Consider the following 72,089-nt stretch of genomic DNA (forward strand, 5'->3'; position numbering starts at 1 on the left):
ACCACAGTGCCCTGCTACAAGAGTGAGAATGTATAAAGTGTAGAGAAAAGAAGATAGCAAAGATGAAGGCAGGAACAATGGCAGAGACAGCAGAGACAGTGGCAGTTAAGGTGGTGGTGAGAGACACAAGGTCCAAGGGACAACAGGAGCAGAGGAGAATGGGAGTAGCTGGAGAAGGATTGCCAGAAGCATGATGAAAGTTCAGCCCACCAGGAGTGGCATGTCAGGAAGATATAGAAGAAAGATGGCAGGATGAGCAGAGACTATGGATAAGGGCAACATTAACCATCAATGGGGTGCAGAAGGTTTTGACAATGAACAGATTCTATGAAAAAGGTACCATTCAAGACTGTCCTTTCTGCAGAAAAGGACCTGGGGATGACAGTGGACAGTAAGCTGAATATAAGCCCACAGTGCGCCCTTGTTGCCAAGAAGGCTAACAGCATTCTGGGTTGCATTAGTAGGAGTGTTGCCAGCAGATCAAGGGAAGTGATTATTTTCCTGTTTGGCACTGTTGAGGCCACATCTGGAGTACTGTGTCCAGTTTTGGAGCACCCACTACAGAAAGGATGTAAACAAATTGGGGGGAGTTCAAAAGAGAGTAATACAAACAGTTAGGGGGCTGGGGCACATGACTTGTCAGGAAGGGCTGAGGGAACTTTGCTTATTTAGTGTGCAGAAGAGAAGACTGAGAGGGGATTTAACAGCAGCCTTCAACTACCTGAAGAGTAGCTGTAACAGGGTAACTAGCAGGGCCGGTCAACATGCCAGCCCACCGCCCCGTCTGGGCAGTATTCCCATCTACACTTGTCTGCCATGCCTTGATGTAAACAATAAGTTGTTTAATTTTAAGCAGGAGGCTACCCATTTTAAAGCCCGATGCCTAGGGTGTTACACATAGCTCTGTGCCACCCCTATATGATGTCCCATGTCTTGCATACTGTACCCATAATTTCCACTACTCTCCTGGCCCCTTCCTGGGCCACTGTAGTCTTTGGCCTAACTAGGCCTCAAGCATCCTTGGATATGCTTGGGCCTTTAATTCATGCCTGTGCCTTTAACTCATGCCCCTCACTGGGGCCCCCTACTCTAAGTATCAGCTTCTGTGGAGCCCTTCAGATCATCTTCAGGCCCTACTCTACACCGCTGCTAGGTGTGGCTAGTCGAGTCAGCATTTTGTGCAGCTCTTCAGACCATCTTAGGCCCTACCCTACACGACTACTGGGTCCCTATAACTCTACTTTCACTGGGACCTCGCTGAGGCCTCGCTGGGGCTTCTGGGCCTCAGGTTTCTGGCGACTTACCTGGGCACCCTAACTCAGCCTACGGCTGTGTGGCCTCAGGCATCTGTTGACATACCTGGACCCTTTGGGGCATTATGCCCCCTTGGGCCTCAGGTGCCTGTCAACTTACCTGGACCCTGGCGTAGGCCCCACTCAGTGGGCCTAGGCCTGTGTGCTTTTCTGTCGGGTGTGCTCCCTTAGCCTTCCCCCTCATGGGGTAACCCACAAGCCAGTGGGGGCTGAGGTTTTCTGGCACCCCATACCTGACCCTCACTGAGGAGGCACAGGTGTGGCATTTTATGGAAGCTGCCCTGCCAGAAGCAGCCCTACCACATCATCCAGCCCCAGCAGGCTGTAATTTTAGGTCATGCCCCAGGACCAGGAAGCTCCTGCCATCCCCATAGTTCCTACCCTGTCCTCCAGGTGTTCCTGAGCAGCAACTCCAACCAGGCAATGTTCTGCCTCCAGTGGTTTGTAGCAACTACTGCCACCTTTCCTGCTCAAGCCTAATCTCCTGGTTGGCAGCTGTGCTCTCTTCCCCAATCAGGCAGACCCCTGATGCCCATGTGACTCCTGATTGGGGAGTGCCGCCACCTTCAGACTGCTTCTGCTGCCCACTCAGGCTCTTTGAGTGGCAGGCACCACAGGGCCTGCTACAAGCAGGCATCCAAAGGTGCCCTGCCACAGTAGTTCCAAAGAAGATGGATCAAGACTGTTCTCAGTGGTGGCAGATGACAGAACAAGAAGCAATGGTCTCAAGTTTCAGCAAAGAAAGTTCAAAGAGTTCTATGGACAGAGAAATTGAGGGAAAAATATGGTATTTGGATGGGCTTTTGGAGGGCTCAAGCAGTGTTAAAACCAAATGAGTGGAGCCCAGATGGGGTGTACCTCCCATCAGTGGTCCAGACAGGGCCAGACTGGGGTATTGTAATATATCACAGGCACCCAAGGCAATGTAGCGGATGTGGAAAGGAAGGGCACCTGGCTGTACACTTCATTGATAGTGTGTGATAGGTGTGAAGGGATAGGGCACAGAGCAGCAGAGTGCCAGGATTTAATAAAGTGTACTGTTTGTGTGGGGGAGGGATACTTGTACCATGGGTACCCAACAGCTTTTGTAACAAAGGTTACACAAGAACCAGAGGAACCACAAGAATCAGAAAGCGACAGTGAGGGAGTGGAGGGAAGACTGATATAGAAAAAATGGCAGAGGAGACTTTGCAAGGAGACGGAAGGAAGTGGAATCTCTGTAATAGAGACTGCACAAGAGAGAACTGGAGATGAAATGGAAGAGGAGGAGGGAATAGCAAATAAAGGATCAAAAGACACGGGGGTGGGGGAGGGGAAGAAGGAATAAACCTGGCAGACAACAAAAATGGAGATGGAGGAAGGAAAAAGAGCCAGAAAGACAGGCATGGGTAAAAAAGAAAGTTCAGGGACAGAACATTAGGGAAAAGAAACCTAATAAAGGAGGAAGTGAGTAAGAGTCAAAGCCAGAGAGCAGCTTCCTGCCATTAACTCCCCTAGTCTCCAGCCCCAAGTGAAGTATAGAGGGCAGGAAGTGGTGTGGAGGCAGGAAAACTGAAGCCTTCCTGAATGCAAAAGCAATCACACAGCTTGCAACAAGCATACAAAGGGGAGTTGATCCCAAGGAGCAGCAGGACAGAAGGGACAGGCACACTCAGTTTAACATAAACACAATTGCACTGATTATAGCTTCAATTAATGTCAAGAGTATCTTAACAAGGAAAAGATGGAAACAGGTCAAACCAATGTTAAATCAAGTACAGGCAGACATAATCTGCCTACAACAATGTGTTATACCGGGGGAGAAGTATTATAAATGACTTGAGAAGAGGTGGAGATGGGAACCATCTTAGTGGTCAGGGACAAATGAGAACAAAGTAGCTAGGGTAGCAATACTGTTCAAGGATCCAGAGATGAAAGTACAACAGGTTGAAGACATCATCAGTGGCAGGCTGAAGCAAATGATAATAGCAGTCAGGGAGAGCAGAATTAGAAGTTTTCAACATCTGCACCACCAGTGCACAAGGGGAGAAAGGTTCTGCTTAGAAAGCCAGCAGGTTATATGGTTGGAGGGAGACTGTGGATTATAATGGGAGACTTCAATTATATAATAGGTGACAGAACAGGGGAAGGGGGAGACAGAACTTTAAACTGTTCATCCAGATTGTTAACAAATATAATTAAGAGTCAGTAAGAGATGTGGGGGCAGCAGAGAAAGTTGCCACTAGAACTGACACCAGTGGAAAAAAAACAATCAAGAATTGCCTGTGTATTTGTATCCAAAGAAATAGAAGTAAGGAAGAAAGAAACCATATGTGTAGCATTTAGTGATCACCAGATGCTGAAGAAGGAACTGAGTCTTGGTAAAAGCCCAGTCAGGGGAAGCAAAGTTTGGAAAATAAACGTGCGACTGTTACAAGATGAGGAGGGAGGTCGAGCATACAGGAGAGTAAAGGGGGTAGAGAACAGTGAAGAAATATTTTAAGAATACCAAAGAATGGTGGATCATGGTTGTCCCAGCCTCCTGTGGAGGGTTCGGGACTGAGAGCATGGTCGGGGGTAGAAAGGCAAGAAAGGTTTATTGACTTAACAAAAACACAACTACACATAGTAACAAGACAAACAATGACAGACAAAAACAATTCACGTTGGCAACTTATCGGCAGTCCCCTCTGATGGCTTTTTGTGGGGGAACATCCAAAGACAATAGTGAACACCCTGTTCTTTTACAGATTACATTTATTCTTCCTTTTTTGGGAGCTTGTAACCATGCTTTACATCCCAGAGAGCAAAAGAGTTCTCACTGTCGCTCCTGGGGACGATGCTGTATCCCGTGAATGAAATGGCACTGCTCTGGCAGAATTATAGCACTAATTTGCTTTAGGAACTCTACAGGTATAAAAAGATAGGGATAAGTGGTAGAGACTTGTGGATACAACCTCCTTCTAGTTGTATTAAAGTGGGTACTATTCCACTATGCCTCTGTATAGGTAAGATTCACAAACTATGTAATAACTTTGTTCCAACTCCCACCCGGTGGGCTTCACACCATTTCTGGCGAGTGTTGTCAGCCATAGGAATGGGAGGGGGCAGATTCTCCCATAAACACAGTGGCTCGAGAGGCTGAACAGATGCAGAATGCACAATTGGGGACACAAACTCAGGGGCGTTGAGCTTAAAGGGGTTTCCTTCAGGAAGTATGTAACAACAAACTCCCAAGAGAACAGAACTACAACAATTACCTCTCCTCCCACAGTCAGCCATTCCAGCCTTCAGGTAGGGAATGTACTCAAGATAATAACTGGTGCCACAGGTGCACTGACAGTTACCACCTTGCCAGTCAACTATCCTGTTTCTTCTACTCAGAGACCAGGACTTCATTTGCTCTGGGGTGGCGGGTTTCTTCCAGTATGGATACTGCAGCTGGGCCACATGAAGGTCATTTGAACACATTTCGAGGGGATGCTTTTCAGGGTCAGGCCGCCCCTTGAGGTCTTCAGGAGCAAGTTTATTAATATCTTGGTAATAAGAAGGATAGTAGACACACCCTACCCAGGAAACACAATAAGGCATTAATAAAAAGAGCACAGTTATAACAGTCTACCACTAGATGGTGCCAGTCAATTTAGACTGGTAACAGAGCAGGACTTGTCTTCAGTGGCAGGCTCAATTGCGAATGGTTATGGCTGCACTTGTGGACAGACCCAATCTGTAGGAACAAGACAACAAGGAGCTTGGGTCCCGTTAGATGAATTTGACTTAAATACCCACCTTTTGCTAATAGTGTCCCCTCCCATTTATCTCCTTGAGGATGTTTCACTACCATCTGATCTCCTGCCTGGAGCTTTCCCAAGTCACCACCCCTAGGTCACTCTACTTCTGGCTCGTGGGAACCACCCAATCCAAAGGCCTGTTGCATAGGGCTACTTCCCAGACAGCGTCGATTATTGGCCCAATTGATAGCTTGATTCAGGTGCAAGTCCCAGTCTTCAAGAGCGGGGCCAGCGGCCAGCCGCAAATTGCATTTGAGGATGCCATTGGCTCGCTCTACCAATCCATTAGACTGCGGACAGTATGGGATGTGAAATGTCCATAACATGCTATGTTTCGTGGTCCAGTCATACACAAGATGATTGCAGAAGTGAGGGCCATTATCTCTCTGTAGTTCTATAGGTGGTGGATACACAGCTAGCAAAGTTTCCAGTGCTGCACAAGTGTCCTGGGCTATAGCTTTCACCAAAGTGCAGGCAAACGTTATTCTTGTGATAGCATTTTAGATTCCACAGATTGGAAGGGGGAGAAAGGAACCCTTTATCAAGTAATTGGTGTCAGAAGCACCAGACGACCAGGACATCTGGTCCGAGCAACCTTCGCGTTACCTAATGGCTCTAAGGTGACAGTGGCCGCAGTAACACTTAAAGAGAGAACAAACTTACTGGGACTTAATGTACTAAAAAACCAGCAGTTTGCCCTTGAACAAGAAAACTGGCAGTTTGGGTGTGCAGTGCCTCACTGAGAAACAGAAGAAACAGCTATAACAACTGTAACTCGATGTAGCATGATCCCACTAACCCTGCCTCCCATGAAAGGAGTACACAGACCCCAGTATTTAACTCCCCCCGAGGCCACACAACCTATCCAGTGTATTATAAGCCAGCAGTTAAAAGATGAGACTATTATCTGAACCAACTCTCCATATAACCAGAGCGCCCCAAGGGATGACGAGGTCGAACGGTCACAAACTCCTGCAAGACCGTTTCAGACTGGACATAAGGAAGAATTTCTTTACTGTCCGAGCCCCCAAGGTCTGGAACAGTCTGCCAGAGGAGGTGGTTCAAGCACCTACATTGAACACCTTCAAGAGTAAATTGGATGCTTATCTTGCTGGGATCTTATGACCCCAGCTGACTTCCTGCCCTTTGGGCAGGGGGCTGGACTCGATGATCTCCTGAGGTCCCTTCCAGCCCTGGTATCTATGAAATCTATGGAACACGACTTTGTACTCAAGTACATACAGGTCAGACTTTGATCTCAATTCCATACATTCTTGCAAGGTACTGTAGTGCTGCATACTAGCAAACCATTTGTAGTGAATAATTTACTCAATAATCCCTTTTTCTATTTGCAAATGATTGATGAGCAGGACTTATTTGTACCAATTTATTCATTATGCATAAATGAACAGGCAATATTTGTGAGCATATTTCAACTATGCTTTTTGCAAACTATTAGCTTCCACTCTCTTCCTCTATTTACTATTCTTTATCTGTAGTATGTGATTGTCTAAATTGCATGGTTTAATACATGTTTCATGATTGCATGACTGAAGTCTCATAAACAGGCTGGGAGGTGCAAATGCCACCAAGAAAAGCAGGTTTCTAAACAATTGCATGAGTCTTTTTGAATTAATATTTTTGAAAAGTAAATAAGCACACAAGCATGTACATGTCAAATGGTTGTTCAGGGTCCTCACAAAAGTTTGTGAATATTATTTGTGTGGAAGTATTGCCTAGAACCCCTAAACCCACTAGGACCCCATTGTTTTTTATGCAAGCACAGAATAGAATGTCTGTGTCTCAAAGAGCATAACATCTAAGTAATACTATGCGTTTTTCTGTAATTTTATGGTAATGTTCCTGCATTTCATACCTCCAGAGTATAGTCTTTTCCTGGCTCTGTATATATTTATCCAAACTACTGTCATAGGGTGCAGTCTTCAGTGTTCAAATGTACCCCATGTCACTTTGTAGTTGGTGACTTCTTCAGTAGGACATTTTCCTTAAATTTTATCATGACACAACCTGGAACATCAAGCATCTGCCATTATTTCTGAACTTTACATCCATCCAAAAAGGCTCTCACCCCACAAATAAAGGTCTGGACCAAGGTACAATGAGTAACAAGCATCATTAGTTGAAATTAGATGGTTCATCAGTATTTTCCAAACTGGATCTACACAGTACCTGGCTCTTCTGAAAAAGGGGAATATTATCATAGTGAAATTATGTATGTGTTACTATAACTGGCTGTGCATTACTGTAAACAGAATTGAAACAGGGATGATTTTTGCTCATTTTCTTAAACATTTTTCAATACCTTCCTATTCTTCTCAAATTTAGATGGTACATATTTTCAGTAAAATCTGAAATATTGAACCTAACAGTTTTTGTGGTTTGTTTTATTTTGTAAAGTATTCATTGATTTATTAACAAATGTAGGAGACAGTATTTGTCAATTTTACAGAACAGCTGTTCAAGGAAACAACAAATTTATGTTATCGGGGTGATGAATAGCAGTGACAGATCTAGTAGAAATGTATTATTAGTGCATTCATTATCCATTTAATGATGGTGAAAAAATGGAAACACAGAAGTGGACAGATGGAATAAGGTATACCACTGTGTTCTTCTTCCCTGCAGTTGCAAGAAACTGATGTTACCTATGTGACCTTAGAAAACTGTCTCTCTGCTGTGATATACATTGAATGAAAAGTTTTTAAGGTCCTTTTCAGTACCCAAGTTTCTAATGAGGAAGTAGAGCTTAATTCTGGGACCTGATTCTGCAGCTTCTAATTATTCATAGATTCATAGATGTTAGGGTTGGAAGGGACCTCAGTAGGTCATTGAGCCCGACCCCCTGTCCTGGGCCGGAAAGAGCGCTAGGGTCAGACAACACCAGTTAGTAGGGCTGTGCGAGGCTTTGGACCGTGCTTCGGATCCAGAGAAGCTTTGGCATCCGAAGCAGCATGTCTGGATTGAAACACTGGCTTCGTTAGGCTTTCCAAAGCAGTTCGGAGCTTCCGAAGCACCCTTGGATGAAGTTCATCCGGCCCTGCTGACTTGAACACATCCAGCCCCTCCAAGTACCCCTTCACTAGGTCTGTGCTAACAGTTTCATAGATTTCATAGACATTAGGGCTGGAAGGGACCTCAGAAGACCATCAAGTCCAGCCCCCTGCCCCAGGGGCAGGAAGTCAGTAGGGATCATAGGATCCCAGCAAGATAAACATCCAGATGTCTTTTGAAGGCATTCAGAGTGGGTGCTTGAACCACCTCCAGCAGCAGCCTATTCCAAACCTTGGGGGCTCAGACAGTAAAGAAGTTCTTCCTTATGTCCAGCCTGAAACAATCATGGAGGAGTTTGTGACCGTTCAAACTTGTCAACCCTTGGGGCACTCTGGTGCACAGAAGTTCCTCCAGATCCTGATGAGCACCCCTTATAATCTTATAGGTGGTCACCAGATCACCCCTGAGCCTGCGCTTTTCCAGGCTGAAGAGTCCCATGGCTCTCAGCCTCTCTTCATAAGGTCTGCTTTCCTGACCTGATCATGAGCGTGGCTCTCCTCTGCACCCTCTCAAGCTTCTCCACATCCTTTTTGAATTGTGGAGCCCAAAACTGGATGCAGTACTCCAGCTGCAGCCTCACCAAGGTGGAGTACAATGGGAGGATGACATCCTGAGATTTACTTGAGAAGCATCTATGGATTCAAGCAAGCCTTTTGCTTGCTTTACTAGCAGCAGCATCACATTGCAGGCTCATGTTCACTTGTGGTCCGTCATGACCTCCAAGTCCCCTCATGTCTATCTGTGATCAGACTGGGAGATTTGTCTTGCTCTGTGTCTAGGAATATAGATGCAAACAACTCATTGAAGAGATCAGCTTTGTGTCCCCTCTCTGTCACCAGTTGCCCTAGTTTGTCCCCTAGGGGTCCTATACGACCTTGCACCTTCCTTTTGCTCCCTATATCCTGAAGAACTTCTTGTTGTCCTTAATTTTTGTCTCCAGCCTAAGTTCTAATCCTGCTTTGGCCTTCCTAACTGATTCCCTGTAAGTGTGAGCCAGGGAGGTTTACTCCTCCTTCGTGGCTATTCTCTGTTTCCACAGCCTGTATACCTCTTTCTTTGCCCTTAGCCTTTACTGGACTTCCCTGTTCAGCCAAGAGAACTTCTTGGCCCATTTGCCCCTTTTATGCACAATGGGATTGTCTCCTTCTGTGCCTGTAAGATCACTCCCTTGAGGAACAACCACCCTTCCCAGACCCCCATTTCACCAATCTTCTTGAGCTTTAAATAACTAACTAATCTCCTGAGCACACTGAAGTTAGCCTTTCTGAAGTCTAGCACTTCAGCCCTGGTGGTTAGTTTACCCACCCTTCGCTGGATAGTGAATTCAATCCATCGATGGTCACTATCCCCCAGGTTACCTTGTACCTGAGATTCCCCACCAGGTCATCCCCTGTAGCTAACACTAAGTCCAGCAAGGCGTTTACCCTAGTGGGATTGTATACCTCCTGCATTAAGTGGAGGTCCTGTATGGAGGTTAAGAACCTATGTGAGCGGTTAGATTCGGCTGGCTACTGCTCCCAGCAGATGTCAGGATAGTTCAAGTCACCCATGACAACCATATATATCTCTTGACTGTACCGCCTCCGAGAGCTGTCTGGAGAATTCCAGGTCTAGCTCATCCTCCTGGTGTGGTAGTCTGTAGTAGACCCCCACTACCAAGTCCTTTCCCCTTGACCCCCTTGTATCCTGACCCACAGTACCTTGGTTTGGTCATCTTCCAATCCCATCTTGATTATAGAGGATGTATATTTTTTCTTAACATAGAGAACAGTACCCCAACCCCTTTTTTCCCCTACACTATCCTGTCAGTGGGGATTAGGCACATAATTTTTTAAGTCAGTAGGTAAATTGTCGGGAATTAATAACTAATTGCAATTTGGGAAAGATCCTACAATAAATACAGATCTCTTGAACACATAGAATTGGAATAAAAAATCCTTTGGAAGAGATTATTCTGGTATGACTTCTAGCATTTCTGTTTCTGTTTGCAGAATGCCTTCTGGAAGCATTTTGGTACATCCAGATTTAGTTCCTGGCCCACATATAAATTCTTGGGTCCAATTCTGTCCTCAGATCATCGAGAGGTAGGCTTAGTTCTGATAAACTCAGTGTATTTATGAGTAAAGCTGGCTTAAGATATTAATTAGGTTTTGAAAGCAAAACAGAAAGAATGATGATTATTGAATATTTGTATTATAGTACAGCAAAAAAGGCCAGCAGGATGGATATTTCAGATACTCAGTGCTGTACAAGTGTACAAAAACCCATGTTTTGAAAAAATGGTTGTGAATTTAAGAAAATGTTTAGTTCAAATCCAATTCAAAATGTGAACAAAAAATTAAGGATTGCATATGGGGTCCCCCCCACTCCTCTTTCATATGGAGGGGGAGAAATCTCTCAAATTTGTGGGCTTTGTTCTGCACCCCATAGTCATTGCTGAGTAACGCTTACTCACATGTGTAGTTTCATTGCTATCAATAGGAGTACTTGCTGGAGAAAGTGCTATTTAATGGGACTAAAGAGTGGAGAATTCTGTGTGGACTATGTATTACAATTTGAAACAGGAGCCCTGATTTTCAGTCTTTACTCAAGTGGATAGTCCTGTGTTTGATGATTAATGAAACAGTCACATAAGGGTTGCAAGTACAGGTATTTTATTGGTGTAATGAGGTTTACAAGTCTTGCCAAGGTCAATGAAATCTCAAATATAAGTGTCTAGCACAAGTTTTACAGTGCAGAGGAGATTTTATAAAATGTGCCCATTGCTGATCTGCCACATTGTGAGACTGCTTACGAAATCCTTCTTTTTTACCCAACGCCTATTTCTCTTTGTTTTTCTATTTCTGATAGTTTTGTAGGATTTGTTCATTATGACTTAGTTAGTTTGAAGACTTTGCCACAAAGATAAGAATGGTACAGTCACAGGATCATTGACATTTACTTGAGGGAGAAACCAAGTCTAATTCTGGGACCTGATTCTGCAGATTGGGAGATAAAAGAAAAACCTATGGCATGTATTGGAATTGCTCTTAATTCTGTTATCGTGTACCGTTCAGGTTTTCAAATCTATACCAGCTTGTTTTGTAATGAAGATTTTTGGTACTTGATGATTTTTTTCAAAAGGGCTTAAATCACTTTGGAGCCAAAGTTAAGTGCTTAAACCATTTTTGAAAATGGGAATTCAGCTCCCTGATCACATTGGATCCCATGTAAGCATAAGATCCCACATGCCCACGCTGTAAGATTTGCAGAGGTGTAGCATGGCAGCTGTCTCTCACCCATCCCCACTCCTCTCCTTCAGCTTTTTCCAGGACAGGCGCAGGCACAGGCACAAGCACAGAGCAGAAAGCTGGGCAGTTTCATGCAGTGCAAGGTATTCTGGAAATCATAGATCTCTAGACTGACAGTGAAGATTCCTGCTCCCAGAGGAAAACTTTCATCACATTTTCTTTTGCTGCTGAAGCCTATGTTCAGAAGGGGAGGAAATGTTGAATTTGGTGGCAAAAATGTGGGTCAGTTCTCCCCTCAGCAGCAACAAACTTCCTGTGGCTCTACAAAACCATGATTCCCACAACGCTTTGTGCTCTAGGACGGACACTGCCTACACCAACACCAACAGCAAGCGGTGATCCTGCACCAGCAATGTCTGCCAAAGTGTGGCCCAGCCAGCAGGCAGCAGAGGCCTGGAGCATGTTCCCCGGTTGCCCGCTCCATGTCACACTATTGAACATTCATGTTTTAAGACTCTCCAAAGACCAGGGTGCTCAGACTGGAGTTTTAATGCATGCCTCTTTCTAATGCATTGTGTCAGGTGTCCAGGTTGTAGCCATATCGGTCTAGAGACAAAAGGAATCAAAACTTGTGGCAGAGGTGCTATCTTTTATTAGACCAACTAGATATTTGAAAAAAAAAAATCTTTATTTGCAAGCTTTCAGGCACAGGCACCCTCCATCAGGCATAAGAGATTGTAAAGTTCGTAAAAGTTGTCCTAGGTAGTAATAAAAGATACCACCTCTGCCACGAGTTTTGATTCTTTTTCTAATACATTGGATTATGAATCCTTAAGCCTCTTATGCACAGATACTCACCCCACTGCCCCCATTGGAGTGAAGGGGAGTAAACTGCAGTGTGGCCAACTCTCATGATTTTTGGTGTTGTTCTTGAAGTCCATGCTTTGGGAATGTGAAAAACTTAGCTCTTATATGTGTGTATATATATATACACACGCACATACATACATACATACATACATACATACACGGAGAGAGAGAGATCTCTGTCTATCTATCTATCTCTGTGTGAAAGAGATAACTTATATATCTTTCATATATAATATATTTCATACATATATATGTAATATATATGAAACCGACAGATTGATAAATAAATCGATCTAGATCTCTCTCTGCAGGAGAGAGGTGTGTGTAGCTTTCTATCTATATACATATGAAAGACCTAAGTTTTTCACATTCCCGAAGCGTGGACTTCAACAACGCCAAAAATCATGAGAGTTGGCAAAACGGAAACTTCTATAATAGGCCCCTAACTTGTATTTCAAGCTGTCCCAAAGTCTGCCAAGATAAGCAACAGCTACAACAACACAGCTGAAAACAAGCTTTGTATGTAAGGGACAAAAAACAAACCCAGCAGGGCTGCAGGCTGAATGGGGCCCCCTTGGCCCAGTGGCATCGACTTCCCTCCTTCCTCTGGACGCGGTGGCGCGGGGAGGGAGCTAGGGAAGTCTAAAGCGAAAGCTGGAGCGAGGTCGCCGGAGAAGCCGGGCTGGAGGGGCAGGTCAAACCGGAGGGCGGGCGCGGAGGGGCGGCCCCGCGGGGAGGCGCTGCAGCCGGGCGGCGGAGCCGGAGCCGGAGCCGGAGCCGGAGCCGAGCGGCGCGGGACGCAGCCTGCAGCCCCAGCCGATAGGTGCGTGAGGGAGGGGGCGCGCTGACCTCTGCTCCGGGGGAGGAAGGGGCCGCGCGCATGCGGGCCCGGGTCGGGGGCTGGGAGCGCGCCCGAGGGCTCAGCTGCGGAGCCGCGCGGGAGTTCCCGTGGGGTCCTGGCAAGGAGGAGGTCTAGTCCCAGCAGCTGCTCACGGCAGGGCCGTCCCCGGCTAGATCATGCCAGCCCAGGCTTTGCCTCGCCAAGGACCCTCCTGTGCTTGCCACTGGGCCCTGCAGAACCGCCCTGTCCCCCATGACCCCCGCCCGGAGAGACCCCGCGCAGGAGCAGAGCCGGCCGCCAGGTGCCAAAGGCGGCCTGCTGCCCTCTGTGCGGGCTGGCGGGACCAGGCCTCCCGCCGGTGCCGATTTGGAAACGGGTTTCCTGGGTGTGCTGTCTGAACTTGAAGCAGCAGGAGGAGCCGCGGGCGCCTGAACCTGGCCTGTCCGGGAGCGGCTCGCAGCAAGCGACCCACTGGCATAGACTTTGCCCGAAAGATAAGAAAGGCCGAGTCACGGGATCAGTGACATGGATGCGGTCTCGCCAGGGCACCATACAGGCAGAAAGCCACAGTAAATAAGAGTGGTGTCCCCTTGCGCAGTACCTCCAACCCCTTCTGGGGACTTGGGACAAGCTGGCTTGGCAATACAGCTTTCTGGTACTCTTCAGTAAATGTATGAGGCAAGCTGCATGTTGAAAAAGTGCAAACATTTAATCAGCCACTCTGCACGGAAGCCAGGATGAGTTCTGGCCTTCTGTCTCCAGGGATGGTACCCTGTGATATTTGTATGAGGCAATAGCTCATAAAAAGTTTTGCAGAGTCCTTGCCCTGAGCAAATGGATTGCAACAGTTGGAGACAAGAGGAACATGTCCATGCAGGAGTGCTGTAGATACTTCAGACGGACAGTCCCAGTAGCAAACCCTTTTTGAGGGTTCATTGCATGCACAGAACCAAGATGGGTACAAAGCTGCATTTTTAAGAGGGAAGCATGACATTGTTTCCAAGTGGTCTGTAGTTAAATCACTGCTCTATGTTTTGGGACACGGAGGCTATGTTTATACTATATCACTAAGTATAATAGTATATACATAATATTATATTCTTTTACATTTTTAGTTAAGCCTGGCCCAGATTCCAGTGTGGATGCTCTTAAAGCAACCAAGATTTGCTTAAATCTGATCCCTTGCTAAATCAAACCATTCATATATCAGGATTTGGTGTAAAAACTGGTTGAAATATTGATAGAAAGGTTTTTCTCTTTAAATAAAGAAGGTTTAAAAGCACACCCATAGTAATTAAACCAGTTCAGCTTACAGGCAAGGGCATTGCACAAAGCTCTTAAAACCCTTTTTCCTTTGAGAGGGACTGTTAGGCTTCCACAGGAGTGCAGGTCTGTTCATCTCCCTTTCAGCATTCACTCCCTGCCATTGCATGACACAAGATACTGGGCAGGCAAGATGGGTTTATTTATAGGTCTGACCCTGTAAATGACAATTCTTATGTTCTTATGCAAGATTTACACTTTGCAATGTCAGAACCTCAGTGTGCACCTAAGCTGAACCAGACTTGTACTCCTAAGAAGATAGACTTCCCAGGGAGTTGTGTAAAGCAGAATTTCAGAGAGCAAGATTATTTTAAATAAATAAATAAATAAAGGCAATAGCTGCAACAACATGGAGAAATGGGTTGTCAAATACAGTTCTCCCAGATATGGGATAGAGTTCGATAATAATGAGTGTCGGCATTGCTGTGCTCACAGAATGGGCAGGACCTCAGAGATCTTTTCTCTCACCTTCTCTTACTAACCTGGGCATGGGGTCGAAGAGTTTTGTGGTATCCAGCAGTCTCAAGGGATGTTTTCACCCAAGGGAAAAATACTACGTTTGTAGCAGATCATAATAAATCCCGCTTTTCCTTTGACAGGCCAAAATAAAGATTATGAGGAAGTCTGGAATTACCTGCTGAGTCATTTCATAGCTGTAAACTTGCCTTGTCTTTGTTTTTAAACTAGTTATGTGTTGGCAAAAGCTGAATAGAATTTCTTTGAACAAAGAAAAGGCACTTCTGGACCATCTCTACCGTGTAGTAAAAATATACCTTTTCTCATAAAAACAAGGCATAAACTTAACAGACGTTTGAAGCTTCTGAGGTTAGCTGCTTTTACAAATAAAAAAACCAGGTGAACCGAGGGGGTTGTAGTAGGTACTAGTATTTTAAGTGCGACTCATATTTGAAGTTGCTAAACACTTTCCACAAGAAAGGCCTCTTCTGGCCTATCCCTCAAGAAGCTCTAACTTACCTGTTTGCAGCATGATTTACAGTCAGCAATATTCATCTCACTGCAGAAGTGCCTTTTCTCTGCCCTGTATAACTTTATTCCGCGTTTGCTGATCTTTGGTGATTTGTGCCATTCAAATTTCCATTGCCCCACCTTAAAAAGTTTTGCCCGCAACCATGTTATACTAAGGGCTGCTTCAGTGGGACATAGTAAATGTACCATGGTTGTAGCAAGAGGAACAGAGACAAATTTGGGGGTTTTTTGTTTTTTATTTTTAGTTTAATCTTGCCTTGTAGATGGTGGTCAAACCTGTTCCTAAGCGATTTAGTCTCAGAGGAAGAATACTTACGCAAGGCTGATTTCGATTATAAAGCTGGTTCAGCTTCTCTGAGCTCGAAGATTCTGGTTGGCTTGGAAGTTGAAGTGAAGTTACCTTCAAGTACTAAGAGTGCCCTAGCATATGTGAATAGCTGCATTTTAACAAAGAGATGCATTTGGGTATTATATAAATACCATAGTGGTACATATTTGGTGTATGGTTATGCTTTTAAGTGAAAATAAGGACACTTCAACCCAGGAGAGTCCTCCTCCACCCTTCTCTGATTTGCATTTGAGTGCTCTTTTATTTTCCTTTAGGTAGGATACTGAGAACTGAGAGAAAGAGACAAGGTAATAAATTAATCCAACTGATAATCTTTTGCTTGTGATGTAAATGTTAGTTTTGAGTGTTTTATGAACATAGGGACAGGCACTCTGTTTTCCTGCAAAAACAGAAAGGAGGGACATGGATTTGAACTTTCTTCTGCTTCTTTGCAGTATATGAAGTTTTCTTGTGTAATTTTTTTTAATTGTCATGGTTTTGTATTTTTATGGCTCGATAAATAATTACTTAGTAGGAACTGAAGTCATGATATAACTTTTCTCTTAAGAGAAAGTGAGTTAAATCTTAATAAAAATGAACAGAGGCATTAAGGAATAGCTTTAATTACAGCATCACTGCAGTGACTCTAAGGAAACCTATTCTGGCAAATGTATTTTCACACTTTTATTTGTTGCAGTCTTGAATATTTTTTTTTAGGTCTTTGTTGGAAAAAACACAGAAATGTCTAAAATTACTCAACTAATGAAAAATGAGGCCTTCCTGGCTTATTCCACCTATACAGCCATTGTCCTTTTAAAAATGATGCTAATGAGTCTTATAACGATTTACTTCAGAATGACGAGAAAGGTAAGAAGCCATGAATATAATGTGGTAGAATCCATTGAGTTTCACATTAAAATACAATGTTATTAAAAGCATTTCTTCCCCTTTCAGCTTTCAAATACTGTTTTTTCCCCCCTAATAATAATATTCAGTTATTTACTTTCCCCTGGTGGAGCTTCATTTATTGTCACAAATGGACTAGGTCTCCCATCCCAACTAAAAGACAGTGTCTTTTAAGCTTCAGTTGAGTTACCTTACCTCCCTGAAACTATTCCATTATTTTGTATAGAAATGCTTTCTCAACAGGGCTTTTAACTTGCTGCCCAGAACACACTAGAGTCAAGATAAACAATAACAAGGGGATAAATGTATCATAGGCTGCAGACAGAGGTACCTTCCAACTTTACCTTTAAAAAGAGAGGGTGCTGCTTCTCTGGAGTATGTCAGCTGCTTTCTGCTATATGTGCTTGCTCCTATGGTTGTATGGCCTCCAGAAATTTACTGAGTTCTCATCATTCCCTTTGAAGTCTGAGGGAGTTATATTGAGTGCTTTAGTAGAACACAAATGTTCAGCATTTCTCAGTATCCTTATTTCCAAGAGTGCTGAGCACCAACAGCTGCTATTCATTTCCAGTGATTTCATTAAGAACTTGGCACCTTTGAAATTCAGGCCAAAATAATTTGTCCAAATTGGACTGTGTTATTTTAAAACCCAGATTTCTGGGATCCCACCTCTATGCCCTAACTTTTGTAGAGCCAAGCTTCCCATGTAATCCTGGATGCAATCCAGGGAGTAGTTTAAAGTCTTTTAGTACTGTTGTGTTGCATAGCCACATTTGTTAAGAAACAACGTTAATTTGGTTGTATTTAGTTTTGAAAAAGTGGATGATTTGTCCATTCATATCACTGCTGGTAAAAATCATTTTTATTTATCATTTAGTATGAACATTTCTAAGCTTTCTCTTAAAAAGCAGTAAGGTACTGCAGAAATAAGAGGCATCTGGTAGAGAGAGGAGGACCCAACATTTCAGTTTAGTTTTTCATTTATTTTTCCAGGGCTACTGATACTGTTAGCATATCTCCAGCATTCAGATATGGTAGTGCCTCCCAACCAGGGTACCTCAAGACCCTTTCAGGGGTGATGCAGCATAGGTGCTACCACTGCCACAGCCAGGTAAACTTCCCTATCCATGTTGTGTGCAGCCAGATCAGGAAGGGCTGCAGCATGAGCATGTGCACTCCTATCTGCATTAGGGTTATCTGATAAATCTAAAGCAGTCAGGAGTGCTTGGCCCTACAATAGCCCTTCCTGGTCTGATACTGCACACTGTCTCATGGAAACAGGCAAGCACGGCATGTGGAACTATCCTGTGACCCACCGTTTGCAGAAGCATGGTGGGGTTGGACCAGGAAGGGCAGTGGCAAGAGCAGTGTTCCTGCATGCTTTAGGCTAGTAGTTCCCAAACTATGGGTCGTGGCCCACATGGGGTCACAACATTAGGAGCTGGGGTCATGGTATGGCACTCCCTGGGACACCTGCAGAAAACGGGGAGCTGCAAATTGGGAGTGAGGGCCACCAGCAGGGCCAGGGGGCTGTGGGTCAGGAGTGAGGGACACTTGGGTAGGGGGGGAGGGTTGCAATTGGGGAGTGAGGGGCCAAGCTGAGGAAATAGGGCCATGACTGGGGTCATGCTGAGGAAGTTTGGGAAGTACTGGTTTAGGCTTATCAACCAACCTTAATACAGGCTGGAGCATGCACCTGTGCTGCAGCCCAGTTGTACATGAGGTACATGAGGTAGTTCCACCTGGCTGTGTGGGTGGCACTAGTGGCCTGGGTGAGAACCACTGAGATAAGCTGAGGCAGCACAACTGGAGCTCTTAACCAGGGTGCTATCAAGTTAAAAAAGTTACTGAGGGTTGCCTTGAATCTAAAAAGTTGGAAAGCCACTGAGATACGTGACTTGCTGGAGTGCCGTCTTGGATATGCTTACCCAAAGTATAATGAATATAAAGAATACCTGGAATTATACCTCGAAACAAACTGGCAAGCCATCAGGTTTGTGGCATGCAATTGTTGCTGTATATGGAACTCCACATGAAATCTACACTAGCTAAAATAAACATGTTCTGGGACATACTGCTTCCAAGCAGAAAGTATTGTAGTATCCAATCTGGAGGTACCAGAGATTAATATAATTGGCAAGGTCCATACCTCAGAGGAAAGGAAATCTCCCAATTTATCAGCAGACGAAAGGAAGAACCTTTCCAGGCTACTACTGCCAGCTGCAAATCTATGGAAAGCAAGTGACCCAAAAGGATTTCCAAGGCTGCAAACATTAGTAATAGCAGGTAGATGTATCTGGTCAATGTATGCAGCAACTTTCTCATCTTCTATCTCTCCTAGAATGTTTTTTTCAAGTACAAGTGTGAGTTAATGAGACTACTAGGAACTGAAGGCATTCACTAAGAAAGATTTATGCTGTTGCAGAAATGTTTTGGGTCCTAGCTAGACCAGCTGCATTTCTTCTGAAGTATCTGATTGGTGTTTCTTTGAATAGGCATTTTCTAATCCAGAGGATATAACTGAACTTGGCAATTCTGAGGCTTCTAAAAAGTACCTGCGGACTGACCCAGATGTTGAACGTGTGCGCAGGTAACAATAGTGCAAGTACACTGGATGGTTTAATGGGGAACAGAGTAAGACTGTTTTTGAGCAGCAGCCCCCTTATTTTGTTGCCTTAGATGGTAATCTGATACTTTAATGGAGGAAATGTCTAAATGAACTAAATCCTACTAGCATGTGTACCAAAAATAAATAATTAAGCAGTGAGGTGGCTATGGGCCTAATTTAAGGTAGTACCTGCATGTACATTAATGCAGTTTTCCTAATATGCATTAAATTTAGTACCTCCAGTGTGAGGTGCTAAATTAATGTGCATTAGGCTGCCCTAATGTGCATTAGTGCAGGCATCCAGCTGCTTGGGGTACCCTCCGGTTGTGCCCTGCTGGTGCCCTCCCAGACTCAGGAGGCACCAGTTGCCCATGCTGAAAGGTAAGAATCCCCACCCCTATTCTGGGCTTCCCCAAACTCCTTATCCCCAGAGACTCCCCCAGCTCCCCCTTGCCTCTCCCCTGCACTTATTTGTGGCTGCCTGCACTGAGAAGGGTTAACCTGCCAATTCAGCTCCTGCTGCTGCTGCTCTTCATACCAGGAAAAAGAAGATCCTAGCAGGCCCATTAGGGTGTTTACACTAGTGTAACAGGAGCTGGGTAACAGATCAGAGATGTCTCTTGACATAATGCAAAGAAAACTGTGAGGAAGATGAGTAGGGCTTATCTGTTAAAGCTGCAGTTCAGAATAATAAGGGGTCCATTCTAGTAGGATGTTACACTGAATAGGAGTTGACACAATTCTGTTTGCAGAAAACTTTACTAACAATGTACTAGCCTTACAAGTTATGGCTGAACCAAGAGTATGGTGTACTGGTAGCAATATAGTAGTGTGTCACTTAACAATATGTGTATTAGACTTTGGGAGCATTTCCAGTCTATCATGGATCTTTCTCTTTGGGCTGAATATTCCTTTGCAGTTTTTCAATCCTTTATATAGCTTGTGGGTTCATTTCTGATCCCATTGCCAAAAACAGTGTATACAGATACTTTTTGACAAATTAGTGCTTCTGATATTTAAATATTAAATATTTCTCCTGTTTGGTGTCCTGTGTGGCCACACAGGAGACCCAGGTTCAGTTCCTGGTTGTTTATACAGGTACAGCCAGAGAGGCACCAAATGTCTGGATCCAGTCTGGCCTTTGGATTCTCTCAGTAGCCTAAAGGGGGATGGAAGATCTGGGCAGCCTCCACTCCTCCAAAAAACTCCTGCCTAGCCATGTGCATCAGAAGTCTGGGTGACTTCTCATGCATACACTGTGATGGGGAAGGATCAGAGATTGCCAAACAAAACATTTCTCATTTTCTTAGTCTTTAATGAAGGTTAATACCTTATTTGACAATATCATCTTTTAAATAATAGGTTTTTAAGAATTAAAAAGGCTAATAAACATGCATCATGACTATTTCCTTTAAGGGCCTTTAATATACAGTTCTACTTTTATATCAACTACTGCGGTGAGAGTCAACAAATATAAATCAAGGCAAAGATTTTGAACATAAGTATCAAGACTCTTGAACATGTAGCTTGGGAACATGTAGCTTGCCAGCTCCCGCAGGCAACCCAGGCTCGACCGCAGCTACTGGCCCCGCTCTCCCCAAGACAAAGCATAAGGTGTTTGATGTGGGAGACTCCATCCTGCAGGACACTGAGGGGGCAATCTGCCACCCCGACCCCTTAGCCCGGGAAGTCTGCTGCTTCCCGGGGGCCCGCATCCGAGACATTGCGGAGAGAATCCCGCAGCTCCTCCGGCCCACAGACCACTACCCCATGCTCCTTATTCATGTGGGCACCAATGACGCGGCTCGGAGCACCCCCAGCCAGGTCATGAGGCGCTACAGGGAGTTGGGAGCGGGGCTTAGAGGTCTGGGAGCTCAGGTGGTGTTTTCGTCGATCCTCTCAGTCTCGGGCTATGGGCTGAGGAGGGAGAGGAGGATCCACGCGGTGAACCAAAGACTGCGGCGCTGGTGTTATCGGGAAGGCTTTGGCTTCCATGACCACAGCCCGCTCTTTGGAGAGAGAGGCAGCGAGCTGCTGGGAAGAGATGGCCTCCACCTCTCTCCCCTGGGGAGGAGGCTCTTCTCAGCCAGGCTGGCTGACCTGCTCCACCAGGCTTTAAACTAAGCCCGCTGGAGGATGGGGGGACTACTGCCCCTGCTGGCCCGCTGAACAGCCCTTGCAAAGCCAGCGGACCAAGGCAGTTAAGGGGGCACATAAGGGAGCCCACCCCTGCTCCAGCCCTGGCACAATCTGTGGGCAAGGCAAGAGCCCCCAAGGGCACACTTGCCTGCCTGTACACTAATGCCAGGAGCCTGGGCAACAAGCAGGACGAGCTCGTCCTCCTGCTCAGTGCAAAGAAATATGATGTCACTGGGATAACGGAGACCTGGTGGGACTCCACCCATGACTGGACCACGGGTATAGAGGGCTATACCCTATACAGGAGGGATCTTGTTGAGAAAAGGGGCGAGGGTGTAGCTCTCTATGTGAAGGAAAGCTACATGTCCCTGCAAGCTGATGTTGGCGACCAGCATGGACAGCTAGAGACCCTCTGGGTAAAAATTCGTGGGGAATTCGGCACAGGGGACACAACGGTGGGAGTCTACTACAGACCTCCCACTCAAAGTCCTGAGCTTGACCAGGAGTTCGCCCGGGAACTGACTGAGGCCGCTTGCTCCAGGACCTTGGTTGTCATGGGTGACTTCAATTACCCAGACATCTCGTGGGAAGATCACTCAGCTAAATCTGAGCGGGCGCAAAGCTTTCTCTCGTGTGTGGATGACCTCTACCTGACTCAAGAAGTCTATGGGCCAATGAGAGGCAAAGCGCTGCTTGACCTGGTACTGGCTACGGGGGACGACCTAATCGGCGACCTAGTGATTGATGGCAAATTGGGTGACAGCGACCACGAGCTGATCGCCTTCACCATCCGCCGTAAAGCTGGCAAGTCAGTCAGCAACACAGAAGTCCTTGACTTCAGAAAAGCCGACTTTGACAAGCTCAAGAGGCTAGTCGGTCAGGCCCTCAGGGACCATGACCCCAGGGAGATGGGAGTTCAAGAAGAGTGGTTGCTTCTCAAGGAAGCGATCCTCAGTGCACAAGCTAAATCTATTCCAACACGGAGGAAAGGCAGCAAGAAGGCACAGCAGCCCTCCTGGCTCTCCAGAGACCTAGCGGACCTACTGTGGCTAAAAAGGAAAGCCTACAAAGGATGGAGGACGGGATTCACCTCCAAGGAGGATTACTCCGCGCTGGTCCGGTCCTGCAGGGACCAAACCAGGAAAGCCAAGGCTGCAACTGAACTCCAACTAGCTTCAAGTATCAAGGACAACAAAAAGTCCGTTTTCAGATATGTGGGGAGCCGGAGGAAAAGCAAGGGCAATGTTGGACCCCTGCTAAACCAGATGGGGCAACTGACAACTGACGCCCAGGAAAAAGCCAACCTATTAAATAGGTACTTTGCGTCAGTCTTTCATCAGTCACACGGGATGCCCATGCCTGCTATGGGACAGGGAAATCTGGGTGAGGGGGATCCCCTACCCTCCATCAATGCTGACCTCGTGAAGGAACACCTTGAGAAGCTGGATACCTTCAAGTCAGCTGGCCCTGACAATCTGCACCCCAGGGTACTCAAGGAGCTGGCGAGCATCATAGCCCAGCCCCTGGCACGGATCTTTGAAAACTCCTGGTGCTCTGGTGTAGTACCCGAAGACTGGAAGAAGGCCAATGTGGTGCCGATCTTCAAGAAAGGGAGGAGAGTGGATCCGGCTAACTACAGGCCCATTAGCCTGACTTCTATCCTGGGGAAGATCTTAGAAAAGTTTATTAAGGAGGCCGTCCTTGAGGGACTGGCCCAGGCTAACATTCTAAGGGACAGCCAGCACGGGTTTGTTGCGGGTAGGTCTTGTTTGACCGATCTCATTTCCTTCTATGACCAGGTGACCTATCACCTGGACAAGGGAGAAGAGATTGATGTCATATATCTTGACTTCAAAAAAGCCTTTGATCTGGTATCCCATGATCACCTCTTGGCCAAACTGGCTCCACCACGATCCGCTGGCTGGGAAATTGGCTTCGTGGTCGGACCCAGAGGGTTGTGATTGATGGCAGTCACTCATCATGGTGCCCTGTGACCAGTGGGGTCCCTCAAGGCTCTGTCCTGGGACCCATACTGTTCAACATCTTCATTAACGATGTGGACATTGGAGTCAGGAGTGGACTGGCCAAGTTCGCTGATGACACCAAACTTTGGGGAAAAGCATCCACGCCAGAAGATAGGCGGGTGATCCAGGCTGACCTGGACAAGCTCAGCAAATGGGCAGATGAGAACCTCATGGTGTTTAACACTGAAAAATGCAAGGTTCTCCACCATGGGAGGAAAAACCTGCAGCACCCTTATAGGCTTGGCAGTGCTATGTTGGTTAACACTACAGAAGAAAAAGACTTGGGGGTCATCATTGACCACAAGATGAACATGAGCCTGCAATGCGATGCTGCGGCTAGTAAAGCGACCAAAATGCTGGCGTGCATCCATAGATGCTTCTCGAGCAAATCCCGGGACGTCATTCTCCCCTTGTACTCGGCCTTGGTGAGGCCGCAGCTGGAATACTGCGTCCAGTTTTGGGCTCCACAATTCAAAAAGGATGTGGAGAAGCTTGAGAGAGTCCAGAGGAGAGCCACGCGCATGATCAGAGGTCAGGAAAACAGATCTTACGATGACAGGCTGAGAGCCATGGGACTCTTTAGCCTGGAAAAGCGCAGGCTCAGGGGTGATCTGATGGCCACCTATAAGTTTATCAGGGGTGACCACCAGGATCTGGGGGAACGCCTGTTCACCAGAGCGCCCCAAGGGATGACGAGGTCGAACGGTCACAAACTCCTGCAAGACCGTTTCAGGCTGGACATAAGGAAGAATTTCTTTACTGTCCGCGCCCCCAAGGTCTGGAACAGTCTGCCAGCGGAGGTGGTTCAAGCACCTACATTGAACACCTTCAAGAGTAAATTGGATGCTTATCTTGCTGGGATCCTATGACCCCAGCTGACTTCCTGCCCTTTGGGCAGGGGGCTGGACTCGATCTCCCGAGGTCCCTTCCAGCCCTAATGTCTATGAATCTATGAATCTTAGGCTTTGTCACTTTGCAACGATAGATGCATGTAGTTCTAGAAAGTCTGTTACTGAATCATTCATATGTGGCTTCCCAACCTATAGGCTTTGCAGTGGTTGCCGAATTAAGGACAAGTCACTCAGCTGTTTCCTGTGGTTTTTACTTCTAAGGGCACTGCTTCTGCACCCTAAGCTCAACAGCCATCCTGTGTAACTGGTTAGAGAAGTGATACTTTGAAATTAATGTGACAGCAAATGGCTGGAGCATCTTGGTGGGCCTCTGCACAAGTTTGCTTCAACTTTTTATAACCCTGTATACTTCTCAGACCCTCGTCTTCTCAGAGGACCTGACTGTGTGGGAAATTCCAGTTCTAGCATATTCACGTGCATCTTCTGGATAAAATTTTCAAAAAAAGAGATTTTGCTCTGAGTGAAAATTAGAGTCTGGCAACTTTTCCGTGAGAGCACTGACCCAAAGTTCCCCTTTGCCCCTTTGTTGTGCAACAAGTAGCTTGGCAGGTGTCCATTTGACTGATAAAAGCAGCTGCATTTTAGTGACAAGTTCTTTCTGTATGTTTGTAGTTGCTGAAAGGATGATAAGGGCTATGTAAACCCTGAGTATTAATGTTGCTGTCATGTTAAATTTTCCATGAAAATTAAGCCATTACTTCAATAAAAATTACCCTAGTAGAATTGCACATGGAGGTTATTTAAGATTCAGTTCTAAAACCTGCGCCAGCAAGCCACAGATCTCAATGGTGAGACTTCTACCTAGCCGTTAATAGCCATATATTTGATATTTGTAGCACAAGTTGGTTTTTTTGTTGTTGCCATGTGTTTGGGGATTTTTGTTGTTTGCTTGTTTGTTTAGTTTGGGGGAATTTTTGATACGCATGTATTTTTTAATTTTTTTTTTTGCTGCAGTGGTTGAATACAACTTAGGTATGCAAGCTAAAACTAGTTTTAATATTATGTGTGTCATTTTTCTTCTGTAAGCCTCATGACAACTGCACAGAATTAAACATAATTATATGGGTGATACGTGTGTTTGGATTTGTGGCTGTAAGAAGTCTAACAGCATGTATGTGTTTTGTGACTGTTTTGGAGGTCCAAGAGGCCTAACAGGATATGTGTTTTATGTGTTTAGTTGCTATTTTGGAAAACTTTAACAGAAAGATGGTGTGTCTGCTTTTAATGGGTGTGAGTTCAAAAGGCAGACGTAAAATCACATCTAATCTCTTTCTGGCTTGGGTGAAACCTAACATAATCAGAAACCGTTATACATTGTGCCAGTAAGCAAAGATCTAGTCTGAATTAAAACTTCCCAAAGGGTCTGGAGAGAGAGGGGGAGTACTGGAAGAAAGTACCATTTCAGAACTGGGCTATTGATTTTTGGCCAGTTTCTAATAAATTACATTATGGTATCAGTATGCAATTACACTATGAATTACAAAACATAATAAAATGAGTATGGCAGCTGAAAGTTATGTTGCTTGGCAAAAATCAACAAGAAGAACAAATATGGCCTTCAATAAATCAAAGTGCTCAAGAATAACATTCTCCAAGGTGACTGGACTTCAGGCAATTTGACTAAAAGCATAAAAGTATTTGTACATTTAAGTTTATCATGAAAATGGAATTGTAAAAGCAGTGCGATCAAGTATGGGAACAATAATATACAATATTAAAAATAATCAGATTTTACATACAGCATACTTTAACTTTAGGGGAGTGCCTTTCAGACAAACTGTGTACCCAACACAGTACAGGAGTTAAATTATAACATTAAAAGAAAAAATAAAAGACTAAAAGGAGGAGAAAGTGAAAACATTACTCGTAAGCAGAGCCAAGTGAGGGGGAAGAAGTTAAACATGTGCATTGCGACTTTAATGAGTGGTACTACTTGGAAAATGCAATAACATTTTCAGACTTATTCTGCAAAATATAACATTGCAAAACAACTTTGCTTCTTTCCCCAGATGCCACTTGAATGATATTGAGAATATTGTTCCGTTTATTGGCATTGGTCTGCTGTATGCCCTGAGTGGTCCTGATCTGTCCACAGCCTTGCTGCACTTCAGGATCTTCGCCGTGGCAAGAATTTTTCATACAATTGCATACTTGACACCACTCCCCCAGCCCAGCAGAGGTTTGTCTTGGCTTGTTGGATTTGTGGTCACCATTTCCATGGCATGCAGGGTACTGACAACTGGGTTGTACCTGTAATGAAAACACTCAGTCTCTTTGTACTGTTCAGCATTCCACATGACATTTCCAGCATTATGCTAGATTTAACAGCACCCTTCTTGCATGGAGATATCTCATTTTTGCTACAGTTTTTACATGGTGACCAAAACTGCATTTTTTTTAAACAAAGGGGTTCTTTATTCCTGTTGAAAAAATTTTTAAGCAAAATTTCCCTTCTGCTGTCCTCCCTGTTCACAGGCTGCTTTGCCAGCATGTTAGGTTGAATGGTCTCTCTATGATTTGTTGAAGACTTATGATTCTAACCATATGACAATAGCATATTAATGGCATGTGTGGTAATTTTCTACACATTCACTATTTTGGCTGTAGCTCTGAAGGCTAAATCAATAAAGACAAGAGAAAAAAAATAAGGGTGTTTGCTTTTTTGTTTTCATTTTGACTCTACTAACTGTGACCAGCAAATAGAATGTCACGATGTATGAGAGAGAAACTCACATCATACAGTTTGTTGAGGAATATTTACGTTAATAATAAGATTCAGCCAGTAATGCCAGGCGTATTGAAAACAAATCTTTGATGAAATTGGTGTTTGTATAATCCACCATGGGATTAAAAATCCAAATCGCAGTAGTTTGATTTTCTAAGCCTAACAGACTTTGAAAAAATGCTCTGGGCTAAATTCTGTGTTATGGCATAGGAGAAAACATGAAGAAGCTCAAGACTTACACCAGTTTTAAAATGGCAGAACAGAATGGCCCTTTTGTGGAGGGCTGCCTTTCTCTTCGGAGAAATCAACATAAAAACAAGAGCTACACTCATGTTTAGTCTTAATGAAAAAAAGTGCATGCATCATAGTATTTCATAAATAGATCCCTAATAAAAAATCTTGGGTCTAGAACTGTATTGCCAAGTAGATCTGCACTTGCCCAGACTTTTCATAAAACAACAAAGCTGTGCTTGACTCTTCCTTGTAAGCTTTTGTTATTACTTTGTTTTATTTACCATATTTATTTGCATCCAAGGTAAGTTTCCCCCTCTCCACCCCCCCCATATCAACATGATGGGGGAAAGTTTCATTTTACAGTTGAGTACCAGCTTCAGGCAGATGATAGCTCAGCTCAGGCTTCAGCCATGGGACCAAAGCTGGAGCTGAGGCACTGCCTGCTCAGATCCAGGGTAGCTTGTGCATTGGGGTGCGGGGGGTGGTCATGGCCAGGAAAGTGTGGGGAGACCTTCAGGGGCCTGGGGGGAGAATGCATAGTCTCCCCCCCACCTCCCTGCTGCTCGCCATCTTCCTTTCCCTCTATACCATATACCCCCAGCACCACCCCCTACCTGGCCAGGCCCAGAGCTGCTGCTGCTATTTCTACCTGGCTGGATTGGGCCAGAGCCAGAGCTGCCACCACTGACCTCCTCGGAGTTGGAACCAGAGCTGTTGCAGAAGGTAAGCAGGTGGGAGGGGGGAGTCGAAGCTTCGGGGGAGCAGGCAACAGGAGGCAGGCACTAGGGAGGGGCTGGTGGCAAGCACAGGAATGGAGGGAGGCAAATGGCAAGGGGGATAGTGGGTAAGCACATATACAAGAAAGGTAAATGGCAGGGGGGCAGGCAGGGACAGTGCAGGGGGGCAAGGGGCAAAGGTCTGGCCCCTCACGCTCTGCCACTGTTTTCCCTTGTACAGGGAATTTAAGATGATTGTCCAATAGTTAGATTCTGTACATGGAAAATGATAAATTTATAATTTTGTTATATAACTTTATATAATGCCTACCATGTATATCTAATTATTGAGGTTTATCTTAAATTTGAAGTTCTCTTGGATTTGGATAAAACTAGTATTTTGTAGCCTTTCTCAAGATCTCTGTATTTGCATACATATTTGTTTAAAGAAGATTTAACCCCCCCCCCCCAAATATACTGGTAGTATATGGGTAATTACAACTAAGACTGGGATTTTAATTATAGAAGCCAATAGCTCTTTCTGTTTCTATAATCCAAAATTTGGATCTTACATTGAGCCATGCTTTTGGCTAGGCTAGACAGTCCCAAGAACATGCTATCTCCTTTCTCTTCTTTCCAAGGGCTACTTTTCCTTTATGCATGGTGAAACTACAGGACTGCAAGGCATGTATGACAATTTAGGCCTACAGCTCTACCCTTAATTGTAAGCTTATCTCTGGCAACCAGGTAAAAGTTCAGAAAATGTTACCATAACCTGCAACAGGGAGTGTTGACAAAGAGGCACAAAAAGCCAGAGTTAGTCCAAACAAGGTTTTATAGTGCAACTTGAGACTGGTCACATCTCTTAAGCAGGGGACTGGAAGCAAAGAGCCAAAATTGGTGCATCAGAAATTAGGCCTGATGGGTGAATGAAGTAATAAAAGGATGTAATTGGGGTACTATAACATAAAGAGGTGAATTCACCTCATCATTTTTGGAGTTTTAAGAAAAGACTTGACAGCAAATCAGCAAAATGGACTCAGTAAGGGAATCCTTGGGGAAAGGCCTGCTGGCCTTGGATTGACTCCAGGGACTCTTTTTAGTTGGTGAACCTTGATCCGTGAGACATCCTGACAAGCATGCTGAGGATGCCAGACTGTCACCATCACAACAGCAAGCACTCTAATTTGATACACCTAAATTTTGCTTTTTTCTCTCTCATCCTTGTGTACGTCTTTTCTGTTCAGTGTCCTCACACTACCTTGTGTCTGTTTTTCTTTCCCTAACTCTGCTTTTCATGTGATTCTGAGACCAACTACCCTATGATACCAGCATACTAAGATTAGACAGCCTATCCAGCTATACCTATGCTTAGGATGACCAGTAAAAGCCACAAACTTGAGTAGACTGTTTGGCCAGATGATGTCATGTACCAGGCAAGCAAGTCAAAGCCTAAAGCTACAGCTGTCATGACTGACTTGCCTGCCCAGAGGATCGCTAAGTGACTGTCAAGCCACCTTATGTCCTGAGAATATCAACAAAAGCTATATTTTTCCTTTTACTATACTATCTCTTCTCCCCCATTTTGTCTGTCTTGTCAAAATCAAGAAAGTAACCACCTTTCTCATAGCAATCAACCTGAAATCTAACAAAAGCACCAACATTTTCTTTCCCACCAGGAAGGGTTGTCTGACATAATTGCATTATAACTGAATGTCCTGTCTCTAGCAAAAGGATTTAAATAGGTTTTAATCAAGTTTGTCTGGAAAAACCACTCCCAGCTTCAGAGTGACTTTATTCTTTTTTCCTTGGTGAATCTGAATCAATACAGTACCAGGTTTTGGCCTGAATTTTCAAGTATATTTGCCATGAGATTAAGCGGACAAAGGGCTCTGTGTTCAAAACTCTCAAACTTGTTTAATGTTGTGTGGAGACAGGTTCATGTGAACATATTAGACCTCTGGCTCAATTTACTACTGCATAGGAATTTACAGACACACTAACTAGAATTTCCCAAATAAGTCCAGAAGATGACCACCAAGCATGATTCTTCCAGCTGATTACCATTCCTGGATATTCAATTCCCAATATCTTCCCTCCTAACTTGGGCTTCGTAACTACAAGATGGAAGACTTGAAGTATTGCTTCTGGAAAGGAATGTTCCTTGCCTCATGACACAGCAGAGATCCCACGCCATTGAGAGATTCTCATTGATGCACTTCTTCAAGGGGAGAAAAGGCAACACGATCATATTCATGAATGCTAATTTGAAACTCTGCACTACATTTCTTCACAGAGAAAGAACTTTTGAAAGAGAGATACCTGGATCCTTGCTTTATTCGTGTGCTTATGTGAAAAATAAGAAACTTATTTGCTCAACAGTACATAAAAGAAACTATCTACTTAAGGGGATTCAATATTTTTCTTTGTTTTTCTTATAGCTGGTTATTTAAAATGGTATGTTTTGTTTCTCCTTGCTCTGCACAAAAACCCATGTGTATGAGCACATCTGTATCAATCCACAAAATTTAGTCTCTGCCTAACAGTTTCAAAAAACCTGATTTCCAAGTCAATGGAATAATCTTAAAGTGGCCCTTCTGGAAAAGCTTTTGGCTTTAAAAGATGTGAAGAACCAATATCTTTTTCAGGGGGGTGAGCGAGTGGGAAAGGGCAGAGGATTTTATAAGGCAGCTAATCTTAACAGAAAAAAGGGGTTGTTTTATATCAAAACAAACTAGCAAAAGTTGTGGTATATGAAGCAGGGTTGAGCTGAATTTTAAAAGATCTGTCCATTGCTAGGGAAGTTCTCTCAGACAAAATATGTACATTGAGACCTGGGCCTGGTAATGAACATAATAGGACATAAAAATCTGCCTTTGTCCAGTTACAGGTGGGATCTTGTGCCTAATAAAGGGACAGCCAGTGTTTGCTTTTAGTTTAAAATGCATTTAGCACCCAGTATGATGGAAGTAGTGCATTGTCTAAATATGGGGCCTGGGTGTGAAAAACCTAGTTCATGATTCGTTTTAACAATTCTAACTTTTTTATGTATGAAACTATAAGTGTTTTACAGTGTAAGGTGCATGACCAACACCTTGGGAATGGAGTCCTTTGGACCCACCCACTGCAGAGGCAAGTCTTATTGCTTGTATCAGTTTGTTAGATAACAAAATGAGGAGAATCTAACAAAATAAGGCTTTGTTTCTGGCTCTGACCAGCCAGCTCTCTTTGTCAGCCCAGTTGTATACAACTTTGATGTGTCTGGCGAGGTCTTAGGGGACTGGTGTTTGGGACTTCATGTTTTGGTGCTAGTAGGGATTTCCATACACTGGAATTCAAGTAACCAATATAATTTCCCATATTGAAGCCTGGCCTGGGTAGTGGAGCTAGCCCTCATGGCATGCCCTGCAGTGAACATTATAGGACTTGTCTTAGCTATAAACAGATAGGATCCTAGTTCTTTTGGAAGTTGCAATGTAGTTTAGATTGTATCTAGTAGGGGTGTGCGAAACAGGCTGTATAGGATTTGGATTTGGCACAAGTCCGAATCTGAAGGTCCGATGCTGAGTCGGAGAATCAGTGATTTGACCATAGACACAGTTTTAAATGTTTTTTCTACATACCTCCAGGTACCAGGCATGGCTTATGAACGCTGTGATGGTGGGGTGGATGGAGCATCACATTGGAGCAAGGGAGGCCCATGTGCTTGGCGGCAAACTTAGAAGTGGACCGGAAGTACTTACGATTCATTTTCAGGTCCACTGTCAAACATGCAGGGCACCCCCCCCCACCCCTGTGCCCTCCTTGACTTGGCAATAGGCTGCAGGGGGACCCTGGGTGTCCCCCCCCCAGGAGGCACCAGTCACCAAGCTGGGGCAGGGGGCATGGGGGAACCCCCCTCCATGCTCCCTGGCAAACCTGGAAGTGGACCACAAGTGCTTCTGGTCCACTTCCAGGTCTGCTGCTGAGTGTACTGGGGACCCCCTAGCACTCCTGTGGAACACTCCACTGCTCTAGCATCTCAGCATTCACAAGCCACCTGGTACCTTGAGGTATGTAGAAAAAACATTTAAAACTGTGTCTATGTCTAAATCTCCGAATCTTTCCAAATCTCTTGGAATAGATTTGGAGGGTTCCAATTTGATTCGGAGAGATTACTGCACCTGCTCCCTTATTAAAGGGAGATTACTTCACCTGCATCCTGCAAGCCACTCCAGGTGCAGTTGCTTTTACTAGCATTTGCCACTGCCAGAGTCAAGCAAGTAAGTGCTGGTGGAAAGGAATGGAGGTGTAGGCTTGCTGGGGGGGAGAGGTGAGGGGGAAAGGACAGAGAGCTAAAATTAGTCTCTGGTCTTCCTAAATTCCCCAGCACACCCTGGAAGCCCCTCAACCCCCAATTCTGCCAAACCTCCTGGAACCCCTAACATCCCATGGATCATATCTCCCCTCTCTGCTACCCCTTACACATTGTGCCTGCCCCCTCACCCTTCATGGGTCACACGTGCCCCTCACCTTTGGGTCATGCTTGCCCCCCACCCCACATGTGTAATTTGTGCCTGCCCCACCACTCCTCGTGGATTGCACCTGACCCTTCTACTCCAACCAGGGGTCATATCTGCACCCACCCCACCCACAGATTGCACCCTCCCAACCCCCAGCAGACCCCCAAACCCCTCCCAGACTATTTGCCTCCCATCCGAACTTACCTGATATTGGGTTGCCATTTTGAACCAGTTTAGCCCCCACAATGGCCTTGAATGTCTGTACTTAAAAGAACTTAAAGACAACTCAAGTTCATAATACTTTGCATCTATAGAGCATGCCCTCATCACTATAGTGCTTCTCAAAGGGAAATATTAACTCTAGCCTCACTTTGCAGTGAAACAGGGTAGTGTAGCCAGGTTGCATAGTAATAGGCGAGAGGGCTTCCTAGAACTAGTTAAATATACTATATTGGGGAAAAGGATAAGGCCAGCTGCTTATGAGGACATCTGACTGTCTCAAAAGAAATTCCCATTACAGGCCTTCCTTTTGCCCTTATATACTTGCTAAGGCACCCTTAGTCTCAGACGGTCAGGAATACCACAAGTTCTTTCCTCTTGTATTCCATGCATTTGATTTCTCATGAGGCTTCTTTGGTAGATCCTTAAGGAAACTTGGGTACAGAGTCAAGGTTAAAAAAAAAAAAAAGGTTTTCATTTAGTTATGTAACTGCCACAAGATTTGAAAAGCACCTGAATTTTGATCAAATCTCCGCTAATGAATCTTGTGTTGGCCTCAGATAAAATTGCTTTGTCCTGATTTCTGTATTTGTAGACAGATATGATACTAAGTTGCTTCCACTGAGCTGTGGTTTGAGCTGATTATCTGTAACGGGCTGTGAGTAAGAAGCATGCTACTTGTGTGTGATGTGATGTGTGCTCAAAACAGGACAAATTGTCAAAAGTATTTAGGCTTCTGAAGAAGGAACTACATGCTTCCTAGGATTTTAAAAAGCACCTGGACATGTAGGTCACATTGATTCAATCCATTTTCTCAATCAGGGTGACATTTTCAAAAACAGGTGATGTATAGACCCAAATTTCAGTAAAAGCCAATTGAACTTGAACTCTCAAATTTGAAACTTTCGGTGTGATTGCTTTTAATTCTCAAGTTTTAATAATTCATCATTAATTATATATTTGTCAAGTTAACACAGGGCACATCTACACATCAAATTAGTGTGCCTGAATAAATTTGGTGCAGTTCACACTGGAGTTTATTGCTCCAGGGAGCACCATTTACACATGCACCTGGGACCGTAGCATGATGAGCTGGGGTGGTGCAGCCCCAGCTGGCAGGAGGCACAGGGGTTCAGCCTGCCAGCCTGGAGCTGCTTGGCCCTGGCTCAGTGTGCTGTAGGGGGGGCTGGCTGCAACACGAGGATGCTATAGCATGGGGCTAGCTGGCAACATACTGTAACACATTTGTGTTCCAGCCAGCCCCAGTCACTGTCTACACATGGAATAAATAACTCCACTGTAAGATATTACTTGTGTCAGTATGGTGGAGTTAATTAGTTTACTCTAGCCTAATAGCACTACAACAATAGACAGTGAAGCTTTACTGCTGAGCTAGTCAGATGTATAGTAAAGTGTCTCATGTATATGCCCCCCACCAATGAGAAGCAATTTAGACCTGTTTTATGACCTCTTAGCAAGTTTGTGAAAGCATGTTAGAAAATACAAATCCTTTCCCAAGAGGGCAAGAGAAAAAGTATAACTTTATAAAGATACTTTACAGAAAAAAAATCCTCAAGCCTTGTGTAGTTGCTATTTTGTCTATTTATAATAATATTAGCACATTTTTCATTTCAACACATTTTCAGAAGATGTTTCCATTATTTACTGTAGTGCAAATGCTGTACTGCCAAAAGAGGTGGTATGCCAACTGCTTCAGGCTGTCAATACAACCTTCTACTGAAGGCTTGCTAAAAGAACCAACTCTAGTTATTGAACAGAGAGAAAAAGAGCTTTTTATTTCCATTTAAAATTAAAGAAAACAATGCTACTGAATAATTCTTCTTAGTTAGCCATTTTCAATTTGTATAGATTTTTAAACACCTAAGAGACCATTCTGTGGAGTGCATACAATTGGTCTAAGTACTTGTCTGGCTAAAACATATTTTCCAGCAAGTTGTATAGTCTCATTTGAAAATTTCAAAAGATGGAGAATCCACTGCTTCTGTCAAGGAGAGGTAGGTACTAGTTCTTGCTCTGGAACATGTAGTACAGTACCAAGTTTTTAAATATTCTGGTTATTACGTTACCTGTGTGCAACAATCCAAAACATAGCCTACATACAGACATTTGGAGAGGTTGGGGGGGAGGCTGGATTGGGTTAAAAATGGCCACCCAATCTCACTTAGTTGGCCTAGGTATGGTTCTTACAGTAGTTATGTCAATCTAAGTACAAACTGTACAGAAGTTCAAGACAGTTAAAACAGTCTAAAACTAGCCAACCCAATTTAATTACCTCCAAGGTACGCTTAACCTAGATTGGGTTGGCCATTTTTAGACTGATCTAACTGTCCTGAACTTCTGTACAGTTCTCAGCAAAGCCCCAGATCTGGGAAAGCCCAGCTGTTCGCTCCAGCCCTGGGGCAGCACTTTTCCTACCTCCCCTGTGGCACCATGCTATTTTTAGTCTCACATATGGACAACAACCCCCTACCCTGCCCCCAAGCCTGCCAAACTCCACATCCCACAAGCCAGTTTCAATGCTGGTTTTACAGGTATTCACCAGTGCTGGGAGCTGAATAAGTCAAGGTGGGAGGAGGGGTGGGCAGGATGGTGTGTGTGTGTGGGGGGGGGAGGGTTGGTTACTCCAGGGGGATTGCTTGTCTGGGGGAAAGTTGGGGGGGGGGCAAAAAATCACTCCAGTCCTGGGGGGTGGGGGGAGAGCCACCCCCATCCCACTCTATGGACTCCTTGAGCCCCCCCCCCATCCTGCCAAACCCTCCTGGACACCCCGCCCCAATTCTCCCATGGACCTGCTTACCTCCTAACCCCCACCCAACAGACCCCATTGCCCCTCAAAATTGGGTGAAAGTGTTCCCCTGTGGACACTGTCACCCAATCCCCCACAGAACACCTCAATCCCCTTCCCAGAGCCTGCCATCCCCTTCAATCCTCTCAAGCTCCCCACTGATAGCCCCCACATCCCAACTTATCTTTGATCAGGTGGCCATATTTAAGCCAATCTAACCTCCCCCTAACCTCCCTAAACATCTGTACACAGCCCTAGACACATTTCCTCCTACTGTGCACCCCATGCATACACAGCTGGGAAAATGATTAAGATTTGTGGCAAACTTTCCCCACTCTCAAAAATAATTCACTTCTTTCAGAGCATGACAATTTTTAGGTATTATCATCTCAGTGTTGCTGAGTGCCAGTACTAAATCATGCTGATAATGCAACACTACACTGTGATACTTGTATGCGTCTGTTCACAAGCAAAGTGTCACATTCTGGTTTATTTTGCAAGTAAAGAGGCAAACTGGGTTCATAGGTTGGTGAAGCAGAAGCAGAGCCAGTGATGCTTGCCATTCCCTTCTGTACTAGCCAGGCTGAGCATGAAGGTGGGTTGGATTTGCCCTTTTCCCTGCCCCTCCATAACAAACTGCCTTCAAAATCTGCTGTTGGCATGGTATGGCAGCCCTTATGCAGCAGTATATTGTATACCCCCAGTCAACATTTGTCTTGGTTGCCAAAATCAGAAGCCACTTATTTTTATACATTAAAATGAAAAGATTCTAGCAATGGTCATGATAGCTCTACAGGGTAATATTTTTATCTTGTTAGTCCTTCTCCACTCAAGTATTCCAATTTGCATCACCAGTAGTGTCAATTAGTATCCTTTTTACTTTGCGTCTTGGACATGCTGATATGCTTTGGGAGAGCATAAGAAGAAAAGGTTTCATGAAGTTTGCATTGCTTTGAAAAAGCATCTGATGAGTTCTAGTTTGGCTTGTTACTGTGGGTACTGCTGCTCCACTCTGAGGGAATTAATTCAGAGGGCAGTAGAAGGCCTGTAGAAAATAACTAGTACAAAAATAAGGAGAAAATTTTTTTTTTAATGATAACTCAGCCCAACAGTGAATGGCAAATTTTATAAAACACTAGACAGTCATTATAGTCTAGTACAGCAATTTATCTGAGGAAGAAGCAAATAAACTAACATTTAGAAGTGCTATTTTACAAACTGATTTTACTCTTTTTAATTAATACAAATTCTCTTTTTAAAAATACTTTATTTATGCAATTTGATCACGAACATGCATCATTAATACCTCATCACATTGGGCTCTCCTGAGACAAGCAAAAATTGCCTTTCAGATGGTAGGATCCTAGAAAAGAGTGATGGTCAAGTGGTTTGCATATGAGTTTAAAAAAGGCTGAAACCTGTTTAAGATAAACCTGGTTGAATGTAGTTTCAGAATTAATTGATATGGGTTGAATCGCGTTATGAAACTTCTGTCCCAGACCCCTTCCTGGTTTAAGTTATATCACAGTCCCCCAGCATCCCAGTATGCTTTCCAGCCTTGGGCTGGGCTGTGATATGTTGTCTGTTTCAGCAGAGAAAGATTATGGGGGAAGGCAGAGACTGCCCAAGTTTGCCCAAGGCAAACTCCAGTTGGGGTCTAAGGCCAGGGAGGGAGGTTAACCCCCCCTTCCCCTGAATACAGAACTGCCCTGCTTAACTTACTGAAACTTACCGCTGGCTGCGACTGTGGACTACAAATCCCAGTGGCACCTGGAAGCAGAAAGAAGTGATGAGCAACCCTGCAGAATCCTGCTGCTGTGATTCTGGCCTACAAAACCTAGAGACCTCAGGGGCAGCAGGAAGAGAAAGCGAACACACAGCCCATACTGGCTACTTGCCAGAGAGCCATGCTTTAGCGCCCCCTGGTACTTGCCTGAGCCACTGCAGGCATATGGCTACATTTCCTGAATCAAAAGTAAATGTGTGCCCAGTTATTTCCCAGTTTAATTTCTGCAGCTTAGACTAACCTGCAAAGACTGAATAGATTCAGCCTCAGGCTTTTTGACTGTTTGTACTTAGCCAAGGAGTTTAAATAATTTTCCCCAAAGCACATGGTACATCAGTGACAGTGTCATAAGTAGATTACAGTTTCCCTCTCCCCATTATATGCTCATTCCTGAACACCACTGTGCCTTTCCCAGGAAAATAGCAGACCTTGCATGGATTATGCACAGCATGTTCTGGCAATACACATTTGTGTTAATGTATATTGTTCTAAGTTTTTGTTTAGTTTTATTCATACATCTGTTTGCCTGTGAAAGAGCTAGCTGCAAACAGTGAAACCTAAAACTGTTGTCTCCAGTTCAGCTGTTTTCTTAATGATAGGTCCTGATCCTGCAAGTTAGTTATGTGGGTAAATCCCTGGTTCCTTAGGGCATACTGTTGATTTCTGTGATGCCCTATGCAGCTTCAAGTTTTTGCTTCCACACATATCTTTTAAGATCTCCCTCCTAACAGTACCAGTCTGCTTAGGCTACATCACCAGGCTGGTCTAAGGACCATGGCAAAGAACTTGAATTGTCTACAGGGGCTGGTGTCTTGGTCTGCAGTTAGTGGTGTTTATCGACCAGCAGGTCAGGAATGTGCCAGCAATGTGGTTCAATGTTTGTCCAGCATTTAGTTTAATTCTTATTTGTTAAGTACAAACAATGAGCTGACCATCTCCCTTTCTAGGTAGGCAACTCTGAAGGGTTAATATCTTCCCCCTGTGTACTGCTTCTCAAAACTTAAGCCCATTTTACAGAAGGGGCAGTAAATTTGATTTACTTTACCAAGAGCATATAATATTAGAAGCTGCAGAACAGACAGTTTCCTTAGCTAGGGCATTCCATAATGATTGTGTAGTTTATTTTCTGGCAGTGGAAGAGGCTGGTAGGCATTAGAATAGGGGGCTTGGAGTTAGCAACCCTGGTCTCCTTTATGGACAAGTTCAGGTCCAAACTAACTCTCAGGTGCAGTTTGTGTCAGTAAGGAACCCTTTCCCCAAGCACCCAAGAAGTATGTACACAGTGCAGCACAGCCAAATACCTCCAAGGTCCATGAAGGAGACAAAGAGGTTGCTCAGATTCCTGGCAGAATTTGAATATCCTGTTATTAGGATATGGTCAACAATAGACCGAGCTGGTTAGGACCTGGGCAAGAAGCATGCAAAAACTGCATAAGGGTGCATGCTATTGCTTTTTCTAAAACATTTATGCCTCGTGAGCTACCCTGATTTTAGCCACCCGGATGACCATGGCCATCACTGCATGGCTGGCACTGTTCAGCTTCTCAGTGTGTCTCCAGCAAGTACAGAGGGGGATTTGCTATTAATCTCTGTGTCTCCCCAGCTGCAAACTAATATGTACCTGGATCACAAGTTTAAAACAATGATTAAAAACAATTTTTCCTCAACTCTTTTTATGAGGAACAAATAATATACTCCTTGATCATAGTTCCGTAGGCCGACAGTTTCTCTCCACCATCTCTTAGCTACCTAAGTAATTATTTTTCTGTACATTACCACTAGATGTCCCTCTTTGGCTTTTCTTTTGGAAACAAGAAGTTAGTCTACAAAGAATGAAATAGTACAGTTCTGCAACTGGCAGCCCGAGTTGCAGAAGACAAGTATTTTGCTTGCTGTAAAGAAAGAATGCATAAGGGACAAAAGACAGATTGGTGCCTGGCTACAGTAGCCTTATGCTGCAGGTAAAAACAACTTTTATGAAAATATGGGTCATAATTTTTCCAGCTGAAACTCTGGAATGTTGTTTAAATTTTGCTGTTAAATGAATAAGGTGAAAAGTAACAGCAAAGTACAGCTCCTTTCACTGAGGCTTTTGGTTTACTATCCAAACTTTGTTAAGAAAATGTCATCTTTGAAATGCAAATAAAATGAAGGGTACATATTTGGAAGTGGGATAAACTGAATGATAAGGATGACAAATAAGAGGTTTTACATGAAAAAGTGAGTCAGAACCAGAAATACAACTCTGGAGTTCTGCCTCCTTGTCCCCTGTTTTTATCACAGTAACAGAAAGAAGAATTTCTCTGTTGTAACTTTTTCATTGGAACAGTCTGGACAACACAGAGTTCAAGTTTGTGATATGTAAAGAAACTTGTTTTTTATATAAAGTGGAGATGCCCTTTAATACAGTGCATGTGCAGCAGATTTTTTTGCCTCACTAAATGCCAAATGAAGTTACTAGGGGCACCTTTCAGAGAGAGATCCATTTGGCAGAAAAATACAGTGCACAAGTAGGACCTTGCTGGGATGATGGAAAATATCTAAACATGAGTTTTTATTAATGGATTTGAACTTTTCATGCCCAATTACCTGTTTGCTGTAAGAAAATAATAATAATAATAATAAGTGCAAAGTTTTATCTTTAGTTCCAGTCTAGAAATGGAGAAATGTTCATGGAGGGAGTTCTTGTTTCTTTAACCAGTTCACCCAAACCTAATATGTAGCCTCTGGGCACCTCTGCACATGCAAATCAATAAACTCCAGTGCATATTGCACTGGAATGTATTGCTTTGGGTGCACCATTTGCACATGCACCTGGGACCGCATTACATTGAGGTGTGTCGGAGCAGTCCTGGCTGCCAGGGGACCCTGAGTGTCAGCCTGCCAGCCCAGGTCTGCTTCCCCCAGCTCAATGTGCTGCAGAGGGGCCCACTGGGGCACAAGGGTCCTCCAGTGGGGGCCTAACCAGCAGGCAGCCCCCATACTGAAAAACCCTTACGCCCCAGCCAGCCGCATCAGATTCTACATGTGTGCTGCTGTGGAGTAAAAAATTCCTCAGCTGGATAGTACTTGTATTTACCTAATAGGTGCTCACGTGTAGATGTGCAATGTTTACTGCACAGTTAATTAGTCTACTAAGCTGTAAACATCTCGTGTTGATGCACCCACTATACATAAGAAGAAGGGTCAGCAACTTATATCCTGCAAGCTGGATCTGGCCTTCAAAGAAGTCGGATGTAGCCTGGGAATGGCCAGTCCAGCCTGGGGTGGTTTAGGAGATTGGTATGGCATACACTCAACTGTCCATCCCCTCTGCAGCACCTCCCTCCACAGCCCACCCTGCTGCTGATGTCTGCACAGACCCTCATCACAGAATTTGCCCCTCTCCACTGCCATTTATGGGGAGATTTATGGCTTGCATTGGGGGGGGGGGAGGCAGCTGCAATGGCAAAATATCATTGCATAAAAACATAAGAAATGCCATACTAGGTCAGACCAATAGTCCATACAGCAGTACTGCAATTTCCAACAGTGGCAAGTAGAAGATGTTTCAGAAGGAAAGTATATGAATGGGACATTTCTAAAGTGGTCCATCCCCTGTCATACCCACATAGGCTTCAACCTTCATTAATTTAGGGGTGTGAAAGGATACATCCTGATTATTCTGTTTAGTAGCTATCAATGGACCTGTCCTTCATAATCTGTCTAATCCCTTTCTGAAATTGGTTATTCTATCTGCCCCTACAACCTCCTGTAGAAATGAGTTCCACAAGTTAATAGTATTGTGTGAAAAACCTGCTTGTTTTAAACCTTCCTCCTGACAATTCCAGCTGGTGCCCCCTATTTCTTGTATTCTGGGACTTGGTGAATAGCAGTTCCCTGTTCACTTTATCCACACTCTTCACAGCTTCATGAAGAGGTCCTATAAAATTTATAGGATAAAACTATTAGGGCTCTATAGATTCTATTTATAGAATGTAATAGACAATGAAATCCTTTCTATAATATGTTTGGACCACCCCATAGCAATATTGAAGGCTTATAAAAAAGACTAAAAATATGCATGGATTATAATTTTCTATAAAATTCTACAGGATTTTTTCTCTGAAATAATATCCTGAGGTCATTGTAGTAATTTTGAGCCCAAATCCTATGTATATTTAGGAAGAGAATCTTGGCCTCAATGCGTGGAACTTTATGGAAAAACTGTCTATTTTTTTACCATTTTATACAGTGAAATAGAATGCATCAAGACCTGATCTCTTTACTTTATCACTATGGTATGTGAGTAACAGTATATTATCCTTGGACCTGTTTCAAGGACTAGAGCATTCAATGGAAAGATGTCCACTGGTTTCAATGAGCTTTAAATTTAACCTGTTCTGTAATGGATTTCTATTGTTTACTGAAGTAGCTGCGTAATACAGTCCGTACTAAAAGACGTTTGCCAACAAACAACATGCAAGCAATGTACAGCACTGTGAAATCAGATCAGAAATTTGTCTCATAGGCCCCACCATTTCTCAAATTTAATTATGTTTTAATTGTCAGTACTGAAAATGGCTAGTCTACCGTTTTACTATTCTTGATCTCAGCAAGTGCTTTATTGATGGGTGGCCTTTGGCTTGGCGTTACTGATAGCTCATATGGTGCATGCCCCAGCAGGGGTCATGTGAGAACACCACTTTAAAATGGATCATGCTGACCGTGCAGTGCTGTTTCACTGTGTGCATTGTTAAAGGGACACCTGTCAACTTGAAATCTAGTCAATTAATAAATAAAAAACAAGTTAAGAGTAGTATAATGCCCCTGGGTCCTCTCATTTTTGTGGGGTTATGATCTGATGTTCCTGCTTTTAACAATGTCTTTTTCTCCCTGTTTTTTGTTTTAGTGTGAATTGGAGGTGGAAACTGGAGCCAAGTCAATGGGTCAGAGTGCGGATGAAGAACATTCAGGAGCCTGGCAATGGGAGATAAAGAAACTTGGGGGCAGACATCTAGATGTATGCAGAGGACTAGGAGGAATGTATGAGTACTAACTAGAGTGGGTACTGGAAAGGATTGATTTTTATGGAAAATAATGGATCCTGAGGAGAAAATTGTGTGGTGGGAGGGATTAAATACAGCATCATCTGGGATTGGATTTGTGTTTTGGGGGTAAATGTTGTGTGATTGCAAATTGACTTTTGACCTGCTCAGCAAGGGAGATCAGAGATAGACAAGAAGATGAATTATAAGCATGATAATCTTCCACGTGAGAAAACAGAGACTGGGACTAAAAGCTACTTTAGGAATCCCTAGTCTAGTGGGTCTAGGACCTGACCCTTTTTATCCGTAAGCATTTGCTGTAACCGAGTTATTATCGTCTGGTGGTGTATAATCAGAAAACCATTCAACTTGTACAATGCCATCACCTTCATTAATTCCACAGGTTAATGAAAAATTTTATATAATTTTGCAAGCTAGTAGCAGGTACTCTAGATGCCTACCTACAATCTATGTAGAGTGATATTTATACAACTTTCTCTCCTTTATGCATATAGCATATTTACCTGAATGCACGATGAGGTCCCCCCTACCCCGCACCAGTCAGCACAGGAAAAAAAAGCTCCTCATCTTATAGATGCACATAAGGAAATGTCATTAAATACACTGGCTATTGACAAACTGCTGCCAAAAGCAGCATGTGCTCAGTAATAGAAAGCAACTAGAATGTTGATTAAATTCACCCAACAAATGATCATGACTATAAAACACATGGCCCATATTGGGCAAATATACTAATAGTTAGTATATCCATCTGAATAAGATACCTAGTGGTACCCATTGTGCTTAGTCCCTGTCAGCACTGACTCAGGTCATGGTGAACCTTTACATTGAATATATTTTGACTTCCTCTTCATTCCCACAGGTGAGCTATGCCTTTCTTTCCCAATGGTTCTTGTTTCTTCACCAGCCTTAAAAGTCTAACAAACATCACCAAATGGGGCCCCAAACAGTTCACCCAGCAGCCCTCTGTCACCCACTTTCTCAGCTTATCACATATGATTAGTGTGGCCCTGCCCTCCATGAAGCAATGCTGGACCAGGCTGCCCTATATCTCATCTGTATAGAAATTTTTGGAGGATCCCAGGACTTGTGACAAGAAAACCCAGTTCCAGTCATGAAAAGGGGCTAATTAGCACATGAATCCTTCATGGAGGTATCTGGAGTACATTCTATATACACTGAGCAATGCTGAGCTATGGGGTCACCATGGATTGAAATACTGTTTACTTTGGTGAGTCCCAGCCCAATGAATTATATGGTGAATTATTAGATTTTGTTTTAGGATTAATATTATGCATAGTTTGTGTACTTACCTGGAACGGGAAATACCATGTATTTGGGTCCATGAAGGCAGTTTTCTTTAAGTACCTGGGGGAGAACTGCTCTTCTGGTATAGTTTAGTTCCTGCTGAGGCATTGGAGCTTTAAGCCTATTTTATGGAAATGGTAGGCTCCACTCTAGGTTTCTCCTGCGGCCATATGGCTGAGGACAAGCAAAACTTGGGGGCATCCAAACCCTAAGCCTCCAGGCTTGGGTCTGCATGTAGGATGCCTGCCAAAAGACATTGGAAACAATTGAAACCCCTGGTGGAGGTAGGGGATGTTTGCCAGTTGTAGAACCACTTATGGTTCTGGACTGACTCATGGATTTGGACTTGATTTTGTTGATTTGGCTTGGAACACAAAATATTTCTTAAAAAAAAAAAAGTTTGTGTAATTACCTGGTAGGAGAGAGACCATTTCTTGACCTTGAATGGACTCAAATGTAGTTAGGGGGTGAAGGCTTGTCCCTTGCACTGCAGGTAAGCTGATTCCTGCAAGAATCTATAAATACTTCTTAACATGGGATCTCAGCTGTACAATTTATGGCAATGGGAGATTGCTTGTGAGTTTCCCCACTTGCTTGCTCCTTCGGCTTTTTTGAGTAGGGGTTAAGTGAGACTAGGGGGCATCTGAACTCCAAGGTCTCTGGGCTTGGGGCTTGCATGCTTTGGGTCTCACTATGCTTGCCATGGATTTGAGAGCATCTCAAGCCCCAGACTGATGAGTCTGGGAGGTAGGATGCTTGTTGGTAGTAGCACCACACAGACTTGAATGACTGAGTTCTGCTCAGTTAAATTTGGAAGTTAATTCATACCTGATTTGGTCCTGGAAATGAAATATAGTAACAATAACCACGTTTGTACTATATTTAAGTAAGTACAAAAATGCTGCTTAAAAGTATGCTTGTGTGTGCTAAAACTTAAAGCAATTTCAAAAAGGTAAAATGTGTCAATTTTGGATAAACTAAATCTAGGGGTATACACAGTAATTTCCTTATATTAAAATTATAGTAGGCATGTTTATTTTAGGGTCAATGTTTTCAAATTTTCTACTCATTTCTGTGCTCAGGGTCTGATAGGAAAGGAGAAGAGGGCTTCAGGGGGAAGAATGTAGGGAGTAAAGGGCAAGAGGACTACCTAATCCCCCACCAGATTATTTTTTCCCTGCTGTAACCTGGTGGGGGGGTGGTTTCCACACACACACACACACACACACACACACACACTCAAGGCAAATCTCCAATAATTAGATTCTATACTGGAAAATTATAACAAATTTATAAACTTTCCATATATAGAATATAATTATTGAGGGGTCGTCTTATATTTGAGTAAATATGATAATTCACACACGGGTTGACAAATTCTGATTCATGGACAATTGAATGCATTTTATTGTGTAATGGAGCTAATAGTGGGACCCAAAGCATGCAAGATTTGTGGTAGGTCAGAAAGCTCTGTTTTGGGTCAGACAGTGGCATTGTACGGGCATCACCAGTTCCCATGGGAGTTAAGGGCATTCAGTGCTTTTCCGGGCTATGGACAAAAGGCCCAGCTTTTCTTTACAGGGTGCTGAGTGTCTTTTGTGAAAAGCTTTGTACCCTAAGCGGGGAATAGCCACTGATATTTCCATTGTAGAGTAGTCTCTGACTTTGTTTAAGGTACTTCCTAAAGGCATCATCCTCTGTAAATTTGAGGGCTCCATCACAAGTACTTGATTTCTCAACTGCAACTTTCATTATTTTTTCATTTCAATTATAAACTTTCTCCCTCCAGCATTCTAAAGCACCAATATGAGACATACCAAACATGCCAGAGGGTGGTTTTGAGATCCTTATGCTCTCCAAGGAGACCTGCTGCCAGTGATCTTGGCAGTGGCAATAGAAAGTCCGTTGCAGCTCTGGTTGATGGAGTGGTTAACGATGCAACACTTTTTTTTGTAATGTGTCTCATTTGGACACCACAGCACATCCTGTTTGTATTTCATCTCCTTTCCCTGGTACTTTATCTACGTCCGTTCCTGTTGCATTTCAACCCAAGGGACTTTGTTTTAATCATTTGCTGTTCCTATCTGAACTTTCTTGTACATACTTAATATTATTTTACTTGAGACTTGAACATATGGAAGAGAGATTTTTAATTCTCACAGTTAGGCTTGATTGCTTAAAAGTCATTTTTTTCTCCTTTCAAAATAAAGTATTCAAAATCCTCTATATTTTACCACTTTCTACCCAGAGGAAAGACATTTAGTACCAAGCAGGAATGCATATGAAATTAAACTATGGGGGGTTTTTTTCCTTTCGCTTTTTGAACTGCTTATAAAACAAGCACCAGCAAGAGAACTATCAGCATCAGTAAATGAGGCAGTTTGGCCTAGTCAGTAGATGGAGAGTCAGTCAGACTACTTGGGTCCTTATTTCTAGCTATGCCAATGACTGTGGGCCAGTCATTTCACAAAACTGTGCTTCTGTTTCTACTCCACTCTTGTTGCTTTTAGGGAGGAAACTAACTCAACACTACATGTTGAGTCATTTGATTTCAAGTGGATTGAATTGTACTAGGTCACATATAGGGCAAATAAAAATAAGTTTTTAGGTATATAAAGAAACATTCAGTGAATGGAGGCTGTGGGGGAAAAAGACAGTGGAGGAAGAAAAGAGAAGGAAGAAATGTTGGCAAAATGTAGACAGCTGCAAAGGAAAACACATGTTGTTCTAGCAAGAAGGTTGTGAACTTGGGCTTAGAAATTGGTTCTGCTACTGATTTAGCAAGTGACCTTTGGCAATGCTTTTTCCTGCTATTTCTGCTCTCCTCAGTGAGTGCATCTGCATGAGACATTTACTGTGGAGTAGACTAATTAGCTCTGAAGTAAACTTCTCACATCTACATTAGGGCTGTGTGAAGCTTCGGTCCCTGATTCGATTTGGCGAGATTCGGCTCAATTTGGTGATATTGATTTCTCAACTGCAAATATGCATTGTTTTTCTATTTGCAGAAATGAATATCTGAAAGAGAGATTTTGTTCAAACTGTTAAAGCCAATCCATGGATTTGAAGCTAAAGTACCTTTTTCAATCTAGTATAAGCCCATTATATAACTTTCTCTGTGACTGTAAACAGAGATGGACCTGTGCCTCAAGTTAGCACAATATACAGAAGGGTGCTAGTGTTCAATTTAAGTCCAGATTTAAATCCCAAGTTCACCAAATTCTGAAGATGAATACATGCAGGGTGCATCTACATATGCACTTTACTGCAAAGTTAACTAATTAGCTCTGCATGTATGCCCATGTAAGGGCTCAGTAAATTAATTAACTCCACTGTAGCACAGCATTGTCTGGGACACGTACTATCCTACAGCAGAGTAGTTATATGTACCAAAATGCACATGTAGATGCTGACAAAACTGACTGGGGCATGAGGTTGCTTCAGTGGGGGATGCCCTGCACTGGAACACCCTCATGCCCCAGCCAGCCCTTCTGCAGCACAGTAAGCTGGGGGGAGCAGCCTGGGACCCCTGGGACATGCTGCCAGCTGGGGCTGCTCTGCTCCATCTCAATGTGCTGTGGGCCCGGACACATGCAAACATTGCTCCTGAAGCAATAAACTCCGGTGTGATAAACACTAGATTCTATTGCTTCATATTAATATGCGCATGTAGAGGCACCCAGTAGGTACATATCAGGTTTGGGTGAACTGGTTAAAAAAAACAAATACAAGAAGAACTCCCTCCATGAACATTTCTCCATTTCTAGACTAGAACTGAAAATGAATCTTTTCACCTCATTATTTTCTTACAGCAAACAGGTAATTGGGCATGAAAAGTTCAAATCCATTAATAAAAACTCAAATTGAGCTATTTTCCATCAGCCCAGCAAGGTCCTACTTGTTACTTTGACAGTGCACTGCATCCTTGTGCCAAACTGATCTCTCCCTGAAAGGTACCTCCAGCAACTTTATTTGGCAATATATGCTGGAGTTTATTGTTTCACATTAATACTATAGCACATGTAGATGCACCCACAGAGATACAGTGAGTTTCTTCCATGCCTGGGCAAGGATGCTGACCACCGGATACCAGGGGAATGGAAGGAGAGGGAGAAGAAGGAGGGTGTAGTGAAGGCAGCTACTGCTGCTGTCACTGCTGGTGTAGTAGTATCAGTTCAGGTGCAACAGCCCCATAGCGTGGGCTCCTTGGAAGCCACCCTTTGTGCCTCCTCACCAAATCTGCTATTGGTGGAAGGCTGCTTCTTCTATGGCAAAGGCTTTTGGGAAAGGGAGCACTCTGGTCAGTTCCCAAGGTGGGTGTCCTGCTTGCCCCCTAGTTATGTTACTGTCTGCATATGGTGGTTTTTGTTTGGTCTGATTGCTACTGGAAAGGTGGTATTTATATAATGTAATATTGACATGAAATCTGTGGAAATCAATCATACACTGCATTTGTTGCAACAGCTGTGTTAGGTCAGAGTGAATACAACTTGGACAGGGACAGATTGCATGTCAGCTAACTAATGCTGTGCAATGTGCTGACATGGAGTAATGCACTGATTTTTGTCAAGCACCTTAGATTTATCTGATAGGTCAGGTCCCAAGTCTGGGAAGCACCACTACTACCACTATTTAATGGATGCAGCTGGAAATCCCTCATGAGGGATACTGCGTGCCAGTCACCAGAGGGATCAATGCTGACGTACATTCAAAGAAAAGTAATGGTTCCTAATCCTACAATAAATGCAATGCTTCAATGTGTCGTAGTCAGTGTAGCTCTCACAATCTGTCCTCCATCTCCACTTCTTGGAATCCTCAGCTATCACAGCCTTTGAATTACAGGGTCACTGAGGATCACAGTCAACCCACCCTTCAGACTCTTGCACAGGAATATGAGGAAGAACAAGGTACACACATGGCCCCAACTTTTGAAAAATCCAGGGTTGTGCATATGCTGGATGCATACTTTACCCAGATGTAATATCCACAGTACTTCAAAGAACCCAGTTGCTACAGGGTAAGAAATGATTTTCAGTAGATATTGCAGTAATAGGTGTATCAGTGTCCATTTAAAGTCACATAACATTTTTGGATATCTTGTTAAGGAGGGCATTCTAAAAAGTTCAATACATTTATGATGCTTGTGCAACTGAGGCATGAGACAGGAAGATAGGAATCCATATTCAGTCACAGATCTGCCATAGACTTCATGTGTTATCTTGGGCTGTGATTACAGGTTGCTGATCCAGAGCCCTGCAGAGTTAATGCAAAGACTCTGGGCTTTGAGCCCTGACTTCAGTTCTTTTCCCACCTTTGCCTGTTTTGTCTGTATTTGGTTTATAAGATCTTTGGGGATGATACAATTGCTTACCATGTGTGCATGCAGTGCCTAGCATATTGGGACCTGTAGGTGCTCCTATAACACAAATAATAATAATTAATAACCTATTTTAGTGTGCAACAAATTATTTCAGTACAGTTTAAGTGTCACACAGTATATATTCCACAATCTAAACTGTTTACAGTCTAATACACAAAAGGTCTTTCTTTGTGTGGTATGTATGGTTTCAGGATATAATTATATTTATTCAGTATCACACATGAAATATGTTTTTAACAACTTCCCCCCACCTTAAACTACATTCCCTGGTATCACAATAACATCGTTATGAAACAAACATTTTGATTTTTTTAGCACCAAAATTGCTTTCATACCATGTGTTATACAAATGGAGAGCACAGTTAAAAAGAATTTATTATGTAAAATGGCAGGGATTATTATGTTTATTACTTTTAAATTGCACACCACTTGTACATTAGGATCAATTTTAAAACACAGGATTAGCTACTGTAACTATTCACAGTTTGGGTACCTTATTACCCCCTATTATATTCCAAAGTAATTTTCTTTTATTTAATTTGAATTTTTGTCATTGTGTTTTTTTAATCTTTAATGTCTCAGTTGTGAGAATCTGGTTTGTATTTTCTGTCTCTAGTGCCAAGGAAGTACTGTTATTAAGTAATTCGATGGCTTGTTTAGTCCCAAGACTATTCCAAGGCTCACTTTGCTTAATTTAACTATAGTTCCCTCTCTTTTTCTCATCCTCTCTCTTTCTCTCTCTTTTTGTTCTTAATTGTTTTCAGAGTGCTCAACTTCCTTTGGGGAATCAGTCAGCACACCAGACTTCAAAGAACTGTTACAGTAGACCAATTTGGCAATATGCTAATTTAGGCCTATTTTTATATCTTCCGACACTGTTTCTACGCAAACAAAGACCGCTTTGGACATTAGCTAAAGAGCAGGGTCTTTTGAGGCTTTTAATTTCTCTAATTTTTATTGGAGAAATGAAAGCAATGGAGAAGACCTGTAAGGATGATATAGGATTGTTCAGTACAAAGTATCTACCAGTAGTCTGTTATACCTCATTTCTTCCATTGGATCCATATCTAATGGGGCTTCCCATTGGTGCAAATTTCAGAGCAGGGACTTAAATATCTGACAGCATATCATTAGCTGGTGTAAGCTGGCATTTCTCCACTTGAGAATTCTTGCATATAGTCTTTTCTCAATTTCCATCTTAAAGGGTTTCATCCTGCAAGATGCTGAGTGGTCTGACTTTAAGCCTTAAAAGCCTTCTAGCATGGGTTTAACTTTGCTTATGCAAATAGCTCTTATGAAGTCTTGCTTAAAATTAAGCATGAGTTTACATGGCTCAGTGCATAAGAATCACAGTGCTCATTGCTTTGTGCTTACTTATTTAGATGGATGGTTTCCTTGATATTCCTGTAGGCCTCTCAGCAACAAGGAAAAGGAAACTATTTTGAAAAGAGGAAAATGGGATTTTATAAAACCAAAGACATGAGAAGAAGCACTCAGGGACAGACCTCACTGAAATTACTTTTAACTCCTAATAACACATTGGGAAGGTTTCATGTGGCTGGTGACCTGTCCAGAAACCAGGCATAGGTAATCATATCAGTAATACAAAAGCATAGAATACATCTATACAGATGTTTCTTTGTCTGTTTCTAATAATATCTTCAATTATTAAAATTACCATTTGTGCTGTTGTTTCACTTCCCTGCTCCCCTTTCTTTTGGCTTTGACAGTGACACTAGTCTTGTAGCTAGTCTACAAATATCAAGGACAATAAAAAGTCCTTTTTTAGATATGTGGGGAGCTGGAGGAAAAGCAAAGGCAACATTGGACCCCTGCTAAACCAGATGGGGCAACTGACAACTGATGTCCAAGAAAAAGTGAACTTGCTAAATAGGTACTTTGCATCAGTTTTTCACCAGTCCCATGGGACGCCCCTGCCCACTGTGGGTCAAGGAGGCCTAGGTGAGGGAGATTCCTCCCTCCATCTTCCTCCATTGAAGCTGACCTAGTGAAGGAACACCTTGACAGGATACCTTCAAGTCAGCCGACCCAGATGCGTTACACCCCAGGTTACTCAAGGAGCTGGCTAGCATCATAACTCAGCCCCTGGCACGGATCTTTGAGAATTTCTGGTGCTTTGTTGAAGTGCCTGAAGATTGGAAGAGGGCCAATGTCGTGCCTATCTTCAAGAAAGGGAGGAAAGTAGATCCGGCAAACTACAGGCCCATCAGCCTGACCTCTATCCTGGGGAAGGTCTTGGAAAAGATTATCAAGGAGGCCATCCTTAACAGACTAGCTGAAGGCAATATCCTGAGGGATACCCAGCATGGGTTTGTTGCGGGTAGGTCTTGCTTGACCAATCTCATTTCCTTTTATGACCAGTTGACCTATCACCTGGACAAGGGGGAAGAGATTGATGTTATATATCTTGACTTTAAAAAAGTCTTCGATCTGGTATCCCATGATCACCTCTTGGCTAAATTAGCTAACTGCGGCCTTGACCTCACCACGATCCGCTGGCTGGGGAATTGGCTCCGTGGTAGAACCCAGAGGGTGGTAGTTCACGGAAGTCAATTGTCTTGGTGTGTGGTCACCAGTGGGGTCTCTCAAGGCTCGGTTCTAGGGCCTCTACTATTTAACATCTTCATCAGTGATGTGAACATTTGTGTCAGAAGCGGATTGGCCAAGTTTGCCGATGACACCAAACTCTGGGGTAAAGCATCCATACCTGAGGATAGAAGGGTGATCCAGGCTGATCTTGACAGGCTGAGGAAATGGGCGGATGAGAACCTGATGGTGTTCAATCCCGAAAAATGCAAGGTTCTCCACCTTGGGAGGAAAAACCTGCAGCATGCTTATAGGCTCAGCAGTGTTACGCTGGTTAGCACTACAGATGAAAGGGACTTAGGGGTCCTGATTGACTGCAAGATGAACACGAGCCTTCAATGTTCAAGCTCACCTTCAAGTGAGCAAAACGCTGGCTTGTATCCATAGATGGTTCTCAAGCAAATCCTGGGACATCATTCTCCCCTTGTACTCGGCCTTGGTGAGGCCGCAGCTGGAGTATTGTATCCAGTTTTGGGCTCCACAATTCAAAAAAGGATGTGGAGAAGCTTGAGAGGGTGCAGAGGAGAGCCACGTACATGATCAGAGGTCAGGAAAACAGACCTTATGATGAGAGGCTGAGAGCCATGGGACTCTTCAGCCTGGAAAAGTGCAGGCTCAGGGGTGATCTAGTGGCCACCTATAAGTTTATCAGGGGTGCTCATCAGGATCTAGGGGAGTGTCTGTTCACCAGAGCAACCCAAGGGATGACCAGTCGAATGGTCACAAACTCTGCCGCAACCAATTCAGGCTGGACATAAGAAAGGATTTCTTTACTGTCCAAGCCCCCAAGGTTTGGAATAGATTGCCACCTAGGCGGTTCAAGCACCCACTTTGAATGCCTTCAAGACACATTTGGATGCTTATCTTGCTGGGATCTTATGAACCCTGCTGACTTCCTGCCCCTGGGGCAGGGGGCTGGACTCAGTAATCCTCCGGGGTCCCTTCCAGCCCAAATGTCTATGAAATCTTGCCTGACATACTTTTTAATTTTCTGTACACCAGTTTAAGCTTGGGCACTTCGCTGCTGAAGGGAGAAGGTTTATATCCAAAACCTCCTTACATAATAAATTACCTGTGTTTTTAAATCACTTGTGAAATGAATATCTAAACTGCTTAACAGCAAGCAGATTAACGGTAAACTATTAAATTTATTTAATTTTAAAACTGACATTAAAGGGAAAAATCCTGGCAGAATTTCCATAAATTTCAGTGGTGCCAGGATTTCCTCCAAAGTTTTTGTCAGCCATAATTTTAATGATCTGATCCTTCCAGTCTTCTCTTGTGGGAATTTTTATTAATGACACTGCTCTAGAATGGCACAGATTGATATTTGCAAGAAGAAATCTTGTATACAGGAAAATGACACATTCTTTTATTCACATGTTCATTTTTCATAATTAAACTGAAGGATTAGTTTTCAAAATTATCTCTTCATATGAAGAAGGCACTTCTGTGTTACAGCAAATTTCAGAAATGAATGGAGAGGCTATTGCAAAGTCAGCAGATGCATTGCTTATAAGGGACACACGGAAATCACATTCTGAAGTGCTTTCATGAGTCTCTTGCATAACATATAATTTTTTTTTGAGAAAACTGGGCAAACCATACCTTTGCTGCAGAGTGCTGGCTGAAGAACTGTTAAGTGGAACATTGCAGGGACCACACCTCAGCCAGAGTAGCTCTGCAACAGGGTGTCTGCATCACTTACATGTGGTGAGCACTGTGCAGATTTTGAAAAATCCAAACCCCAAGACAGATTTGGTAGTTGTCTCCAAGTGAAATAGCTACTTTGCACCCATGGCCAGAAACACAGGTCAAACTTGGAGGGTCTCATGTGAAGCAACTCTGAATGCAGTCACTGTATCTGGAGAATCACCAGACAGAAGACTTTTTACAAAATATTTTGGGTTGGTTTGGTTTGTCATAGTTTTGTATGGCTGTTTGAATTATTGATTATTTTAGTTTACTGGCTCAAACCAAACTTGAAAAAAAGTGGAGATAGAATTAATAATGATTTTTTAAAATAATTTTCCTAGTAAGAGAAAAGGCAGACAAACAAATTCATTTCAGGTAAACTGAAACATTTCACTCAATCTGAAATGAAACATTTCAATTTCAGGTTATTTAATGCTTTTTAAGCCTTTATCTTATTAAAAGTTAGCAGTTTTCTCTGGGCCTGTCCTCAGATCCTTCATTTCCTTTGGGCTTCCACCCCACCCAGCCCACCAGCTCTGTGACCATGGAAGGGCTGTATGCTGCATGCCCCTGTAGCATCACTATGGCCTCTAGTCCACCCCTTAGCAGCCATGTCCAATCCTCCAGGATAAACCCTTCTGGTCAGGTATGCCCCTGACTAGCTACAGGTGTGACCCCTTAGTTTCCAGGGCAGCTTATTGCTATTCCTCTGGCTATTGTAGCAGTGCCCTCATTGCCTAACCAGGTTGCTGCCCTATCATCCTATTGCTAGGCAGCTTGCCCCACATAAGGCATTTGAAGCCTATATGCCGTGGTTGCCTAGTCCCCTGCAGCTAGCCCAGAATCAACTATTTTACCCTACCTGGGGACTTCCTTGCTACAGCTTCTCTCTGCAAGTAACAGGAGCCCCTGGCTCCCTGTTACAGCACACAAGAAGATGAGGCTACAGGAAATCTTCACCACCCACAATAAAGGTTAGATGTTGTTTCCATACTTGTCCTTCTGCAATCTGATCTAAAGTCTACAAGTCACTAGGACTGTTTCTGACATAAGTGGTTTTCAGATCAGGCCACAAGGGCCAGGGGACCCTGTTTTTTTATGGAACTGGAAATAGTTATCTCAGCTTGGATAGTCAAAAACCATGAATCAGGCCATAAGAATCATAAAACCGATTTAAAAGCCTAAGGGTATGCGGGAGAAGGACATTTTGTTGCTTTAATAATTTGTTTGCTTTTTTTTGCTTTAATAATACATTTTGGCTTTGTTGTTTTCTTCTGGGCCAGATACAGATATACACAGATACACTTTTACCAGCACAAGTGATTGGAAACAAGTCTATACCTGTAAGAGAACAGAAGTTCAGCATACACAGAGTGATTTTAAAATGGCAGAACCCAGTCTAAGATTCCCCCTGCCCTGACAAAGGGCAAATGTGTATCTGTGCAATACCAAACTAAACTACACTGGTTATAGAAACCACGTAACTTAGATTGATTCTGCCTCAGGCTTTTTGAAAGTCTGTACCTAACCCTGGTGCTTGAGCCATTGTAACCAGGGTCACCTTTTCAAGATTTTCTTCATAACCACAAAGGCTAGAAACTTGCTTGAAAATAACCCAGAAAACTGAGAGTCTTATAGATTCTCCTATATTCCCAAGACTTCAGGAGCCAAAACTTTAAGTAGAACACCAAATACCACAAAGCTGGTGATAAAGTCATGAGAGTTGGGAAGGGGAACACATATTGTATCCCATGAATGGTTGTATCTGGTACTCCCAGATTTTTTCGCTCCTGAAATGCTCCTTGGGAATGACTGTAGATATATAGTTCCTGCATTTACCTGGCCTGGTGGTGGCAGGGCAATAACTCAGAGTCAAAATCGGACTCAGGGAAGGGAAGGTTCTGTAAAGACAGATTTTAGACCAAAGGCCAGATTTTGCCCTTTGATGTCTTCTACATTCTCACACCTACAAGTTATGCAGATTATGCCTTTGATAGGACTCCAAGATTGCTCAGACATGATGGTTTGAATACCTAGCAGCCAGTCATACTGATATTGTTGTTGCTTGTTATTCTTATGCATTGTAAAGCAGTAGTACCAAAAACTATGTGTCAGACACTATCATGTTATACATACTGTATATGACAGTCCTGCCCAAACAGCTTACAATTTGCCCACTGATAGGGAGGTTTGATCATGTATTCCTGATATTCCCATGAATATCAACATAAATTTAAGGGGAGTGAAGGGAATTCAGATACTGGGCTTCATACCAGTATATTTTCTTTCTTGTTAATCTAATAGGCCTATTTTTCCTAGTTCTAATCAACCAGTCCTATTTTTCTTAGTTCTTTAAAGATACTGACTACATTTTCTGATTTAAGGTACATCTATATCATTGATTTTAATGAATTCCTGATTTACACCAGGTTGGGTAAGATCTGAATCAGGTGTACTGTCATTAGATCATATGTTAGTGTTTTTAATTTGCATCTCATTGTTGAAAAGGCTTTCAGTTTAGTTAAAGTATATTGTAGCCTTCCTGACAAATATGTGAGAATGATAAAGCACGAGTATAAAGGTCATATTCCCTCTTTAGGTGCAGAACTTGGAGAATGCCTGGGTTACTCATCTCGACTACTGTAAGGTAAATTTGAAGAAGATATTTCAGTGGTGGCCAGCCTGTAAGACAAGTGCCACAAGTGGCACAGGTAGACAGAGATTCTGACATGCAAGCACCAGGCACCAAATTAAAGGAGGCACTGGTGATGGGCAATATTTGGGTAGAGGAAGGGGTTTGATTTGGGGAGTGTATGGGGATTGGAAGACAGTGCTGGCTCAAGGGTTTGGCCTCACAGCAGCTGTACAGATAGATGCCATCAAATTCAGTGTTGCCACAACCAGGTGACAATAGGATTCAATGACAATGGGCAATGGTGGTGGCTGATTTTCAAGAGTGGCACTATCTCATATTTTGGACTTGGTGCATGCGTGCCAAAAATACTGGTTATCACTTAACTATGTGAAATCAGTAGGGTTGAATAAGACTTACACTTATTTAACGGAGCTCAGAACTTTGCCTGTAATATTTTGTTTGTTTGCCATTCTATACACATGGGGAGATTGATAACTTATGCTTTATTTTTTTTTAAATAGGAATGTAACATTTTCACCATGTGGCTAAATGGATTAGGGATTTGTCAGGCCAATGTTGCAGCTTTCTTTCAAGAAATTCACAAGCCTTTAAAATGTCATATTGCTTTGAAACTTGAAATGCCTTAAAAATTCACCTAAGGGAGAGGATGCATGTTATTTGTGACTTCAGACATTTAAAACTACTAATTACTGAAGAAAAGACAGCTGTGATTTCTGGAGAACTTAAAACAGCAGTAAATTTACAGGCATGAATTTATTAGTACCGTGACAATGACTCATGGATAATAATAGCCTGAAGTCTGAGGTTATTACATAGTCCCAGACTGTGCTCTTCGAGAGTTTATATATCTGCTCTAGGAGTGGGGGGAGGGCACTTTAATTAGAACGGCTCCAAAAGCCGCTCAAATTAAATCACCCAGAGTGTCACATGTATCAGCATCCCCAAGCTGAAAAATGTTAGTGGGGCACTTTAACTAAAGCTCATCAAACGAGCACTGCTGCTGCCATTTTTCAGCCCAGGTGTGCTGATACAAGTGACGCTGGAGTCTGTTGGAGCATGGTAATTACCACGCTCCACCAGACATGATTAATCTCACGTGCTGTAATTACAGCACTTCGCAGCAGCCTCTTTACATGTGTGTAGGCACTCTTTGGCTCTATGCAAATGGATCTCCCTTTTCTCATCCCATCTTTCTTCTGAAGGGCCCTGACCACAGCCATGTCATAGAAACAATGGAAGGAAGTGTGTATCAGAACCATTTTCCATGTCCAAGGTCATCACAAGACTCGGAACTATGAATAGGGAAAAGGTAAACAGGCCAAAAGCGGTGGGAGTTAGTAAGGATGGGATTGGGCTGTGTGTATCATCCCACTCCTGTACCAAGCAGACAATGCAGAAAAAAATGAATCCAATGAAAGGACATTAGAGCTGAGGAGTTAGTTCAGAAGCCTCCCCTCTATACACTGTTTAAAAAGGACCATGATTCAAACACCAGTTGTGGAGATCCCATCATTCTGGCAGTGAGCAGGAGCCAAGCTGTGGCCCATCCTGAGACCTTGTGTGTCGCAGATGAACCCAAAATGCAGTGTTGAGGATAAAGGCTGTTGATATGATAAGAGAGTGCCAGTGAAGGACATCAAAACAAAGCATCCCAGAAAGTGTTTCCTGCTTGTAAGGGAGATCAAGATGTTTAGTGGATGCTGTTCAATGGAAAACTGCCCAGATGTAGACATGAAGGATTGCTAAGACAATAGCTCTAGGATCACAGAAAGCCTGCTAGATGGACTCCCATGGAGGCTGAACTTTTGTCTGTAATCTGTCAAAAGAAAGACCAGATAGATTAGTGTTTCTCAATCTTTTTAGACTCAAGGCACCAATTGATAGATTCAAGGTACCCCTTGAAAAATGTCAGTTCTTGGCTTTCCCTCAGTTTTTGACTAGAGAGAAGTAATAGAACAATTCTTCTATTGCAAAGAACTCTGAAAGACCGCAGCAGGTTTTTAACACTATAGATTCCTATTTGAAATATCTGTAGCACCTAGTTTGAGAACAAATGTCTTCTCCACCATGTCTTACAAATGTGACCCGAAGGGACAACACTAGAAAGCAGAGGATAATTCATGCCCTTTGGTCTCTCTGTCCTCTGATATTAAAACTACTAACAAGTTCATGATATTTCTGATTTTGTATGTGTGTTGTAGACATTGTCCTCTGGAAATCTGGTGTGGATTCATTGACCCTCAATTAATTTAGGACACTGAAGAGACATTATATAAAAATATGACTAAATTAATGTTAGAGAGCTTGCACTTGTCACAGTTAACTGAGGAATCTGAAAATAGAGAGCCTGAAAGCAACGTGGGAGCACACACTGTGGATCCCTGCAAGGTCTCTGCTGTGCCTAACTGTTGGGTGTGGACACGCATGTAGTGTAAATGAGTAGGACTTCTCAGCAGCAGCCCTGATCAGAGATCAAGGGTTGTATAGACATGGAAGCTGTCCAAAAAGAAAGCACTTAATCTACCACTGAAATACAGCTATATCTGGGGTGCATCATGACCAACTGTTTGATAGTGCAGAACAACATTAAATAAGGTCAAAGATGTATTTTGTATTTAACAAAAACTGGGGGTTAGAATGTAGGTGCTCAGAGAATAATTAGTCAAGGGTCAAGCCTGCTATTTTTCTAAATGAACACACCTCTATTAACTTTGTATTTCTCAAAGCCCCATCTTTTGGACAAACCATACTTCACAGACATTTAGAGTGCAGACTGTCTTAGAATTAAAACTTAGCTAGGACAGTGACTGATTGTTTTTCTATGGTTCTGTAATGAGTTGGCTAGCTTAGATGCACCACTGACCTCTGATGGATGGAATCAGAATTGCTCAGTTATTTATCCTATATTATAAATTAATGGGCAATCTGCTTTAAAGCAAGTCATGAAGACCTGCACTGTAGGGCCAGGTATATCTAATTTGTATCTTAGCCACTGCCAGTAATTCTGTGGCCACAATTTTCACCTCAGGGTTGGAGTGTAAACAGCTTAGACTAGTTAGCCATTACTCACAGGAGTGAGTGGCTCTTTGCATGCACTTGCTCAACATTTTGATTTGGAAGGTTCACAATCTGCTCCAAAGTGACAAATGCAGAGTCCTAGGTGGCCAGAGATTTGTTGTAGTAGATAAATAAGAAAATTTTCAAGCTATTATGAACTTCCAGATTTTTTGTGAATAGGTCTCTTTATTATGTCCTTACGTATTATTTATAAAGCCACACAATCATCTTACAGTGACTCGTAGAATATTATCGTACATCTGATTTCAGTAGGTACCCATTACACCATGTTAACGTATTTCAATAAGTAATCAATTCCATTTCCAGTATGCTGCTTTAATTCTAGTTTCATTCCTTGCCTAGTATTTATTTTGGGGAGTATGTTGTCCATCTTAGTCTAAGACTGCCCTTTTTGCATTAGCCATTTTAGGATAAAATGCTTAATAAGATTTGCATTTAAAAAATGAACTAAAAGAACTGGACCCCCTCCAGCCAGGAACAAGTAATTATGCCATTTGTATTGCAAAGCAAGAGCAGCTATAAAACATCAGCATACTTTTTTAAAAGATTGATATTCTTAAGCAGTGTTATATTACAAACAAAATGACAGGCCAGGCAGAGGGAATAATCCAGGATGGTGTATAAATGCCTTGGAATCATAGACAGAAGTACGGTCTCACACTGTTTTCTGGTTTAATCAAGAGCTCAATTAGAATTCCCTCCTATATTGCTCTTGCCTTTTATTTCAGGATATAAGTACTAGAAATGGGAAAAAATATTAAGCCCTTTCTGTACTCAAGAGAATTTGTCAGCATAGCTATGCAGGGAAACTATCCTTGGGCTCGTACATGGGCCAAAGAAAGCTTTTGCTAGTGTAATTTTTAGTAGTTTCCCAGACAAAATAAGCTACGGTAGCAAATGGACTGTTTGCTAAAATAAATACCACTCCTGCCCCCATTACAGCTTTTGCCAGCATAGTTCTGGTGGTAATTTTTTTTTACATTGCTAATGAATACAGATAAACTGGTAAAAGTTGCAAGTATTCTCCTGGCTTCTAGGGCTCAGGTCATCTAGTCCATCCTTCCTCAGGGAGGCAGTGTACCTTGTAACTGGAGCACAGAGGGAGCTTGGTCTTGTGGGTTCTGTTTTTAGCTCCACCATTGACATTTTTCCAAATGCCATCCTTAATATAGATGCTTCATTTTCTAGGTATCCAGTTCAAGATACTTAAGACCTGATATTCAGAGCTCCTGATAACTGTTGGCTTCCATGTACTTTAAATGTTCAGCACTGATGAAACCCATCCAATAGTATTTCAAGTGGGCTCCCTGAGATGATGTAGACTTTTTTAAAATTACATCCTTAACTTTTCATACTGCATTTCAGTAAGGTATTCAGCTGCAGGATTAACCCATTCCTATTTAAAAACATAAGAAGTGCCATACTGGGTCAGACCAAAGGTACAACTAGCCCAGTATCCTATCTCCACAGTGCTCCCTGCCACTTACTTCAAGAGGTAAAGACTGCCCTACAGCCCAATGTCCTCACCCATATTAACCAGATCCTGCACAAGGGCAGTCCCTGCCCACTGGTAACCCCAAGCCCTCCAGAGCTAGCTGTGGGACCATGGCCTCAGCAGGCCCGTTGGCGCTCCCTGACCCACCATCTTAACAGGCTGGGGGATACAAAGCAGTCAGCCTCTGAACAGCCCACCACCATGAGCTCTATAGACTCATGGGACTTGGTGATCAACAGTTTCCTGGGGTTACCATATTTCCAATTTCAAAAAGAGGACACCTGTGGTAGGGGGAGAAGGGGTATATGATTATGGTGGGGGGCAGTGATATGTCCCCTGCCTCCCAAACCCTGCCAGTGCCTCTCATTCCTGACCTGCAGCCCCTGCCCTCCCAGCCCTACTGGTGCCCCTCACTCCTGACCCGCAGCTTGCTCGCTCACACACACACACACACACACACACACACACACACACACACACACACACACACACACACACACACACACCCCCTGTTCCAGTAACTACTGGGGTCCATGCAGAGAGCATGTGATCTCCTGACAGCCAAACAGCTTTCCCACTGCCCCTAGCCCTAAGCAAAAGCAAAAACCTAGACATTTGCTTGCATTTAAAAAAACCCGTCTGGATGGAGGACAAGGGGCAAAAAAGAGGACATGTCTGGGAAAACCCGGATATAAGGTAACCCCAACTTGGTCCACACCCTTCATGATTTTATAAACCTCTATCATATCCCCCCAGAACCTTCCCCTTTCCCAACTGAAGAACCCTAGCCTTTTCAGTCTCTCCTGGAGTGGCAACTGCTCATACCCTTTGTCATTTTGATTGCCCTTCTCTCTACCTTTTGTAATTCTACTGAAACCTTTATGAGATATGAAGATCTGAACTGCACACAACAGTCAAGATGCAAACACATCATGGATTTCTGTAATGGCATGATGATGGTCTCCGTTTTGTTTTCAGTTCCATTATTAATGATGCCCAATATTTTATTGGCTTTTTTGGTCTTGCTGCACACTGAGCTGACATTTTTAGAGAACTATCTACAATAACTCCAAGGATTCTTCCATGGGCAACTAGTTCAGAATCAAACACTGTGTACATATAGTTGAGGCTATTTTTCCCCCATGTGCATTACCTTGCACTTGTCAGCACTGAAGTTTATTTGATACTTTTTTGCCCACTCACTCAGATTGGTGAGATCTTTCTGCCGTTCTTCTCCATCAGCTTGGGGCTTGACTACCTGGAATAATTTGGTATTATATGCAAACTTGGAGATTTCACTCTGCACTCCCATTTCCAGGTTGATGAAAATGTTGAGCAAAATAGTGCCCAGCATAAATTCCTGCAGGACTCCACTTTTGACCACCCTCCATACTGAAAAGTGACCATTTAGCCCTACCTTTTGTTTCTTATCTTTTAACCAGCTCTCAGTCCATGAAAGAACCTTCTCTCCAATCTCTTACTGAAAGCTTTTTGAAAGTCCAAATACATGTCAACTAGATCTCCCTTGACTATGTGCTCATTGACACTCTCAAAGAACTCCAGCAGATTGGAAGGCAGGATTTCCCTTTACAAAAACTATGCTGGCCCTTCCTCAAAGTATACATATGTGTATAATTTCTACAGAATCTATCACATAAATAGGAAGGGATCGTGAAATCCGTGCCTGTTTCCCCATCCATAAAATGAGAATAATAAAGATATTATGATATATTGAGATATTGACAAGGTCTTTAAACTACTTTGGGCAAAAAGTGCTATGTAAATGGAGAAGCATTATTTTTTCGAGCACTACGTATGTAAAGTAGAGTCGCATGGCATTTTGTCCAGAAAGCAATGGAATAACTCAAGCAGAAGTTTTGGGCTTGTGGTTGAAATTACTGGGTGAGGTTCTTTGTCCTGTGACATGAAGGAGGTTAAGATAGAACATGACAATGAGTCCTTCTGGCTATGCTGAATATCTGAATTATTACTTCTCTCTGACTGGATTACTGAAACAGTATGCATAGGAGCGTAATGAATAAGAAAGATATACATTAGAGCTGTCTAACTTCTAAGTGGCTAGAGGCACCCCCCCACAGCTGCACCAGTGGGGCCGCACCAATGGGGGCCACACCAGCAAGGGCCACAGGCCTCCAGGTTAAATGTCACTCAGATGCCTTATTGCTAGAGTTGTGCAAAGCTTCAATCCCTGATTCAATTTGGCAGGGATTTGGCCCGATTTGATGGCTGAATCTCCAAATACAAATCAAATCAGAGGACACTTTAATCTCTCCAGATTGAATCAGAACCCTCCAAGAGATTCAGAAAGATTTGGAGATTTGGACATAGACACAGCTTTAAAACTTTTTTTCTACATACCTCAATGTACCAGGCAGCTTGTGAATGCTGCAATGCTGGGGCAGATGGAGTGTCCCACAGAAGTGTGAGGGGCTCCCCGGAAGCACTTCTGGTCCACTTCTGGGTCTGCTGGAAAGTGTGCAGGGCCCCCCCCACAAGCTCGGTGACTGGTGCCTCCTGGGTCTGGGGGGACACCCAGGGTCCCCCACAGCTGATCACTGAGCTGGGAGGGTGCAGGGGGGCCCCTCAGCATGCTCCCCAGTGGACCCAGAAGTGGACTGGAAGTACTTCCAGTCCACTTCTGGGTTTACTGCCGAGCATGCAGAGCCCACCCCCCATACTCCTGTGGGACACTCCATCCACCCCAGTATCGCAGCTTTCATGAGCCATTCCTGGTACCTTGAGGTATGTAGAAAAAACATTTAAAGCTGTGTCTATGGCCAAATCACTGATTCTCCAAGTCAGCATTGAATCTTCAGATTTGTATTCGGCTGGATTGAATCAGGGACAGTGATACAAATCAACTAATCAAATCACTGTCCCCAATTCGGGCTGAATCTGAATCCGAATAAAATAGGGCCCACTTCATGCACCTCTACTCATTGCAGCAATCCATGTCCCCACAACCTGTACTTCACCACGTGACTAAGCCCATGCCCCCAGCCCACACCACTGCACTGACATACACTGCATGCCCATGGAGACACTCCTATCACTGATGCACTGTAGACCCAGGACCCTCTCCTCCCCCACTGTTAAACCATGTACCTGCATGGCCCTGGGCTCACCATCAACTCCTGTGTCACTTCATAGCACTCCTTGGGGCAGGAACAGAAACCAGAGGAGTGAGGGGCAGCTGAGAAAGGAGGGAAGTGGCATCTAGGTGGGATACCAATAATTCAAACTCTTGAGGGCCTCATGTGGCCTGCACACTGCCAGCTGGTCAGCCCTGGTATACATGTTCAGAAAAATCATTATTTGTGCTAAAATTAGTGCAAACTTTCACAACTTGCACAGCATGGACATATGAAAAAGTCATAACAAAATAAAAGAGGCCAGGACTTTACCAAGCACCGGCACTTCACAAAAATTGCCTCTATGCTTGGTTTTTCCTTGAGAAATGCAAGCTAATGCACAGTAGTTTACTCCTCAGTGAAAGAGAGCTAAGTTACTGTAGCTCTTATTTGCTATGGGAGAGGAGTGTATTGCCAGGTAATTCCTGCAGAATAGCTGATGCATAGAAAATCCCCATCCTCCTTTACCATGCACTCCAAGACCAAATGCTCAGCTGTTTTCCAAATACCTGTGAACAACAAATAATATTACCTTATTGGCTAGAACCTATGATCTTTTGAAGTTTTAATAAAGAGAATATTATCCAAACAGGTTTCTTTAAAAACAAAACAAAACAAAACAAAACAAAACTACTCAGCCAACTCTTGTCCAGGGTAAGATCATTAGGATTTGGACTGAGGTTTTTAATTATGTAAAGGCCACTGAGGTTTGCAAAAGGTGTTATGTGAATAATAATAAGAAGGTGCATTAAATACCAAGTCTGTGCATTGACTTTACTTCTATTTTACACCTTTTTTAAGTAAAGCATTTTGAGCTTCTATTTGTGTGTCTGTGGGCATGTAACAAACTTTACATTAGAGCTGGTCAATTTATTCTCATATTGGCAGAACGGGATTTTCATTGATCACTTTCTCTGGATTTGCCTTTTTTCCTCCTCGAAACCCTTGTGCCGTAGTGCAGAAGATTTATTGTCAATGATTTATTAAAATGTAATTCTAAGGTGACTCCTTATCGTGAAAGTAATCTGCAGGCTATCTTTGTTTAAACTTGCAACCCGCTTTGTCAAAGAAAACAGCCTATGAAATTTTCATTATAATAGACAGGTTATTATAATGAACTGGGAAAAAGCTATTATGACCAAAAAACAAATTGTGAGGAAACTTATGCATAGAAACAATATGCTCGTTAATTGTAACTTTGGGGGGAGGGTGGGCAATTCTGTTTAATGGTTACATTTTTCAGTCCTATAAATTAATTTTGAATTACCCAATATCACTTAATTTTTCCCTAGGAAAGCTTCTGCTTGCCCGAGCAATATTATAACGGCTAATTCAATTACACTGAAATAGTTTAATAGAAAATATAATTGCTTATTCATACAGAATACCCATTAAAGAAGTGCAAAGGCCTATACCCCAGGGTTACTGCATATTAGTACTTTGGGAATTCAGACGCACATGCTGGGCAAGGAAGGTGCTGGCTGATCTTTAATTGTTCATCACCTGCCTCCAAAATAATATGAATGGACCCAAACTAAATGACCACTCATTACAAGTTTCAATTTAGGAGCTTGGCTGGGGTCAGCAGATTGCTTATGCTGATCGCAATGATTTGAAGTTGTGATTACCATAAGCAATTTAAATTTTATTGATCTACCCTTCTGAAAGTTGTAATTGAGCATAGATGCTGGACCCGTAGCTCTCCAAACTAAATTGTACTCTGAAGCCCTTGCTGGATTACTGCAGGAATCAATAAGCAGTCAGTCACATTAACAATGAAATAGCTCCATTAACATACAGTGCTATTGGTGAAATTTTATTTAGGAAGGGTGTTAGTTCACTTCATTGTTTTATCAATGAATTTCACTTGTACAGTGAAAAGTATTGCTTGTGTATGTCTAATGAGCTTGCATAACAATAATTATTTTATATGTTCTCCATATAAACCTTCTTATAGTAAAGAAATTTTTTTACAGGTTTGCTTTAGTACATGTAACTGGAACTGCATATTTTTAATTACAATATACTGAAATAGTGTAGGACTTCAGGATCCTCTATACTGTTATTCTATACTTTATACAGTTTCCAGTGTAGGGTCAAATCTTGACTTCAGTGAGATTATTATATGATATATATATATTTTCCCTAAGGAGAATTTAATGGTCAATCTATTAAAAAACATTTAGTGTACCTTCATGACTTCACTGAAGAGACTCTGCCAGCTATGAGAGAGCCAGTGTGAGATTTAGTACACATGGAAAAAGTAGAAACAGAAGACAGGAGAGTGTGGATGGGATGAGATGAAAATGAAGCATCTGAGTAGATGAAGGGGCTTCTCTGCTTCTTGGTTGGCAGGCTATGATAGTCCATTTTCATCCGACTATAAAAAAGCAGGAATAATCCAAAATATTTAAATTGCTTGTGATCTTTGAAGGAATTAAGGAAATAAAAAGGTTCAAAGATAAATTGGACCTCATAGTATCATAGTTTGTAGGGTCGGAAAGGACCTGAGCACATCATCAAGTCCGACCCCCTGCCTTGGCAGGGAAGAGTACTGGGGTCAAACGACCCCGGTAAATGTAAAGGGGGTATTTACATTTACCTCTGAAATGTAAAGGGGGTATTTAGAAGTTTCAGTTCAGGAACACAACTGTTAATAAATACAACCTAAGAAACCACAGAAAGGATGAATGAAAGAAAAAAAAAAGCAACAATTATTTCTCCTTTTTCAGTTTAGCTGGCACCATCAGCTTGTAAAAGTGTTTATGCATATTCATTTGCCTTGGTTTTGCATACATGGACTCATATAAGATTCATATAACACCTAATGTGAAATTAGCTACTTTCCTCTACCATTTCCTATATAGAAAAGTAACATATTAAATACTTGGATCTTACTATCTGAAAGCCATAGACTATCACTAGTAGTTGTATCCAACCAACTACTCTGTGCTGTTCAAAGTACATCCCTTTCTAAGCACGCATAGTGATTAGAAGGCTTGGAAACTTAAAAAGAAATGGAATCATTTGCAAACCTCATAATCAGATCCATGTTTGAGTTCAGCCAGGGATTTTTGGATCTGACATTCTGATTCTAGTACACTTCGAGTGGGAGATGAGAGGGAAAAGGTGCCTGATAGAACTATAACCCTTACAAAATGTCATGCCCTGGCATCAAGAAAATTCCGCATTGGTCTTGACCAATTGTTATATAAAAGGGATGAAGAGTATTCTGATACAATAGTCTGAATAGGAGATACTATATATTAAAAGAAACAAAGCTAAGAAAATACTCTTTTAATTCTTGAGATTTTGATCTCTTTATCCTCTTTTTTATGTCAAGGAGTCTGGGGCTGTCAGGTCATTTTTGATAGGAACCATAACAAAAAATTGAAAATCCCTTTAATTGAGAGCCCTTTACACTAAAAACAATTAAGTTTTGAGATCCATTTAATTTTTACTTGTTTTAAGCACCATCATAAACATCTGCCATCTGGCATAGAAATTGCTTCATATGGCAGGTGAAGAGATGAGATTTATTTAAAAGTTCTTTGTCTTTGATACTTTTCCCTGCTGTATTTTCCAGCAGAGTAATTTGAACCTGATAGCATTTAAATAACCATTTATTGCCATAATGAAAGAGTACAGTTAAAAATACATAGTAATTGCTATCATTCTAACATAGGAACACAGCACTTGCCATAATGGAGCAAACCATTGCTGTTTAGTTTGGCATCCTGCCTCTAACAGCGGCCAGCACTTTCATAATTCAGAGAAAAGTGAAATAGTTTCTACTGCTCTTCCCCTGCACATATGTAATGCATAGGACTAACTGGACTTACATTGGCCTCCTGTAGATAAGTACTTTAAACCCCAAATAATAGAGGCTGATTACTAGGGGTGTATTGAAATGGGTCATATTCAATTCGGATTCAGCCTGAATTGGGGATAGTGATTAGACTAGTTGACTCAGATCACTGTCCTGATTTGATTCAGCCTCATCCAAATCTGAAGATTTGATGCTGATTTAGAGAATCAGTGATTCGGCCATAGACACAGCTTTAAATGTTTTTTCTATATACCGCAAGGTACCAGGTGTGGCTCATGAATGCTGTGATGATGAGATGGATGGAGCATCCCACAGGAGCATGGGGGAATCCCCCATGTGCTCAGCGGTGGACCCGAAAGTGGACCAGAAGTGCTTCTGGTCCACTTCTGGGCCTGCTGCTAAGTGCACTGGGGACCCCCCCAGGCTCCCATGGGATGTTCCTTTTGTCCCACCGTCTCAGCATTCATGAGTCGCCTACTACATTGAGGTATGCAGAAAAAACATTTAAAGCTGTGTCGAAGCCTGAATCATTGAATCTTTCTGAATCTCTCTGAATTGATTCAGAGGGTTCCAATTTGATTTGGAGAGATTAAAGGGCCTCCTGATTTGATTTGGATTCAGAGATTTGGCTGCTGAATCAGGCCAAATCTCCACCAAATCAAATCAGCGACCGAAGCCTCACACAGCCTTACCAATTACACTTAGTATCATAGGTTGCTTACAAAGTCACCACTGGTTTTCACGGAATCCTCTCTGTAATTTTCTGATGCAAACCCTACCCTAAGCCCCTTTTCCATGACCAAGTCCTCTCATCTCTGTACTTATTATGGATTTATTTAGTGACCTAATCCTGCAAAAGACTACAAACAAAGACAAAAGGGCACATCTACACGTGTATTAATGCGCCATAATTACAGCCCATTAAGTTTATTACAGGTACTAAACTTAATGCACTGTAATCAGCATTATTGCTCAGTAGTGCTGGTGCATGTTTTTTTGTGATGCTAATGCACAATAGACTAGCTGTACTACGCATTAGTACAGTTTTTTCCTGCCGCGCTAAAGCACAGTAGAATTAGTCTACTGCACATTTAGCATCTCATGTAGATATGCCCAAAGTGTCTGTTTTGATTACTTTAAAATAGAGCAAAAGCAATAACAAAGGATGTTTGGTAACAAATATTAATTTTGGAGAGGGAAGCTGAAGGGATGTTGTGGAGGAGAAAGAGACAGCAAATGGGGATTTTCCCCACGTCTTATCCTCCCAGGAGGAGAAATGGCACAGGCATGGCAGGCTCTGGCATGGCAGTTCTGCAGCAGCCTGAGCCTGTGGGTCAGAGCAAGAAGGGGGTGGAGCCAAGAAGGAGAGTGATGGGAGGGGGAAGCGATGCAACATGCGTCAAGAGACAGAAAAGTCGGGAAGTGGCCAGAAAGAGCCATGGGAAGAAGACAGCTGGGGCTCAGAGGCTCGGCATGGCTCACTAGAGGAGTAGGGCCGAAAATACACCCCAAGAGATCAGGGTAAGAGCAGCCAGCTGGCATGCAGCTGGAGTGGGCTGCTGAAGGCAGGGAGAGACCTGCCAGAGAATGGCAGGGCCAGAAAGTCGTGTGCAGCTCATCCCGAGGGCAGAACTCACTGTGTGCCCCAGTGAAGACCAGCTCACTGGAGAGCATGGGGAAGCCCAATGAGGAGCTGCAGAGGAGTATAGAACACAGCCAGAGTTGGCAGCCCTGGGGCATGGAGGTACCTCTCAGGGAAGAGTGGGGACAGGAGCCGGGAGGTGACGCAAGCCCAGGCAGGGAGTCCCCAAACAATCTGGTAATAGACCTGGGTTGGGAAGTGAGCTGGCTAGCAGGGAGTAATTCCCTCAAAGGGTCAAGGCCCTAGTCAAGGCAGGGCACAAAACCAGCCTCAGACAGCATTGAGGCTGAGGGTTGATGGCCACATGAAAGGGACTCAAGTGAGAAACCTGTAAAAAACAAACAGCACAGCACAACTCTGGTTAGCCCTAGAGAGCCATTCAGGATAAGAATGCTTTATCCTTGAGCATAGCCCAGTGGAGGCTGGAGAACAGGATTTTAATTCTTCTAAGTTATGATTTAAAGAACTCTGTTGATGCTGCACTATGACAAGATTAGTCATGTGGACATTGGGCTGAACCGATGAATGGCTAAGGAAGGACTGATGGCCAAAAAGCATCTCTCTCCTTGACAGTGAGAAGGGCAGGTGAGAAGTGATCACCTGAAAGAGATAGCTTCAAGACAACAGTGCCCATTCAGGCCCTGGATGTGCTAATCACGGGGAAAAGGGGAGGATGGAGCCCCGTGAAGAAATCAATGGAGTGAGATCCCATGAGGCACCTATAGGTACTATCTTCCAACAAGAACATCAAGTTGTGGCAGGTGAGTGAAAACAACTCACAGGACAAATAGGTATTACCACTTATAAGATGTCACCCAGACACCACAAGGAAGTAGAGTACCAGGTAAGAAAGGACTCAAGCCTTATAACACCTACCAGTGACAGAAGTCAATACATTACATTATTGTAATACATTAGAAACTTGCACTCATTATGATCCTTTCTCCTTGCCTTGCCTCAGTGTCTGTTACCTCCATCATGCTGTAAATATCCCCTATCTAAGATAAGCGTGAGACTCTCTTTGTTTGGGTGATGCTTCTTTAACCACGTTCAAAGAAGGATTGGAAAATTCATGGAGGATAAGTCCACCAGTGGGTATAAAACATGGTTGAGTTGCAATGTTAAAATTGGATTTTCTAGAATATGTACTAGCATTATCTTTAGATCAACCTAACCAAGGTTAGGTTGAGGTAAATGTCTGGGCATGCAAGAATTTTCAGGGCTTAGGTTGCCCTAAAAATGATGCCCCCAATATAAAGTTCATTCATCTTAAAGGTGAACATACTTTAGATAGGCCTGGATTAACCCAGCATTCGCTGCCACTGGTGTCCTTGGTGACTGGCTGCTGGGGGACCGCCCCCCTTGTTCACTGGCTGGCTTCAGAAGTCATGCCCCACTGATACCCTCCCCCCCCGCCCCCAGACTCAGGAGGCACTCATGGTTTCTACCCTCACTCCTCTGACTCTGACTAAGCTATCCTTAGCTCCTTGACTACTCCTCCTTGACTAGGCTACCTCCCCTCAACTGTGGACCTACTAACCCCCCTGGATCCATCAGAACCCCTAATCCCATCAACTTTCCTCTCCCCTGAGTTACCTACCTCAAGCTATTCATGCACTTTTGCAAGCAGCAAACGCCTTTACACACTGCTCCCCATTGAGGTTTAGGTGGCCTAAAGTCACCTAAACCTAAATCAGGTCCTGCAAATGTTTGCTCACACATCCGTGTCTGAATGCTGAGGAAAGGGTAAGAGGCAGATCCTCTTTCTCTTGGCATACATCTTCTGTCACTGTGGAACACAGGATACTGGACAAATGGATCTGTGGTCTGATCCGGTAGGGAATTTCTTATACTCTTCTGTCCTTTATGGAGCATGGACCCAAACCAGGATTAGGAAAAATCAGTCTGGAACTTAATCTGTCATAGTTTTGGACTATAAAAGGAAAACAGAAGCAAACTAAGTGGGCAGTGCATGGAAAAATAGGAATTCATAAGTGGCATAGGTTTAGAGAGACTATAGTGTGCATAGATAGCTACATGTCTTTTTACTAGAGATAAGCAGAGGAATTAGCATATAGCTTCAGGTTAAGTGCACACTAAGTTTCAAAGTTGGGTAGGATTTGAATATAACAACTCCATAATTGGATAACTTGTTTTAATAAAACTCTTTCCTCTTTACAAGTAGAAATTTCAAAAGCTTACCTGTTGTCAGAAATTAGACCCTTCTGCTTTTGGATACAATTCAGAAACAAGATCTTAGAGGCACTTTCAGATACAGGAATTTCCAAGAAGCCTGTGATTCACTTCTAGTACCAATAAAATCACTTGGTCTTGCTTAAAATCAAGCCATTTTACTTGATTCTACCATCTCTTGTATAATTGAATTCCAACAGTTGAATATATGCTGCATAAAGCAGTCATTTCTTTTATTTCTTCTGTTGCTACTGCCCTTTCATTTTGAGTGGCCTTCTTTTCAATTAAGAGCATCCAGGGGGAAAAAAAAGAAAGGCTGATTAGTTTCCACTGTGCCCTTCAGAATTGTGGAAGTCTTAATCAAACCCCCCTCTAACTTTTCTGCTTAGTTTATACTGTCTCTTGCCAATTTTCTGTGACTAGAAAGAAATGAGAATTGCAACCCAATTTCCACAAATATTCTTTTAACTTTTTTAATGAATTTATTTATATATTTGATGAATATTCTAGTGATTGTTTTTTTCTGGCAGAAGTTTTCACAGAAACAACAAATCATAGATAAATATTGGAGAATATTCTCAAGAAAGTAAATTCTGAATTTGTTCATGCTATTATTTGCACCAGGAACCTAACCTCAGCGTCTAATTAAAGCTAGTGAATACAAACTGAATGTCTCATTTTGAGTGTGGGTAAGCT

The 72,089-nt window shown here is 43.0% G+C and overlaps 1 protein-coding gene and 1 long non-coding RNA gene across 5 annotated transcripts in view; both read left to right on the forward strand.

Annotated features, from left to right (window-relative positions):
• The first annotated feature begins 12,891 nt into the window (after positions 1-12,891).
• On the forward strand, positions 12,892-26,970 carry MGST1 (microsomal glutathione S-transferase 1). Of its 4 annotated transcripts, none has more exons than XM_090043546.1 (5): positions 12,894-13,078; positions 16,010-16,042; positions 16,452-16,601; positions 19,136-19,230; positions 26,332-26,970. In XM_090043546.1, the coding sequence occupies exons 3-5, from the start codon at positions 16,476-16,478 to the stop codon at positions 26,576-26,578; spliced, it is 468 nt and encodes a 155-aa protein (XP_089899672.1). In that variant the 5' UTR covers positions 12,894-13,078; positions 16,010-16,042; positions 16,452-16,475; the 3' UTR covers positions 26,579-26,970. The 4 variants fall into 4 exon arrangements, with proteins under 4 accessions (XP_089899675.1, XP_089899672.1, XP_089899674.1 ...); XM_090043545.1 differs by having other exon boundaries at positions 12,895-13,078; positions 16,432-16,601; XM_090043549.1 differs by lacking the exon at positions 16,010-16,042 and having other exon boundaries at positions 12,892-13,078.
• Positions 26,971-69,873: 42,903 nt separating this feature from the next.
• Positions 69,874-72,089, forward strand: part of LOC149866398 (uncharacterized) — a 24,234-nt gene continuing 22,018 nt past the window's right edge. Inside the window, exon 1 of the long non-coding RNA XR_016441870.1 lies at positions 69,874-69,961. This is a non-coding gene — a long non-coding RNA (uncharacterized LOC149866398). The remainder of the gene's footprint in view (positions 69,962-72,089) is intronic.

Source organism: Crocodylus siamensis, chromosome 4, assembly GCF_052110815.1.
Source record: "Crocodylus siamensis isolate JL-2025a chromosome 4, ASM5211081v1, whole genome shotgun sequence".
NCBI classification, from domain to species: Eukaryota; Metazoa; Chordata; order Crocodylia; family Crocodylidae; genus Crocodylus; species Crocodylus siamensis.

Excerpts from the sequence above, each read along its gene's own strand:
- MGST1 (XM_090043549.1), top strand. The coding sequence starts at position 16,476 with ATGTCTAAAATTACTCAACTAATGAAAAATGAGGCCTTCCTGGCTTAT. Across the intron at positions 16,602-19,135 it reads ACTTCAGAATGACGAGAAAG|GCATTTTCTAATCCAGAGGA; the intron begins GTAAGAAGCCAT and ends TTCTTTGAATAG. Across the intron at positions 19,231-26,331 it reads GATGTTGAACGTGTGCGCAG|ATGCCACTTGAATGATATTG; the intron begins GTAACAATAGTG and ends TTCTTTCCCCAG.